Here is a 72,089-nt window from a genome sequence, read left to right as displayed (position 1 = left end):
AATACCAACTAGTTTTATTAGCTCATAACCTGCCAGTAACCTGCCAATACCAACTAGTTTTATTAGCTCATAACCTGCCAGTAACCTGCCAATACCAACTAGTTTTATTAGCTCATAACCTGCCAGTAACCTGCCAATACCAACTAGTTTTATTAGCTCATAACCTGTCAGTAACCTGCCAATACCAACTAGTTTTATTAGCTCATAACCTGCCAGTAACCTGCCAATACCAACTAGTTTTATTAGCTCATAACCTGTCAGTAACCTGCCAATACCAACTAGTTTTATTAGCTCATAACCTGTCAGTAACCTGTCAATAAACTGTACTGGTGCTGATGGGAGGAAGACATTCTCAATACGTTTAGATCAGGGGTGTCCAACATGCGGCCCGGGGGCCAGAACCGGCCCACCAGACGATCTAGTCCGGCCGCCATTTGATTTATTGAAGTGTGAAGCATAAAAATGAAAACTGACAGAGGCTGATCTAAGAACACCAGATTGGCAAAAATGACATTCAAAACCTCCCTTGGTCAGAATTTGACCCCCTTCAATAATGCATCTGTGAAGGTCACATAACGAAACACCTTTCACAATAAAACAATGAGTCCAATTTATGTGAAATGATACTTTAGACACGTAAACTCAAAACAATTTCCAGATGATGACAAATTGTTTTAATCCTGAACAAAAATAGGATATGCAGATACAGGTGACTGAGGGTTTTTTTGGTGTTTTTTTTTTTTACAAATATAATAATATCTGATTTCCTTTAATGTGTATATTTCACAATAGACTGGCAAATTCGTTTGACTTGTTGGTCCTCCAGAGGTCAGATCAGGTAAATGTGGCTCCTCAACTAAAATGAGTGTGACACCCCTGGTTTAGAGGATCTCATGTTTTAGTGATTAATAGGGGCGACATGCGCCATAACTTTTTTCTTTCTTTCTTTTTTTTTTTAAGTTTCTGATTTATTTAGATTTAGTCTGGGGAAAAAACAACATTATAGCTAATGAGGAAATGGAATGAGAGAGAGAGAGAGAGAGAGAGAGAGAGAGAGAGAGAGAAAGAGAGAGAGAAAGAGAGAGAGAAAGAGAGAGAGAAAGAGAAAGAGAAAGAGAGAGAGAAAGAGAAAGAGAAAGAGAGAGAGAGAGAGAGAGAGAGAAAGAGAGAAAGAGAGAGAGAGAAAGAGAGAGAGAAAGAGAGAGAGAAAGAGAAAGAGAAAGAGAGAAAGAGAAAGAGAGAGAGAGAGAGAGAGAGAGAGAGAGAGAAAGAGAGAGAGATTTTTTTGATTTTTAAAACACTTTTTTATTTACACTAGATTGTCAGAAGACGGTTACATTGTGTGTCAGACATTTTTTTTTTTTTTTTTTTGCAAACAATCATTTTTTTTAAAACCGTGCAAACTGCAAATCTTCATTTTCTAAAAAGCACAGAATGTTCTTAAAACACCAGACCTCTTTAAAAGAATTCAGGTTATTGTTTTGTTTAAAAAAACGGTATTCAAGCCAGAGTCTGGATTTGACATTGACTTGCCACACTTCCATGACATCCTGCCCTTCTTTGTTCTCCACCATGTTCCTCCTGCTGACGTAGATCGCCATCTTGGCCTCACCTGAGAGGAAATTCAGGAGCTGCCATTTTTCTTTTGCACTTTTTTTGTAGCCAGCTCCCATAATAAAATTCCTCTCAGTAAAAACAACACTAAAAAGACTAAAAACCATTGTTAAAAGAGTGAAGAAACCTATGAGTCTCTTGCACCCGATAAAAACATGGAAAACAGTCTCTCAGTGCACAAAATGGACAAGTGTTTAAAACAGCAGGGTTAATGATGGAGATAAAAGCGTTTGAGGCGATCTCACCATGTAAAATCCTCCACTGAAGGTCTCCAGTCCGTTTCTTTAAGGGGGGTTTGTAGAAGATCCTCCACTGTGGACCAGGTCCGCCCTGACCCAGTCTTTGTGACCACACAGTGGAGGGTCTGTTGCTCAGTCCACCCTTGTGGATGCTCTTCACACAGTTCTGATAAAATGTTCGTTTGTCTGCCTTGTGTAATGACAGTCTTTCAGGCTGTGTGGTTTCTAGGAGGGGGCCGGACAGTCCCCCCAGCTCCGGGCTCAACGGGACCTCGGGGAAGGGGTCTGCAGCGTCCGTGGAGAGTTCTCCTTGGTTGTACTTCCTCAGGAGGCTCCTGTCTCTGGCTGTGAGGACTTCCTTCCAGGTCTCCAGGAGCCTCTGGGACACCCGGACAGACTGCAGCATCAGGAGAGAGTCCAGGGCCTTGATGTTGCTCAGGTCCGGCCCCACAGCATCCACAAGCTGACCCACGGTGAGGGTCCCAGACTGGATCAGCCTTCCCGTCAGCCCAGGAGTCGTTGCTCCACTGATGTCCAGTCTGGCTCCGTGGATCAGGGGTTCTTTCAACAGCCAGTGCAGAGAGTCGGCTTTCAGGCACCTTCTATGGGTAAATAGAGCCCAGCATTTAAAAATACTTTGATAAAATGGAGGAAGCCCTTTGAGATTTAGTAATTTGGGATCAGTTAGGAACAGAACATTATCCAACCCCAACTTACTGGCACGCCTCAGGATCAGCTGGCCACGCCTCTCCACACCAGATCTGCCGGGCCTGTGAGGTACCTCTGCAGGAACTGGAGTCTAAAAGTGGCAGTCCGGCTGGCCAAGTGGACAAGGCCCTGACCCCCCTCCTCAGTCCGGCTGGCCAAGTGGACAAGGCCCTGACCCCCCTCCTCTCTGTCTAAAAAGAGCACCTCCTGTGGCACCCAGTGCAGACCATCCCAGAAGAAATCTATTATTTTCTTTTGAATTTGAGCCAGGAGGCCTGGAGGAGGGTCTACACAGGAGACCTGGAGGAGGGTCTACACAGGAGACCTGGAGGAGGGTCTACACAGGTGAGCCGATGCCACAGCTGGGATGCTACAAGATTATTTAAAACAAGAACCCTGCCTCGGAGTGACATTTTTGGGAGGAGCCACCTCCACTTGGAGAGCTTACCCTCAATTTTTTCCGTGACGGTCTCCCAGTTCTTCTGAACAAAATGTTCTTCACCCACATGTATTCCTAAGTATTTTAACCCATTTCTTTTCCAGGTTAAATTCTGGGGAAGAACTGGGAGACCGCCATGCCACCTGCCGACAGCGAGGGCTTCACTTTTTTCCCAGTTGACCCTCGCTGCTGATGTCACGTTAAAATCTCTGATTATTTTACTTAAAAGGTCTATTTCTTCCTGGTTCTTGATAAAAACAATGAGGTCATCCGCATAGGCGGATAAAATCACGCCTTCACTAAAACCCGGTAAAAACACCCCCCCCCCCCACACTAGAACGTATCTTATTGAGGAGGGGTTCCAGAGAGAGTGCATAGAGCATCCCAGACAGAGCACAGCCCTGCCTGACACCTCTGCACACTCTAAACGGAGCACACAGACTGCCGTTGAACTTCAGCACACTCTCAATGTCCCTGTACAGCACCTTGATCTTGGCTATAAAACCAGCGCTGAAACCGAAGCTTTCCACGACCCTCCAAAGGAAGTCGTGTTCAACACGGTAAAAAGCCTTTTCCTGGTCTACTGAAATCAGACCAGCATCTATATCCAAAGAACTAGAGACTTCCAAAATACCCCGAATCAGGTGGATATTATCCACCATGGACCTGCCGGGGACACAGTAGGTCTGATCCCGGTAGATGACCTGCTCCATAGCTCTCCCCAGCCTGGAGGCCAGGACCTTGGAAAGGAGTTTGTAGTCCACACAGAGCAATGACACGGGGCGCCAGTTTTTGATGTCCTGCAGGTTCCCTTTCTTAGGGAGCAGAGTGAGGACTGCCCTCCTGCAGGACACTGGCATGGAACCAGAGGCCAGACATTCGTTGAACACGTCCAGGACATCCTTGCCCAGGATGTCCCAGAACGTTTTGTAAAACTCAGCGGTGAGCCCGTCAATCCCGGGAGACCTGCCCGTTGGCATTGCCTGCAGTGCTGCCCGCAGCTCCTGCATTTCTAGGCAGGCCTCCAGATGTTCGTTGGTCTCCTTGGAGACTTGAGGCAGTTCCCTCAGGAACCCCTCGAGGAGACCTTGCTCCTCCTTGTACTCGCTGTTGTACAGGGACGTGTAGAAGCTCACCGCTCTCTTCCTCATCTGGCTTGGTTCCGAGATCTCCTGCCCCGTGTCTGAGAGCAGTGCGTGGACCACTTTCCCCTGGACATTCTTTTTTTCCAGGCTGAAGAAGAAGCTAGAGGGAGCATCCATCTCATTGATATTTTGGTACCGGGACCGGACCAGTGCGCCCTGCACTTTAACGTTCAGCAGGTCGGCTAAAGCCATTTTTTTACTTTTGAGGCTTTCAAAATAGCCTCGATCTCCTGTGGACTCTCTTAGATGTTCCAGTTCCACTATCTCGGTCTCTAGTTTCTTCAAAGATCTGGTGATGTCACTTGTGACATTTAGGGTGTGCTGCTGACACAGGAGTTTGATTTGGGTCTTACCGTGGTCTCACCACTGCCTAAGACTGCTAAAATCACCTTTCCTCTGTCTAAAAATCTCCCAGGACAATGCTAAAGCCTCTCTAAAACTTCTGTCTAAGGTTAAAACTGAGTTAAAATGCCAGTAGGCGCTTTTCGGTACAACATTCCGGACACAAATACTATTTAAAAGTAAACAATGATCAGTAAAACCAACAGGTAAAATGTCACATCTCTTAAAAACATTAAAATGATGTTTAAAACAATAAATACGATCTAACCTGGCTGAGGAGATCCTGCTCTCTCTAAAGTGGGACCAGGTATACTGACGGCAGTCTGGATGCATCCTTCTCCAAACGTCCACTATGTCCTGAGAGTGGACCAGCTGCTTCAAGGCTGGACTGTCCTCCAGACGTCCACTATGTCCTGAGAGTGGACCAGCTGCTTCAAGGCTGGACTGTCCTCCAGACGTCCACTATGTCCTGAGAGTGGACCAGCTGCTTCAAGGCTGGACTGTCCTCCAGACGTCCACTATGTCCTGAGAGTGGACCAGCTGCTTCAAGGCGTGCTGAGAGGCTGGATGAGGCTCTGCATGGTTGCGGTCTAAAGCCGCGTCTTCCGTACAGCTAAAATCCCCACCCAGAAACAAATAGTCCTCCGACCCACACCCACTTACCACCTCAGTTAACTTGAGGAAAAACTGCTTCCTCTCTGCACCGGCTGTTGGGGCATAACAATTAATAAAAACACATTTAAAATGGTGGAACTGAGCTTTAACTAAAAGCAACCTCCCCCCTACACAGTGCTGGACCTCCAGTGAGTTGGGGTTAAAAGGAGGAGAAGAGGAGGCCCACTCCTCCACTGAGAGGAGTGTGGTGGCTCAAAATGGCCTCCCCTTTCCACTCCTGCCTCCACTCAGCCTCATTGCTAAAATCACTATGGGTTTCCGTAAGGAACAGGACGTCTATCTTTTTAAGTGTGGCTGTCTCATAGATTGTTTGTCTTTTCCTCAGATCTCTGGCTCCGTTTACATTTAAAGTACCTAGTTTAAAAACATCCATAATAAAGGAGATGTTTAAAACCAGGATAAAAACAATAACATTAGTTAAAATAAACTTGGCTGTCAGCTTCATCTCGTAGCTGCTTTTTTGTTTTCAGCACAAGTTTCCTGAGTCTAAAACCCTCCTGCTCTGAGGCCAGACTGTCTGCTGCTCATATGGAGTCTGGCCGAGAAAATAAAAAGACTGAGGTCTGGGAAATGCTCCTCTATTTTCACTCCGTGCTGATTTTTTGTCTGTTGTAAAAAGATTTTAAATTTTTCTGCACTGTAGGGTATTTTTGTTGTTTTTTGAGAACTGTTAAAATAAATATCGCTGCTGTCTGACACACTTTCACTTTCACCGTCTTCTGACACTCTGTTCTCTCCACAGCTTTTCTTTGCATCTGTGTTTTTGGTTTTTTTCCTCCTTTTTGTAGGTTTGTTTTTTGCACTTTTTTCCTCCTCCATCTCTGCCTCCTCCACCTGCTCAGCCCAGGCTGCACTCTTTTCTGGCTCCTCCACCTGTTCTGCTCTGCAGCTCCTTCCTCCTCCTCTCCTTCCTCCTCCACCTGCTGCTCCTCAACAAGCTCACTTTTTTTGTTGTCTCCTACTTTTTCTCCTTTTCTTTTTTCTCCCTCCACCTCACCAGTGATATTTACAATTGTTTCATTCACGCTGCATTCAGTGCCATTCACTCTTTCTCCCTCCTCCCCAGCCCCACCCGACACACTCTCCTCACTCACGCTCACATTCACACATTCACCCGGTGTATTTACATCACTCACCCCGTGCTTGGTGCTCTCCTGGTCGGTCACAGCAGCGCGTCTCCTCGGTGAAGCCCGAGGAGCGGCGATCGGTCGCTCAGATCGAGCCCCGGCCACCGCATCTCCCGGGAGCCCGGACCGCGGAGTCACCGCCGGGGGGGGGGGGCCCCCAGGTGGAGGTCCCGCGGCGGCAGCGCCGGGGGTCTCCGCAGAGCCGGGCTGAGTCGACTCAGCTCGCAGCGGACAGGATTTCACCGTGTGTCCCTCCTCACCGCAGCCGAAACATTTCATTCCAGCTGAGCTCGCGAAAACAATGTAGTCATAATCATTTCCTCTCACACGGAAACGGAGGCTGAGCTCCTCACACCGGTTATTGAGTATCATAAAGACTTGTCTCCTGAAACATGTCGTGTGTTTCAGCAGCGGAGACTTAATTCCAGAGGCGATGTCTTTGTAGCAGGACACTACTTTGCCAAATCTGGAAAGCTCCTTAGTTAGGAGCTCGTCTGGCGCATAAGGAGGGACATTGGACAGGATGACCCGGACAGCCGGCTGAGACAGCGGCTGCACCTGGACGAACCTGTCCGACACGGTGATTCCCGTCTCCACTACGGAGTTGGCCTTCTCCACCTGGTCCACAAAGACCACCACGGCACCGTTCATCCGGGCCGCCGCCTTCACGCTGCTGTAACCAACCTTCTCCCCCACAGCCAGAGCATCCTGCTCCACCTGCTCCACCTGCTGTAACCAACCTTCTCCCCCACAACCAGAGCAACCTGCTCCACCTGTTGTAACCCACCTTCTCCCCTACAGCCAGAGCAACCTGCTCCACCTGCTCCACCTGCTGTAACCGACCTTCTACCCCACAGCCAGAGCAACCTGCTCCACCTGTTGTAACCCACCTTCTACCCCACAGCCAGAGCAACCTGCTCCACCTGCTCCACCTGTTGTAACCCACCTTCTACCCCACAGCCAGAGCAACCTGCTCCACCTGCTCCACCTGCTATAACCGACCTTCTACCCCACAGCCAGAGCAACCTGCTCCACCTGTTGTAACCCACCTTCTCCCCTACAGCCAGAGCAACCTGCTCCACCTGTTGTAACCCACCTTCTCCCCTACAGCCAGAGCAACCTGCTCCACCTGCTGTAACCGACCTTCTACCCCACAGCCAGAGCAACCTGCTCCACCTGTTGTAACCCACCTTCTACCCCACAGCCAGAGCAACCTGCTCCACCTGTTGTAACCCACCTTCTACCCCACAGCCAGAGCAACCTGCTCCACCTGTTGTAACCCACCTTCTCCCCTACAGCCAGAGCAACCTGCTCCACCTGCTCCACCTGCTGTAACCGACCTTCTACCCCACAGCCAGAGCAACCTGCTCCACCTGTTGTAACCCACCTTCTACCCCACAGCCAGAGCAACCTGCTCCACCTGCTCCACCTGTTGTAACCCACCTTCTACCCCACAGCCAGAGCAACCTGCTCCACCTGCTCCACCTGCTATAACCGACCTTCTACCCCACAGCCAGAGCAACCTGCTCCACCTGTTGTAACCCACCTTCTCCCCTACAGCCAGAGCAACCTGCTCCACCTGTTGTAACCCACCTTCTCCCCTACAGCCAGAGCAACCTGCTCCACCTGCTGTAACCGACCTTCTACCCCACAGCCAGAGCAACCTGCTCCACCTGTTGTAACCCACCTTCTACCCCACAGCCAGAGCAACCTGCTCCACCTGCTCCACCTGCTGTAACCAACCTTCTCCCCCACAGCCAGAGCAACCTGCTCCACCTGTTGTAACCCACCTTCTCCCCTACAGCCAGAGCAACCTGCTCCACCTGTTGTAACCCACCTTCTCCCCTACAGCCAGAGCAACCTGCTCCACCTGCTGTAACCGACCTTCTACCCCACAGCCAGAGCAACCTGCTCCACCTGTTGTAACCCACCTTCTACCCCACAGCCAGAGCAACCTGCTCCACCTGCTCCACCTGCTATAACCGACCTTCTACCCCACAGCCAGAGCATCCTGCTCCACCTGTTGTAACCCACCTTCTCCCCTACAGCCAGAGCAACCTGCTCCACCTGTTGTAACCCACCTTCTCCCCTACAGCCAGAGCAACCTGCTCCACCTGCTGTAACCCACCTTCTCCCCCACAGCCAGAGCAACCTGCTCCACCTGTTGTAACCCACCTTCTCCCCCACAGCCAGAGCAACCTGCTCCACCTGCTGTAACCCACCTTCTCCCCTACAGCCAGAGCAACCTGCTCCACCTGTTGTAACCCACCTTCTCCCCTACAGCCAGGGCAACCTGCTCCACCTGTTGTAACCCACCTTCTCCCCTACAGCCAGAGCAACCTGCTCCACCTGTTGTAACCCACCTTCTCCCCTACAGCCAGAGCAACCTGCTCCACCTGTTGTAACCAACCTTCTCCCCCACAGCCAGAGCAACCTGCTCCACCTGCTCCACCTGCTGTAACCGACCTTCTACCCCACAGCCAGAGCAACCTGCTCCACCTGCTCCACCTGCTATAACCGACCTTCTACCCCACAGCCAGAGCAACCTGCTCCACCTGTTGTAACCCACCTTCTCCCCCACAGCCAGAGCAACCTGCTCCACCTGCTGTAACCCACCTTCTCCCCTACAGCCAGAGCAACCTGCTCCACCTGTTGTAACCCACCTTCTCCCCTACAGCCAGAGCAACCTGCTCCACCTGTTGTAACCCACCTTCTCCCCTACAGCCAGAGCAACCTGCTCCACCTGCTGTAACCGACCTTCTACCCCACAACCAGAGCAACCTGCTCCACCTGTTGTAACCAACCTTCTCCCCCACAGCCAGAGCAACCTGCTCCACCTGCTCCACCTGCTGTAACCGACCTTCTACCCCACAGCCAGAGCAACCTGCTCCACCTGCTCCACCTGCTATAACCGACCTTCTACCCCACAGCCAGAGCAACCTGCTCCACCTGCTGTAACCCACCTTCTCCCCTACAGCCAGAGCATCCTGCTCCACCTGTTGTAACCCACCTTCTCCCCCACAGCCAGAGCAACCTGCTCCACCTGCTGTAACCCACCTTCTCCCCCACAGCCAGAGCATCCTGCTCCACCTGCTGTAACCGACCTTCTACCCCACAGCCAGAGCAACCTGCTCCACCTGCTGTAACCCACCTTCTCCCCCACAGCCAGAGCAACCTGCTCCACCTGCTGTAACCCACCTTCTACCCCACAGCCAGAGCAACCTGCTCCACCTGCTGTAACCCACCTTCTCCCCCACAGCCAGAGCAACCTGCTCCACCTGCTGTAACCCACCTTCTCCCCCACAGCCAGAGCAACCTGCTCCACCTGCTGTAACCGACCTTCTCCCCCACAGCCAGAGCAACCTGCTCCACCTGCTGTAACCGACCTTCTCCCCCACAGCCAGAGCATCCTGCTCCACCTGCTGTAACCGACCTTCTCCCCCACAGCCAGAGCAACCTGCTCCACCTGCTGTAACCAACCTTCTCCCCCACAGCCAGAGCATCCTGCTCCACCTGCTGTAACCGACCTTCTCCCCCACAGCCAGAGCAACCTGCTCCACCTGCTGTAACCGACCTTCTCCCCCACAGCCAGAGCATCCTGCTCCACCTGCTGTAACCGACCTTCTCCCCCACAGCCAGAGCAACCTGCTCCACCTGCTGTAACCCACCTTCTCCCCTACAGCCAGAGCAACCTGCTCCACCTGCTGTAACCGACCTTCTCCCCCACAGCCAGAGCAACCTGCTCCACCTGCTGTAACCAACCTTCTCCCCCACAGCCAGAGCAACCTGCTCCACCTGCTCCACCTGCTGTAACTGACCTTCTCCCCCACAGCCAGAGCAACCTGCTCCACCTGCTCCACCTGCTGTAACCCACCTTCTCCCCCACAGCCAGAGCAACCTGCTCCACCTGCTCCACCTGCTGTAACTGACCTTCTCCCCCACAGCCAGAGCAACCTGCTCCACCTGCTCCACCTGCTGTAACCGACCTTCTCCCCCACAGCCAGAGCAACCTGCTCCACCTGCTCCACCTGCTGTAACTGACCTTCTCCCCCACAGCCAGAGCAACCTGCTCCACCTGCTCCACCTGCTGTAACCCACCTTCTCCCCCACAGCCAGAGCATCCTGCTCCACCTGCTCCACCTGTTGTAACCCACCTTCTCCCCCACAGCCAGAGCATCCTGCTCCACCTGCTCCACCTGTTGTAACCCACCTTCTCCCCCACAGCCAGAGCATCCTGCTCCACGCTGCAGGGGAAAGGTGCAGAGATGCGCACCCCGTGTTTGCGGGTGAGCTTCCTGAGCTCCGACATGGCAGCAGCCAGTCCCCGGCAAACACGGACCACACAAACCCACTGAACCCCAAGAAAGATTGAAATAAAACAAAAGGTGCTCTGTGATTATTAAACTACAGTGATTGTGAACATTAACAAAGAACAGAACAAGAAAAAAAATCACATAAAACTGTGACAAACGCTCCCCGCTCACACACGCTCCCAGCCCTTCCGCACTCCCAGCATGCACCGAGAGAGAGAGAGAGAGAGAGAGAGAGAGAGAGAGAGAGAGAGAGAGAGAGAGAGAGAGAGAGAGAGAGAGAGAGAGAGAGAGAGAGAGAGAGAGAGAGAGAGAGAGAGAGAGAGAGAGAGTTTTGAAAAAGATGAGCACATTATCTTGAATAGAAATAGTTTTGAGGACTAAGACTTGAATAATTAAAAGCTTTATTTGTATTGTGGTTTTCATTCTTTAAAAATAAATCAGTGTTCGACACCTGATTGGTTCCTGAGTTTTGATTTAGTTCAAAACTTGTTCAGAGTAATTAGAGTATAAGACGAGTCGACACACTGAGCAGACCACATTCTATTCTTTCTTGTCTTTATTTTTATGTTTGCTGGTGAAGTAATCCAAAAGTAACTAAAAGTACTCTCGTACATTACTTTTTTATTTTAGTACTTACAATAAGCTACTGATTCCATTTTTAGACAAGTAACTTGTAATTGTAACAGATTACAGTTTTCAAGTAACCCTCCCAACCCCCTCAGCCACATATCGTCCACTGGAGCAGATGTTTCTGTAACTTATTAAATCATGTTTGGGGGAAAAGACAGTTTTACATTTCAAAAAAATCTCGATCAATGCTTTCATAATTCATGCATTAAGGGTTTGAACTGAAAAGGTTTTCCAAAAATGGAGTTAAGTCTGGTGTGACAAACACCAGTTGACAGTGTTGACCTTTGACCTCAGGGAGTGACCTCAGTGTCCAGGTAACGACTGGAAAAGTTTAAATAAAAAAAAAAAAAAAAAACTAAAACAAAACACTCTTGTCAGAATGTTCATCTTGATGAACATTCTGACAAGAGTGTTTTGTTTTTGTGATATTTCGTGAAAACCTCCTAATCTTCCTGCCAGTATTTGACCGATGGGACACAACGCGGTGGTTTAAACAGTAACCAGGCAACAAGGTCAATGAACTGATCTCCAACAGTCTGAACTTTGTTTATAGGCTTTGCAGCACATTGTGAGGGACAACTTTCTGTTTTATATCAACACTAAAAAGTGCAATTCAGTTCCAAAGACCAGCATTTAATACCTGTTTTATTGGCACTTAAGTTGCACCAGGACTTTGAAGACATCTTGTGTTGAGAGGAAAAGAAGGACAACGTGAAATGAGGTGTGAAATGACTCCTCCCAATGAACCTTAGCACCTTGTTTTCTCTAACTTCTGGCAACTGTGCCAGCAAACATTCTCTTCTTTTCACCTGAACAGCAGCTGGATATCATGAAGGTACGTTCACTTTCAAATAACTAAGTAGAAGAAGAAAAACACCTGGAACATTGTGATGTGATAAATGAAACAGTGCCGTTACTTGTATTGGGATCTTTAATGTGACGTGGATGTGTGCACAAGTGTTCAATACTGTGTTCATTGAACAGGATTTAATGAGATTCATGTTTGTTTCCAGCTGAAATTACACTTAAAACAAGAGTCAAACCATCGCATGTAGCAGCTTCTTGTCAAACTACATCATAGCCACTCATCATGTATGAGAAAATCAAAAAAACAGCATCTGCACACAGTCAATAATCACTTTGTGCTCAAATGGCTTCAATCTGCAGCATATTAAAGTGTTTAGTAGCATAAACTGCACACACACTTCCAAAACACGGAAAACAACACTGAGGGTGGATTGTGGGTTTTTACTCAAATGTGATTCACTGTGACATTAGTTATATGATGGCAGATGAAGGTGAATATAGAGTAGACTTTATATGTAGAATCCTTTTGTCCCCCACCATTATTGTAGTTGTGTTTTATACCTGAATGAAAACTAGAATTCAGATTTCAATCAAAGGAAATGTGATAGTCAGATCATGACTTCAGTCTTTCTGATTGTATACTTCGGTTTTTCAATAATCAAAGTGACGGATGCGACCTGGAGAAGATCAAATCCAGACAGGAGCTTTTGGACATTTGCAGTGTCATGTTATGTTAATCCAACATCACTTCATCAGCAACAATTGTCATTCTACATCTAAAGGTTGTGTACAAACTCTGTTGGATGGTTTGTTCTTCACAGATGTTTCCTTCCTGCATCGTGTTGTTGCTTCTCCTGTCAGGTAAACAAGTTCATTCAAAGCTTTTACAACGGCTCCAAATGTGTCCATCTGTTGATCTGGACTTCGGCTGTTTGCAGGAGGAAGAGCATTCTTCATCCACGACACCCAGAGCAGCCTGTGTCTGGAGGAGTCTGCTGCCACGCTCATTGTGACGCCGTGTAACCTTCACTCAGAGTCTCAGCAGTGGATCTGGATCAACCAGGCCATGCTGATGTGTGTGGCCTCGTCCAGATGTTTGTGGGCCCGGCCAGGAGAGCCTGGCCGCACCCTGCCCTGCAGCCTGCAGCAGGAGGAGGCTGCTGGCCTGATGTGGGACTGTGACCGAGACCGGCTGGTCAGCAGGAACTCCTCCCTGCTGCTGGCCATCGTTGACCAGCATGTGACCGTCACAGCAGACAAGCAGTCCAGGTGGAGGTCACTGGACGAAGGGGACATCTGCCAGGAAAAGCTGAGTAAGACTCTTCTTCTTAATCAGTTTGATTGAACACCTTTGAACCTAAACAGCTCCTATATGAATCCTCTACTCTGTATGGTGTACTAATATGATGAATGACAACAGTATTGTGTTCTAAATATACATTTTCCAAAAGTTTTTTACATAATGAAAAATCACTTTTTAAACCAATGTCAAAGGTAATTGATATGTCGGGTGTTTGCCATGTGACGGGTCCATGTCACTGGAGCAACATTGTTGACAGTTGGTAAAGAACTGCTTTTTTCAGTTGCATAACATCACCGAGCTCGGGTCAATGATGTCCAGAGAGGAGCTGGAAATAACCATTTCAATAGTCCATGCATTTGTGTCCTCACGCCTGGACTACTGCAACGGCCTCTTCCCGTGTCTCAACAAAACAGAACTGCTCGGTTGCAGTTCGTACAAAACTCCGCCGCCAGACTTTGAAGCCACACCAACAAGGTGTTAAGACAATATCCCTCCTCTGGCTTCTGTTCAGTTTAAAATCTTCCTGATTGCTGTTTGAGCCCTACATGGTCAAGCGCCTCCTTACATTGCTGACCTCATAAAACCAGGGTTGGGAGGGTTACTTGAAAAATGTAGTCCATTACAATTACAGGCTACCTGTCAAAAAATGGAATCAGTAACTTATTCTAAGTACTAAAATAAAAAAGTAATGTACCAGAGTACTTTTAGTTACTTTTGGATTACTTCACCAGCAAATATAAAAAATAAAGACAAGAAAGAATAGAATGTGGTCTGCTCAGTGTGTCGACTCGTCTTATACTCTAATTACTCTGAACAAGTTTTGAACTAAATCAAAACTCAGGAACCAATCAGGTGTCAAACTGATTTATTTTTAAAGAATCAAAACCACAATACAAATAAAGCTTTCAATTATTCAAGTCTTAGTCCTCAAAACTATTTCTATTCAAGAAAATGTGCTCATCTTTTTCAAAACTCTCTCTCGCTTTCTTTCTTTCTCTCTCTCTCGCGCTCTCTCTTTCTTTGTCTCTCTCTCTCGCTCTCTCTCTTTCTTTCTTTCTCTCTCGTCCCGTTTCCTCGTTGGTTTTCATGTTGTTGTTTATTTTCCAGACTAAATATAAAAGCTTGATGGATTTGAGAGGTTGTATCTGGCAGCATGAATCACTGATTGATAATAACTGAACAACCTGCGACTGAGTCAACCAGCAGACTTTAAAAAAAAAAAAAAGTTACGGTGCTTGTCGCCCCAATTAATCCCTAAAACACGAGATCCTCTAAACCAGGGGTGTCCAAACTATGGCCCACAGTTGGCTCGCAATCCATTTTTAAATGGCCCGCAGCAAATCCCTAAAAAATACTGGAATATGGCCCACACATGAAATTTGGTTTGGTGGTAGTGCAGGTCTTTGTTTGAACTCTTGGGGGAGCTACTGACTTCAATAAGGCAATTCATTCATCTACAAGACTAAATTAAGGAAAGAAGAGTTTTGTTACAGCGGACCAAAAAGTGTGTGTTTGATTTGTAATGAAAGTGCCACAGTGATGAAAGAGTACAATGTACGACGACACTATGAAACATCCGGCTTATAAATCCTCCACTGGTGTGACGAGAACGTAAGGTGGCGCAAATCACAGCTAGCTTACCTCAATGACAGTATTTTTCCCGTGCCAAAAGAACTTGAGAAAACGCCACAATAGCCAGCTATGAGGTGGCTCAACTCATTGCTCCACATGGGGAATCTTTCTCAGAGGGTGGCTTCATAAAGGAACCCCTCACTGAAGCGGCAGGAATTATGTGCTAAGAAAAAAGTCAGGAATTCGACAGTGTTAGCCTGTCAAGAAACAGTTGTGTGGCGAATCGAAGACTTGTCAGCAAACATAAAACATCAACTGTCAGACAAAACAGGTGCGTTTGATTTCTACTCCATTGCATGTGATGAGAGACAGACATCACAGACACCGCACAGTTGTTAACTGTTTTGCGGGGAATTGACAACAACCTTTGCATTACGGAGGAGCTGCTTGATCTCTGTGTCAAATGCAGTGGACAAGGTGGGACTTAAATGGGACAAGCTGTGTGGAGCTACAACGGATGGAGCTCCAGCTATGACAGGCGAGCACACAGGAATGGCCTCTATGGTGGGCGCCAAGGTGCAGGAGGGCGGAGGTGAGGCTGTCAAAATGCACTGGATCATCCACCAAGAAGCTCTCTGTGCCGACACAGTCCAGCTTAACCATGTGAAAACAGTGAACATAATCGAAGCACAAGGACTCGACCGCAGACGATTTGAGATGTTCTTAACTGATGATGCTGAATACGGGGACCTGCTCTGCCGTTAAGTGAGCTGGCCGAGTCGTGGCTCTGTGCTTCGGTGGTTTTATTGTCTGAGATCAGAGATGGACCAGTTGTTGAAAGAAAAGGACGGACCTCTTGACGAGCTGAGTGACCCTTTATGGCTGGCAGACCTGGTGTTTTTAGTTGATCTCACTGATCACCTCCACACACTCAACAAGAACCTACAAGGCAAGGACCAAGTCGTACCGCAGCTTTACGCGCACATGAAAGCCTTTGTTGTGAAGCTCCGACTCTTTGAGGCAAAGTTACGCACCTTTAATGTGGCGCACTTTTCCCACACTGTCCGAAATCACATGTGCATTTCCAAAGGCCGATCTCTGACAAAATAGGGAAATATGTGTCTGTGATCACATCTCATGATGGAATTTTCTCAGCGTTTCCAAGATTTGTCTGCCATTGAGAATGAAATCAAGCTGTTCGGAAGTCCCTTCAGGATAAATGCAGACGAAATGGAAGAAAGTCTGCAATTACAACTTATGCAGTGTGAGGATTCTCTTAAGAATCAGCATCAGCTTCTCTCCCTACCTGACTTTAACCCGAGCTTGGAAGAAGTCAAGTTTCCGTTGATGAGACGCCACGCAAAAACAACGATGAGTCTGTTTGTCTCAACATACATATGCGAACAAACGTTTTCTCTGACGACTCTGAACAAAAGCAGACTGAGAACTAAAATGACCAACGACCATCTCTGTGACGTCCTTCACATCTCAACCACCCAGCTGACTCCAGACCTGCCAGTCATCCCGCAGGGCAAAGCACAACTTCATTGTTCCCACTGAGTGCAACAATGGACCCGTGAGTTCAAAGTATGTGTTATTAAGCCCTATTACATAATAAATGTAATCGTTTTATGTTGATAGCACTTTCAAAACAAATATTAGCTGATAGCCGTTAACAAGCCAGACTTATTTGCATAAGAATCTTGAAATATATAGTATATGATTTGTTTGTTTTATCCGCACCCTCTTCTCATACAGGTCTGTCAAGCAGGACCACCATCAGAAGCAGTCAGAAGCAGCTGTTTTGAGAATGACCTTAATTGTTATAAAATAATAGAAATTGTATACTAAATTGTAGGCTAATTGACTTATATTACTTTAATAAACCAGGTGAGGCAATATGTACCTCAAGTCAAGTGAGTGGCCCGGCTGTTTGTGTATTTTTCCATATTTTATTTTCACCCTTGGTGAAAAAAGTTTGACACCCCTGCTCTAAATGTATTGAGAATGTCTTCCTACCATCAGCACCAGGTTACTGACAGGTTATGAGCTAATAAAACTAGTTGGTATTGGCAGGTTACTGACAGGTTATGAGCTAATAAAACTAGTTGGTATTGGCAGGTTACTGACAGGTTATGAGCTAATAAAACTAGTTGGTATTGGCAGGTTACTGACAGGTTATGAGCTAATAAAACTAGTTGGTATTGGCAGGTTACTGACAGGTTATGAGCTAATAAAACTAGTTGGTATTGGCAGGTTACTGACAGGTTATGAGCTAATAAAACTAGTTGGTATTGGCAGGTTACTGGCAGGTTATGAGCTAATAAAACTAGTTGGTATTGGCAGGTTACTGACAGGTTATGAGCTAATAAAACTAGTTGGTATTGGCAGGTTACTGGCAGGTTATGAGCTAATAAAACTAGTTGGTATTGGCAGGTTATTGGCAGGTTATGAGCTAATAAAACTAGTTGGTATTGGCAGGTTACTGGCAGGTTATGAGCTAATAAAACTAGTTGGTATTGGCAGGTTACTGGCAGGTTATGAGCTAATAAAACTAGTTGGTATTGGCAGGTTACTGACAGGTTATGAGCTAATAAAACTAGTTGGTATTGGCAGGTTACTGACAGGTTATGAGCTAATAAAACTAGTTGGTATTGGCAGGTTACTGACAGGTTATGAGCTAATAAAACTAGTTGGTATTGGCAGGTTACTGACAGGTTATGAGCTAATAAAACTAGTTGGCATTGGCAGGTTACTGGCAGGTTATGAGCTAATAAAACTAGTTGGTATTGGCAGGTTACTGGCAGGTTATGAGCTAATAAAACTAGTTGGTATTGGCAGGTTATTGGCAGGTTATGAGCTAATAAAACTAGTTGGTATTGGCAGGTTACTGACAGGTTATGAGCTAATAAAACTAGTTGGTATTGGCAGGTTACTGACAGGTTATGAGCTAATAAAACTAGTTGGTATTGGCAGGTTATTGGCAGGTTATGAGCTAATAAAACTAGTTGGTATTGGCAGGTTTACTGACAGGTTGTGAGCTAATAAAACTAGTTGGTATTGGCAGATTACTGGCAGGTTATGAGCTAATAAAACTAGTTGGTATTGGCAGGTTACTGGCAGGTTATGAGCTAATAAAACTAGTTGGTATTGGCAGGTTACTGGCAGGTTATGAGCTAATAAAACTAGTTGGTATTGGCAGGTTACTGACAGGTTATGAGCTAATAAAACTAGTTGGTATTGGCAGGTTACTGGCAGGTTATGAGCTAATAAAACTAGTTGGTATTGGCAGGTGACTGACAGGTTATGAGCTAATAAAACTAGTTGGTATTGGCAGGTTACTGACAGGTTGTGAGCTAATAAAACTAGTTGGTATTGGCAGGTGACTGACAGGTTATGAGCTAATAAAACTAGTTGGTATTGGCAGGTTACTGACAGGTTATGAGCTAATAAAACTAGTTGGTATTGGCAGATTACTGACAGGTTATGAGCTAATAAAACTAGTTGGTATTGGCAGGTTACTGACAGGTTATGAGCTAATAAAACTAGTTGGTATTGGCAGGTTACTGACAGGTTATGAGCTAATAAAACTAGTTGGTATTGGCAGGTTACTGGCAGGTTATGAGCTAATAAAACTAGTTGGTATTGGCAGGTTACTGGCAGGTTATGAGCTAATAAAACTAGTTGGTATTGGCAGGTTACTGACAGGTTATGAGATAATAAAACTAGTTGGTATTGGCAGGTTACTGACAGGTCATGAGCTAATAAAACTAGTTGGTATTGGCAGGTTACTGACAGGTCATGAGCTAATAAAACTAGTTGGTATTGGCAGGTTACTGACAGGTTATGAGCTAATAAAACTAGTTGGTATTGGCAGGTTACTGACAGGTTATGAGCTAATAAAACTAGTTGGTATTGGCAGGTTATTGGCAGGTTATGAGCTAATAAAACTAGTTGGTATTGGCAGGTTACTGGCAGGTTATGAGCTAATAAAACTAGTTGGTATTGGCAGGTTACTGGCAGGTTATGGGCTAATAAAACTAGTTGGTATTGGCAGGTTACTGGCAGGTTATGAGCTAATAAAACTAGTTGGTATTGGCAGGTTACTGGCAGGTTATGAGCTAATAAAACTAGTTGGTATTGGCAGGTTACTGACAGGTTATGAGCTAATAAAACTAGTTGGTATTGGCAGGTGACTGACAGGTTATGAGCTAATAAAACTAGTTGGTATTGGCAGGTTACTGACAGGTTATGAGCTAATAAAACTAGTTGGTATTGGCAGATTACTGACAGGTTATGAGCTAATAAAACTAGTTGGTATTGGCAGGTTACTGACAGGTTATGAGCTAATAAAACTAGTTGGTATTGGCAGGTTACTGACAGGTTATGAGCTAATAAAACTAGTTGGTATTGGCAGGTTACTGGCAGGTTATGAGCTAATAAAACTAGTTGGTATTGGCAGGTTACTGGCAGGTTTTGAGCTAATAAAACTAGTTGGTATTGGCAGGTTACTGACAGGTTATGAGATAATAAAACTAGTTGGTATTGGCAGGTTACTGACAGGTTATGAGCTAATAAAACTAGTTGGTATTGGCAGGTTACTGACAGGTCATGAGCTAATAAAACTAGTTGGTATTGGCAGGTTACTGACAGGTCATGAGCTAATAAAACTAGTTGGTATTGGCAGGTTACTGACAGGTCATGAGCTAATAAAACTAGTTGGTATTGGCAGGTTACTGACAGGTTATGAGCTAATAAAACTAGTTGGTATTGGCATGTTACTGACAGGTTATGAGCTAATAAAACTAGTTGGTATTGGCAGGTTACTGACAGGTTATGAGCTAATAAAACTAGTTGGTATTGGCAGGTTACTGACAGGTTATGAGCTAATAAAACTAGTTGGTATTGGCAGGTTACTGACAGGTTATGAGCTAATAAAACTAGTTGGTATTGGCAGGTTATTGGCAGGTTATGAGCTAATAAAACTAGTTGGTATTGGCAGGTTACTGACAGGTTGTGAGCTAATAAAACTAGTTGGTATTGGCAGGTTACTGGCAGGTTATGAGCTAATAAAACTAGTTGGTATTGGCAGGTTACTGGCAGGTTATGAGCTAATAAAACTAGTTGGTATTGGCAGGTTACTGACAGGTTATGAGCTAATAAAACTAGTTAGTATTGGCAGATTACTGACAGGTTATGAGCTAATAAAACTAGTTGGTATTGGCAGGTTACTGACAGGTTATGAGCTAATAAAACTAGTTGGTATTGGCAGGTTACTGACAGGTCATGCGCTAATAAAACTAGTTGGTATTGGCAGGTTACTGACAGGTCATGAGCTAATAAAACTAGTTGGTATTGGCAGGTTACTGGCAGGTTATGAGCTAATAAAACTAGTTGGTATTGGCAGATTACTGACAGGTCATGAGCTAATAAAACTAGTTGGTATTGGCAGGTAACTGACAGGTCATGAGCTAATAAAACTAGTTGGTATTGGCAGGTTACTGACAGGTCATGAGCTAATAAAACTAGTTGGTATTGGCAGATTACTGACAGGTCATGAGCTAATAAAACTAGTTGGTATTGGCAGGTTACTGACAGGTCATGAGCTAATAAAACTAGTTGGTATTGGCAGGTTACTGACAGGTCATGAGCTAATAAAACTAGTTGGTATTGGCAGGTTACTGACAGGTTATGAGCTAATAAAACTAGTTGGTATTGGCAGGTTACTGACAGGTTATGAGCTAATAAAACTAGTTGGTATTGGCAGGTTATTGGCAGGTTATGAGCTAATAAAACTAGTTGGTATTGGCAGGTTACTGGCAGGTTATGAGCTAATAAAACTAGTTGGTATTGGCAGGTTACTGGCAGGTTATGGGCTAATAAAACTAGTTGGTATTGGCAGGTTACTGACAGGTTATGAGCTAATAAAACTAGTTGGTATTGGCAGGTTACTGGCAGGTTATGAGCTAATAAAACTAGTTGGTATTGGCAGGTTACTGGCAGGTTATGAGCTAATAAAACTAGTTGGTATTGGCAGGTTACTGACAGGTTATGAGCTAATAAAACTAGTTGGTATTGGCAGGTGACTGACAGGTTATGAGCTAATAAAACTAGTTGGTATTGGCAGGTTACTGACAGGTTATGAGCTAATAAAACTAGTTGGTATTGGCAGATTACTGACAGGTTATGAGCTAATAAAACTAGTTGGTATTGGCAGGTTACTGACAGGTTATGAGCTAATAAAACTAGTTGGTATTGGCAGGTTACTGACAGGTTATGAGCTAATAAAACTAGTTGGTATTGGCAGGTTACTGGCAGGTTATGAGCTAATAAAACTAGTTGGTATTGGCAGGTTACTGGCAGGTTATGAGCTAATAAAACTAGTTGGTATTGGCAGGTTACTGACAGGTTATGAGATAATAAAACTAGTTGGTATTGGCAGGTTACTGACAGGTTATGAGCTAATAAAACTAGTTGGTATTGGCAGGTTACTGACAGGTCATGAGCTAATAAAACTAGTTGGTATTGGCAGGTTACTGACAGGTCATGAGCTAATAAAACTAGTTGGTATTGGCAGGTTACTGACAGGTCATGAGCTAATAAAACTAGTTGGTATTGGCAGGTTACTGACAGGTTATGAGCTAATAAAACTAGTTGGTATTGGCATGTTACTGACAGGTTATGAGCTAATAAAACTAGTTGGTATTGGCAGGTTACTGACAGGTTATGAGCTAATAAAACTAGTTGGTATTGGCAGGTTACTGACAGGTTATGAGCTAATAAAACTAGTTGGTATTGGCAGGTTACTGACAGGTTATGAGCTAATAAAACTAGTTGGTATTGGCAGGTTATTGGCAGGTTATGAGCTAATAAAACTAGTTGGTATTGGCAGGTTAGTGACAGGTTGTGAGCTAATAAAACTAGTTGGTATTGGCAGGTTACTGGCAGGTTATGAGCTAATAAAACTAGTTGGTATTGGCAGGTTACTGGCAGGTTATGAGCTAATAAAACTAGTTGGTATTGGCAGGTTACTGACAGGTTATGAGCTAATAAAACTAGTTAGTATTGGCAGATTACTGACAGGTTATGAGCTAATAAAACTAGTTGGTATTGGCAGGTTACTGACAGGTTATGAGCTAATAAAACTAGTTGGTATTGGCAGGTTACTGACAGGTCATGCGCTAATAAAACTAGTTGGTATTGGCAGGTTACTGACAGGTCATGAGCTAATAAAACTAGTTGGTATTGGCAGGTTACTGGCACGTTATGAGCTAATAAAACTAGTTGGTATTGGCAGATTACTGACAGGTCATGAGCTAATAAAACTAGTTGGTATTGGCAGGTTACTGACAGGTCATGAGCTAATAAAACTAGTTGGTATTGGCAGGTTACTGACAGGTCATGAGCTAATAAAACTAGTTGGTGTTGGCAGGTTACTGACAGGTCATGAGCTAATAAAACTAGTTGGTATTGGCAGGTTACTGACAGGTTATGAGCTAATAAAACTAGTTGGTATTGGCAGGTTACTGACAGGTTATGAGCTAATAAAACTAGTTGGTATTGGCAGGTTACTGACAGGTTATGAGCTAATAAAACTAGTTGGTATTGGCAGGTTACTGACAGGTTATGAGCTAATAAAACTAGTTGGTATTGGCAGGTTACTGACAGGTTATGAGCTAATAAAACTAGTTGGTATTGGCAGGTTACTGACAGGTTATGAGCTAATAAAACTAGTTGGTATTGGCAGGTTACTGACAGGTTATGAGCTAATAAAACTAGTTGGTATTGGCAGGTTACTGACAGGTTATGAGCTAATAACACTAGTTGGTATTGGCAGATTACTGACAGGTTATGAGCTAATAAAACTAGTTGGTATTGGCAGGTTACTTACAGTTTATGAGCTAATAAAACTAGTTGGTATTGGCAGGTTACTGATAGGTTATTAGCTAATAAAACTAGTTGGTATTGGCAGGTTACTGACAGGTTATTAGCTAATAAAACTAGTTGGTATTGGCAGGTTACTGGCAGGTTATGAGCTAATAAAACTAGTTGGTATTGGCAGGTAACTGACAGGTTATGAGCTAATAAAACTAGTTGGTATTGGCAGGTTACTGGCAGGCTATGAGCTAATAAAACTAGTTGGTATTGGCAGGTTACTGGCAGGTTATGAGCTAATAAAACTAGTTGGTATTGGCAGGTTACTGGCAGGTTATGAGCTAAAAAAACTAGTTGGTTACTGACAGGTTATGAGCTAATAAAACTAGTTGGTATTGGCAGGTTACTGACAGGTTATGAGCTAATAAAACTAGTTGGTATTGGCAGGTTACTGACAGGTTATGAGCTAATAAAACTAGTTGGTATTGGCAGGTTACTGGTAGGTTATGAGCTAATAAAACTAGTTGGTATTGGCAGGTTACTGGCAGGTTATGAGCTAATAAAACTAGTTGGTACTGGCAGGTTATGAGCTAATAAAACTAGTTGGTATTGGCAGGTTACTGACAGGTTATGAGCTAATAAAACTAGTTGGTATTGGCAGGTTACTGGCAGGTTATGAGCTAATAAAACTAGTTGGTATTGGCAGGTTACTGGCAGGTTATGAGCTAATAAAACTAGTTGGTATTGGCAGGTTACTGACAGGTTATGAGCTAATAAAACTAGTTGGTATTGGCAGGTTACTGACAGGTTATGAGCTAATAAAACTAGTTGGTATTGGCAGGTTACTGACAGGTTATGAGCTAATAAAACTAGTTGGTATTGGCAGGTTACTGACAGGTTATGAGCTAATAAAACTAGTTGGTATTGGCAGGTTACTGGCAGGTTATGAGCTAATAAAACTAGTTGGTATTGGCAGGTTACTGACAGGTTATGAGCTAATAAAACTAGTTGGTATTGGCAGGTTACTGACAGGTTATGAGCTAATAAAACTAGTTGGTATTGGCAGGTTACTGACAGGTTATGAGCTAATAAAACTAGTTGGTATTGGCAGGTTACTGGCAGGTTATGAGCTAATAAAACTAGTTGGTATTGGCAGGTTACTGGCAGGTTATGAGCTAATAAAACTAGTTGGTATTGGCAGGTTACTGGCAGGTTATGAGCTAATAAAACTAGTTGGTTACTGACAGGTTATGAGCTAATAAAACTAGTTGGTATTGGCAGGTTACTGACAGGTTATGAGCTAATAAAACTAGTTGGTATTGGCAGGTTACTGACAGGTTATGAGCTAATAAAACTAGTTGATATTGGCAGGTTACTGGTAGGTTATGAGCTAATAAAACTAGTTGGTATTGGCAGGTTACTGGCAGGTTATGAGCTAATAAAACTAGTTGGTCCTGGCAGGTTATGAGCTAATAAAACTAGTTGGTATTGGCAGGTTACTGACAGGTTATGAGCTAATAAAACTAGTTGGTATTGGCAGGTTACTGGCAGGTTATGAGCTAATAAAACTAGTTGGTATTGGCAGGTTACTGACAGGTTATGAGCTAATAAAACTAGTTGGTATTGGCAGGTTACTGACAGGTTATGAGCTAATAAAACTAGTTGGTATTGGCAGGTTACTGACAGGTTATGAGCTAATAAAAAGTGTTGGTATTGGCAGGTTACTGACAGGTTATGAGCTAATAAAACTAGTTGGTATTGGCAGGTTACTGGCAGGTTATGAGCTAATAAAACTAGTTGGTATTGGCAGGTTACTGACAGGTTATGAGCTAATAAAACTAGTTGGTATTGGCAGGTTACTGACAGGTTATGAGCTAATAAAACTAGTTGGTATTGGCAGGTTACTGACAGGTTATGAGCTAATAAAACTAGTTGGTATTGGCAGGTTATTGGCAGGTTATGAGCTAATAAAACTAGTTGGTAGTGGCAGGTTACTGGCAGGTTATGAGGTAATAAAACTAGTTGGTATTGGCAGGTTACTGACAGGTTATGAGCTAATAAAACTAGTTGGTATTGGCAGGTTACTGACAGGTTATGAGCTAATAAAACTAGTTGGTATTGGCAGGTTACTGGTAGGTTATGAGCTAATAAAACTAGTTGGTATTGGCAGGTTACTGGCAGGTTATGAGCTAATAAAACTAGTTGGTATTGGCAGGTTACTGGCAGGTTATGAGCTAATAAAACTAGTTGGTTACTGACAGGTTATGAGCTAATAAAACTAGTTGGTATTGGCAGGTTACTGACAGGTTATGAGCTAATAAAACTAGTTGGTATTGGCAGGTTACTGACAGGTTATGAGCTAATAAAACTAGTTGGTATTGGCAGGTTACTGGTAGGTTATGAGCTAATAAAACTAGTTGGTATTGGCAGGTTACTGGCAGGTTATGAGCTAATAAAACTAGTTGGTACTGGCAGGTTATGAGCTAATAAAACTAGTTGGTATTGGCAGGTTACTGGCAGGTTATGAGCTAATAAAACTAGTTGGTATTGGCAGGTTACTGACAGGTTATGAGCTAATAAAACTAGTTGGTATTGGCAGGTTACTGACAGGTTATGAGCTAATAAAACTAGTTGGTATTGGCAGGTTACTGACAGGTTATGAGCTAATAAAACTAGTTGGTATTGGCAGGTTACTGACAGGTTATGAGCTAATAAAACTAGTTGGTATTGGCAGGTTACTGGCAGGTTATGAGCTAATAAAACTAGTTGGTATTGGCAGGTTACTGACAGGTTATGAGCTAATAAAACTAGTTGGTATTGGCAGGTTACTGACAGGTTATGAGCTAATAAAACTAGTTGGTATTGGCAGGTTACTGACAGGTTATGAGCTAATAAAACTAGTTGGTATTGGCAGGTTATTGGCAGGTTATGAGCTAATAAAACTAGTTGGTAGTGGCAGGTTACTGGCAGGTTATGAGCTAATAAAACTAGTTGGTATTGGCAGGTTACTGACAGGTTATGAGCTAATAAAACTAGTTGGTATTGGCAGGTTACTGACAGTTTATGAGCTAATAAAACTAGTTGGTATTGGCAGGTTACTGGTAGGTTATGAGCTAATAAAACTAGTTGGTATTGGCAGGTTACTGGCAGGTTATGAGCTAATAAAACTAGTTGGTACTGGCAGGTTATGAGCTAATAAAACTAGTTGGTATTGGCAGGTTACTGACAGGTTATGAGCTAATAAAACTAGTTGGTATTGGCAGGTTACTGGCAGGTTATGAGCTAATAAAACTAGTTGGTATTGGCAGGTTACTGACAGGTTATGAGCTAATAAAACTAGTTGGTATTGGCAGGTTACTGACAGGTTATGAGCTAATAAAACTAGTTGGTATTGGCAGGTTACTGACAGGTTATGAGCTAATAAAACTAGTTGGTATTGGCAGGTTACTGGCAGGTTATGAGCTAATAAAACTAGTTGGTATTGGCAGGTTACTGACAGGTTATGAGCTAATAAAACTAGTTGGTATTGGCAGGTTACTGACAGGTTATGAGCTAATAAAACTAGTTGGTATTGGCAGGTTACTGACAGGTTATGAGCTAATAAAACTAGTTGGTATTGGCAGGTTATTGGCAGGTTAGGAGCTAATAAAACTAGTTGGTATTGGCAGGTTACTGGCAGGTTATGAGCTAATAAAACTAGTTGGTATTGGCAGGTTACTGACAGGTTATGAGCTAATAAAACTAGTTGGTATTGGCAGGTTACTGGCAGGTTATGAGCTAATAAAACTAGTTGGTATTGGCAGGTTACTGACAGGTTATGAGCTAATAAAACTAGTTGGTATTGGCAGGTTACTGACAGGTTATGAGCTAATAAAACTAGTTGGTATTGGCAGGTTACTGACAGGTTATGAGCTAATAAAACTAGTTGGTATTGGCAGGTTATTGGCAGGTTAGGAGCTAATAAAACTAGTTGGTATTGGCAGGTTACTGACAGGTTATGAGCTAATAAAACTAGTTGGTATTGGCAGGTTACTGACAGGTTATGAGCTAATAAAACTAGTTGGTATTGGCAGGTTACTGGCAGGTTATGAGCTAATAAAACTAGTTGGTATTGGCAGGTTACTGACAGGTTATGAGCTAATAAAACTAGTTGGTATTGGCAGGTTACTGACAGGTTATGAGCTAATAAAACTAGTTGGTATTGGCAGGTTACTGACAGGTTATGAGCTAATAAAACTAGTTGGTATTGGCAGGTTATTGGCAGGTTATGAGCTAATAAAACTAGTTGGTAGTGGCAGGTTACTGGCAGGTTATGAGCTAATAAAACTAGTTGGTATTGGCAGGTTACTGACAGGTTATGAGCTAATAAAACTAGTTGGTATTGGCAGGTTACTGACAGGTTATGAGCTAATAAAACTAGTTGGTATTGGCAGGTTACTGGTAGGTTATGAGCTAATAAAACTAGTTGGTATTGGCAGGTTACTGGCAGGTTATGAGCTAATAAAACTAGTTGGTACTGGCAGGTTATGAGCTAATAAAACTAGTTGGTATTGGCAGGTTACTGACAGGTTATGAGCTAATAAAACTAGTTGGTATTGGCAGGTTACTGGCAGGTTATGAGCTAATAAAACTAGTTGGTATTGGCAGGTTACTGACAGGTTATGAGCTAATAAAACTAGTTGGTATTGGCAGGTTACTGACAGGTTATGAGCTAATAAAACTAGTTGGTATTGGCAGGTTACTGACAGGTTATGAGCTAATAAAACTAGTTGGTATTGGCAGGTTACTGACAGGTTATGAGCTAATAAAACTAGTTGGTATTGGCAGGTTACTGGCAGGTTATGAGCTAATAAAACTAGTTGGTATTGGCAGGTTACTGACAGGTTATGAGCTAATAAAACTAGTTGGTATTGGCAGGTTACTGACAGGTTATGAGCTAATAAAACTAGTTGGTATTGGCAGGTTACTGACAGGTTATGAGCTAATAAAACTAGTTGGTATTGGCAGGTTATTGGCAGGTTAGGAGCTAATAAAACTAGTTGGTATTGGCAGGTTACTGACAGGTTATGAGCTAATAAAACTAGTTGGTATTGGCAGGTTACTGACAGGTTATGAGCTAATAAAACTAGTTGGTATTGGCAGGTTACTGACAGGTTATGAGCTAATAAAACTAGTTGGTATTGGCAGGTTACTGACAGGTTATGAGCTAATAAAACTAGTTGGTATTGGCAGGTTACTGACAGGTTATGAGCTAATAAAACTAGTTGGTATTGGCAGGTTACTGACAGGTTATGAGCTAATAAAACTAGTTGGTATTGGCAGGTTACTGACAGGTTATGAGCTAATAAAACTAGTTGGTATTGGCAGGTTACTGGCAGGTTAGGAGCTAATAAAACTAGTTGACAGAGTCCAGGTGTGTTTCAGTAAAGTCAGCAGGTTTTATCTACCAGATGTTTCTTCAGGTGAGACGTTCACAACACTTTCACTGCTGGAGGCGTCATTAACATTGTACAGAGAGGTGAAGAGGCTCCTCCCACTTTAAAACTAGTGATGAGAGCAGCTGGCTGCAGTATCCATGGCAACGCGTCAGTGCCGGCCAGGTAACAACAGTGTGTTGTTACCTGTCGGGAAGTGTTGCAATGCCAGAGGACGGATCATGTGACACTGCAGTTCTAGTTTATTCCATCTGATTTTCTATTGTAATCCCACTCAGTAATCCATGTTTTTATCCAATATACCTGTAATGAGACTACACATTTTTTTATGTACTGTAACGGATTACAGTTAAATCTTTTTTGTATCCTAATTACGTAACGCCGTTAAAAGCAGTCCGTTACTACCACACCCTTCATAAAGCCCTACAGCTGGACTCAGAGCTTGAGATCGTCCGGGCAGAACTTGTTAAAGGTCCTCCGTACCGGTTCTAAAACTCAGGGAGAAGATCATTCAAAGCTGCTATGTCCCAGTTTTGGCATGAACTCCCACTCGACCTGCGCTCTCTGGACTCATTGGACATCTTTATAAAGCGCCTAAAAACACAAAAAGCATTCTAGTCCAATCAACTCACACTGCCACTGACTCGACACTCGTGTTTTTAAGATGTTTTCTTATCTGTTTTTACTGTGAAACACTTTGTGACTGTGTCTGTGAACAGTGCTATACAAATGATTTATTTATACTTACTTTTACTTACCATGTGCCTGCAGGACTCAGGAGAGCCTCTGATGACACAGATGAACTTGAGTTTGCAGAGGAGCAACCAGGCGAGCTGGCAGCCATGAGCGAAGAGCAGCGCGAGCTCCTCCAGTGGTTCTACCGCACAGAAGACCGTAAGTGTGTCGGGAAAGAAGACAGCACCACACGCCAACCTCAGTCTCGTCACTGTTTTCTTCATTTTTCATCCAGAGTTTCTAATTCTACCCGTGCCCTGCCCACCACAGCAGTGTGAAAGTATTAACAAAGCTGTAATGTGACTGGAACAGTTTAATATGTTGCAGCCACCATGTGGAAGTTCGTGCTGCTGGGAGCAGCCTTCGTGTGTCTGCTGGTCGGCTTTCTCTTACTGGGAATGGGATCCATGGCGAACAAGTATGACAGCAAACTGTACACGTGGCTCAGTCGCTTAAAACATAATGCTAACATTCTTTTCTTGTGTTTGCACCAACAGGAGCAGAAAGAAGATAGCAAAGTACAAGGCGGCAGCATGTCTGGCTCAGAAAGGTGAAGATGAGGAACTGCAAGGATTTCCTTGTAGCCTTTCACACAGCATAGTGCAGGGAAGCCCCCCTGAGCCGGCCCGCTGGGACCACAGTGAGCCCAAAGCTGGACACATTGTGGTCACGTGGAAGGACGGCAACACCTCCTGCCTGTACTCTGATCACACAGAGGAGGAGCCGGAGAAACAGGAGGAACAGGAGGAACAGGAGGAACAGGAGGAACAGGAGGAACAGGAGGGACAAGAGGAGCTGGAGGACAAACAGACACCAGAGGACAGTCAGGAGCAGGAGCAGGTGACTTCAGAGTCGTCTTCACCTGGAGAGTGAGCTCTGCTCAGTCTCTGCATTCACTGTAATCTCATCCAGGTTGTCAGTGTGTTTGATATGACGATTGTCATTAGAACTGTAGTTCCACAACATAATCTTCAATAAAACCTTCACCACAGCACTTCGGGAGCTCATTCCACGTGGACACGTTTGCTTCACTTCAATGTTGGTGTGTGTAAGTGTACAAAAACAATGGAAACGATCTGCATGTTGCTCTCTCTGCTGAAATGTGTGGCAATGTAACACAGCTGACATCTAACCAGGCCAATTAGCTGAAATATCAGGAAGTTTGACAAGAGTTAAAGTACTAGAAGTAACAAATAAGTACGTCATGAAATAATTACTTAAATGTGTCATTAATTAAAATTTTAATGAAATACAGAAATGTGTTATTAATTCATTAAAATAGCAATTCAGTTTATGTAAAAAAAAGACAAACATATATAATAATTATGTCATGGTGTTCATCAATTTATTTTATCTGTCAAACTCACCCATCAAAGTTCGTGGGCGGATCCTCACACCTGATTGGTTCCCCGACACATCAAGTCAAGGCTGATAGAGCCCAGATGATGGATTCATGCAGAGCCAGTGCACATGTTTTGATATATGTTCATGTCTGTTCCTTCCTCGCAGCATCACAACAGAACACAGTGACAGATTACTATCGCCTTGGTAGTATGTGCGTCTATATGTAGTATATTTCGGTTGGTAGAGTGGTCGTCTCCCAATCGGAAGGTTGCAGGTTCTCTTCCCATCTCCACACGCAGAAGTGCCCTTGAGCAAAGCACTCAAGCCCAAATCACAGCCTCCACTGGTGTGTGAATGTGTGTGTAACGGTGAATGTGGTTAACGATGCATGAGCAGTTGAAAAGCACTCTATAAATGAAGTCCACCTACCTTACAGAAAAAGTGAAGATAGGCAAGTCGCCGAGCGCAGCTTCACTTGACAGTAGTACAAAGGTATGCTAATTAACTCAGAATTATACAAATCCTTCAACTGCGTGCTAGAGAAATTATACATTCTGATTTCGTGGAGGAATGCTACCAATTCTACAACACCAACAGCAGGATAGAGATAAACAAGATTTTGGTTCTTTTTTCATAGCCTACTTTTGAGTTGGCTAGGTCAGGTACAAAGTGTGTGTGTGTGTGTGTGTGTGTGTGTGTGTGTGTGTGTGTGTGTGTGTGTGTGTGTGTGTGTGTGTGTGTGTGTGTGTGTGTGTGTGTGTGTGTGTGTGTGTGTGTGTGTGTGTGTGTGTGTGTGCCAATACAGTTGGCTACTGTTAGCGAACACAATACTGTGTTACCTACCTAAATACAATACTGTTAGCTAACAACAAAGTGCTAATCTGGTCACACATTTGATCACTAATCTGATCACACATCATAATCTGTCAATGAAACATAAGTTCATACATGGAGAGAATACTTACATGTATGTTACTGGGTAAAGATGTCCTCCAGGGTGGTGAGACTGCTGATGTCACATGTGTAAGTGGGACAGCATTGACAGTCAAAGTTGCATTAGCTGTATAAAATGACATCAGATGTGTATGTGGGACTGTCAGAGTTGCTAAGAATTAAGTGTCATACAAGATTCCATAGGAACTGCTTGGGCTCATTTTTGACCCCCCTGTGGGGTAGTGATACAAAAACTGTAATTTCTTAAAATGAATGAAAAAATTAATAAAAATGCAAATGGCCCCATGTCACAAACATGTTTTATGAGGGATACCTGGAATATGAATATATTACAACTTTTCATTTTTAAACATGTTGAAGAATAACAACCCATGGGGTCATTGTTGACAGTCCAGTGACCACATTTCATTTTAAAATGTCAAATTTTAAATGCATTAACAGAAATGCTTTTTCATTTTCAGATTAAAACTGCATTTTTGACTCATAAATAGAATTAATATGAGTTAGATAATGCAGCCAGAACCTTGAAATGAAAAATGCATTTTAATTTTCAAATTTGACATTTCAAAATGAAACTCGGTCACTATTTGCTGGAGTGTCTTTTGAAAATTAAAACTTAAATGTCATTCAGATTTTGATTTTAATTAAGTCACAGAATAAGCAACCTTGAAGAAGAAAATAAAAATGCAAATTGGATAAATGATTATTAATTCTATTTATGAGTCAGAAATGCCATTTTCATCTGAAAATGAAAAAGCATGAAGAAGTTGTGACTCTGCTGCTGCAGCAGGACGTTTCAGAATGTTAGTAAAACATACTGTGTGTCTGAATATGTTAATCAGCTGCACTGAATATTTTCTTTACAAAGAAATGTATGTTTTAACAGCAAATAAATGACTATTCAGACCAGCTGAGTGACTCTGCACTGATCTCACTATGTGCATGCCACACTGAGATCAGAAAATGTAATGATCCTCTACTAATGATCAGAATTAGTAGCAGACAGGAGAAAATCCTGAACCTCCATTTAGGCCCTGTTTACACAATGATTACGAGTCTATCCGCAAAACTTTCTTCACTTTTGGGGGGTTCTTTTACACGACACCAGTGTGCAGATGCACTGTACCTGCAAAGTTTTTAATCCGGCTCCCAAAGTGGAACATTTCTTTCACGGCCTTTATTCCCTCCTGCAGACTGCTGGAGGCTATTTAGCCTGTTGCTGCACGTGTGCAACTCTCCCCCTCCCTTTCCCTTCCATCCCTTGTAAACAAACATGGCGACCCGCAGTGGTGTGCCTCACGGTCAGAATTCTAGATTTATCCTCCACATCAGTAGTTTTATAGTTGAGACTCTCCCCTGATAGCATCCGATGTGTCATCAGTCCATATGGATGTCGGGTTCTCTCCATTTTCTTCATGTTTATAGTGTATTCTTCTCTGCACACACGTCTGTGTGGTTTCATTACAAAATCAAGCAACGGCGCCCTCCCATGGCCCGGCAGAGTAACTACATCGTTGTCCCCATGTCTGCTGCTGCAGTGTAAAAACACTCCTTTTGTTTTAACGGATTAGGTGTTTTCACGTGAAACGCTGTCATGTAAACGGGGCCTTAGTCTAGGGCTGAAATGATTCTTTGAGTTATTCAAGTAATTTGATGACTAAAATTCCACGAGGCAAAATTCTCTGACTCAATGCTTCGTTTAAGGCGCTTCCGCTTTTCATGACATCATGTCCACGCAAAGCACGACATGAAAAAGGGAGAAGGAGACCGACGGAGACAAGAAAACTATGTAAACTGTCGAAAGTGTGGGGCGAGGGCTGCAACATCAATTAAATTCAATTATTAAAAGTGTTGGCACCGAATTTAATTATCGATTCGTTGCGTTGCGCGATTTATGCGTCACTCGGGCGGCGTTCGCACTATCCCAATCATCAAACCTGCGGCACGGCACTCGAGCTAACCGGCTAGCCACCAGAGGGCGCTCCCATGCGGGAAGACATCACCGAGGCGTGCTCCGGCAGCCCGCCGTCGGTTGGCGGCTAGCTGCCGGAGCTAGATGGGAGACAAAACAAACAAGCAGTGTGAAGCGGAGGATGTAAACAACCACAGAGGATTCATAAGGTCTGCCGCCCGGCTGAGATTACTGTTGTAACGTCACTGTAAAGCGGTAGCCAATGGATGGATGGATGGATGGATCTTTACATCTGTACATCTTTGTATTGATTCAGTTATGTGCTTTTAAATAATCATAACATATTTGATGTTTGGTTCCTTCAATATCAACTGGTCCTACAATTAGAATTTTTTTTTAAACCGATTCTATTAATCGAAAAAGTAATTGACCAATTAATCGATTATTAAAATAATCGTTAGTTGCAGCCCTAATTTAGTCATAGAAATAAATAAAAAAATACCCTCACAATTATCAAGCCCACACACAGAACTCAGACTCTGCAAAACCTACATTTGATCTGCAGTTTCTATCAGCACAACTTTGGAGACATGAACAATACCTCACAATAAACAACCAAAAAACAAAATAAAAAACATGGGATTAGCTGTTGCAAACTAACCAGCCTGCTGCTTTGAAAAGTAATATAAAAGCTTATATGCTTTTATATTACTTGTAGAATTTTAGAATATTTTAGAATATTTTACTTACAGTTCCCACATTAGCTTAATTAGAGATTAGCAGCTAATCCAGCGTCGTCCTGGCCGAGGTTGTGAAAACACTCCTGAAGTGCTGGAGCCACATATACAACTTTGGGACGTCTTGTTGTAGATTCCCATTACAAATAAAACCAGTAAAATACACTCCTCTGCTCCTTGATACAAGTAATAACGGTGCTTCTGGTGTGTCTTGCTGGTGTCTTTCCACACTGAAGGTAGAACCTGCAGCTGTCCAGGTGGAAAAAACCCCCCAAAAAACCAAAACAGCTAGGAGCATTCTGCTTGTGGGCGGGTCAAAGGGAGGGGCTATCTGGATTGGGTTTGGCTAAAAACTTTGATGATGTCACCAATGGTTTGCTTTCCGATTGACTCGTTAGAGTGCACACTTTAGAAGAAATTAAACAAGCCAGAGAGAGACGACAGACTTTCTTCACTTCTGGAGTGACATCCCAGGTATGGGGACGATTATTACTGTAGGAAAACCTTTAGAAGGTCAATTTTGCATGATATGGGACCTTGAAGACAAACTGAATTCCACAGGAAGTTAATCTCAGAAACTTAATTCAAATCAAAACTGCCTCTACAGCAGAACAAACGCCACAATCATTAAATGTAGATCATTGGCATTTTGTTATTGACTGAATACTTGACTGAAGCCACCGCACGCTACTAGTGTTCAGTAGAGCATCTGAGAGTATAGTAGTGTGAGAGAGTACAGTCATGTGAGAGTATAGTAGTGTGTGAGAGTAGTCGTGTGAGAGTATAGTCGTGTGAGTATAGTCATGTGAGAGTATAGTAGTGTGTGAGAGTACAGTCGTGTGAGAGTATAGTCATGTGAGAGTATAGTAGTGTGTGAGAGTACAGTCGTGTGAGAGTATAGTCATGTGAGAGTATAGTAGTGTGTGAGAGTACAGTTGTGTGAGAGTATAATGTGTGAGAGTATAGTAGTGTGTGAGTACAGTCGTGTGCGAGTACAGTAGTGAGAGTATAGTTGTATGAGTATAGTAGTGTGAAAGTGTACAGTAGCAAGAGTATAGTAGTGTGACAGTATAATGTTGTGCAAGTACAGTCGTGCGAGAGTATAGTAATGCGAGTATAGTCGTGAGAGTATAGTAGTAAGTACAGTAGTGTGAATAGTCATGTCTGACAGTACAGTAGTGAGTATAATAGTGTAAGAATAATAGTGTGCGAGTACAGTAGAGTGTGAGTATAGTAGTGTGGGAGAGTATAGTAGTATATGAGTATAGTAGTCAGAGTATAACAGTATGTGAGAGTATAGTTGTGTGGGAGAGTATAGTAATGTTAGTATAGTCGTGAGAGTATAGTGGTGTGAGTACAGTAGTGTGAATAGTGAGAGTATAGTAGTGTGTGAGTAGTCATGTGTGACAGTACAGTAGTGTATCACAGTGTAAGAATAGTAGTGTATGAGTATAGTAGTCAGAGAGTATAGTAGTATGTGAGAGTATAGTAGTCAGAGTATAGTAGTATATGAGTATAGTAGTATGTGAGAGCATAGTAGTCAGAGTATAGTAGTATGTGAGAGTATAGTAGTATGTGAGAGTATAGTAGTATGTGAGAGTATAGTAGTATGTGAGAGTATAGTAGTCAGAGAGTATAGTAGTATGTGAGAGTATAGCAGTCAGAGTATAGTAGTATGTGAGAAAATAGTACGTGAGAGTAGTCAGAGAGTATAGTAGTATATGAGAGTATAGAAGTATATGAGAGTATAGAAGTATATGAGAGTATAGTAGTATGTGAGAGTATAGTAGTATATGAGAGTATAGTAGTATATGAGAGTATAGTAGTATGTGAGAGTATAGTAGTATGTGAGAGTATAGTAGTATGTGAGAGTATAGTAGTGGGAGCGAGGAGCGTAACAGGCACTGTGTAATGATTGAACAAAGAGAAAACAGGTTTACCATGTTGTGTGATGGAAAAAGTAACATTTCCTAAAACCTAGTAATTCTATTAATGAGTATGTTTTATTGAACCAAAGTACACAGACTTGTACTGCCTCTGACCCGGACTAAGACTCTTATGAAGAAGCTATGGCACAGACCTCCTGCTTCAAGGTGTTGGTCAGGTAAGTGAAGTAGGGAATACTCTCAGTGGGACTTTGGCTGGAAGCCGCTGGTGATCGTTCCTGTCAACACTTTAATCTTCTTGTAGTGCACAACATTTTATTACAACCCGGAATTTTCACAAATGTCATCTTACTAATTCACATCAATACTATGTTTTAACATGCTCATTATTCATTTGGATGTAAACATTTTGTTGAAGGTCTGTTGAGAGCAGAGGTGTTGACTGGAGCCTCGATTTTCCACAAACCTAGAATCTCTGTCCAGTTTGGCTGTACAGTGACAGTTTCACCACTCGGGACAAATGAAATGAGCCGACAGTGCAGCAGCTCCTTCCAATAAACTGGAAATCAAACCGATGTCGAATCCTCTTGCAGGAAGCTTGTTTTGCAGAACCGAACACAGTTTTAACCAGCACACTGTCCAGCCCTGAACATGGCGACACACTGCCTCACCAGGGACTTTCTTCATTGTGACACTAGACAGGAACCAACACACCTGCACACATAAATAGAAAAACAAAAACCATACTCCACAAAAAAACTGGAATAAAAAAATCTTGGTGAAGTACACAACAGCCTAAAGTCTACACATCAACATGAACACAGCTCAGGCAGTTTCAGTGCAAAAAGTCCTTCCACATAAGGCAACATGTCAAATGGTAATAAAGCAAACAGAAGCAAAGCACTTTTTTTGTGTCCTTTATCAAAATATTGCTTCATCTGTTGAATAAAAGTATTTTGTTTACTTGCTGATTGACAGATGAGCTCCATAAAAAAATCTGTAGCAGGGTCTGTGAAATCAGTTGGGAAGCAAGTTGGTGCTTGAAGGAGCCGCCCTGCAGGGCAGCAAGGCAGCAGGGCAGCAGGGCAGCAGGGCGGCAGCAGCTCAGGCTGTGTGTTCAGAGTCCTGGCCCAGGCTCAGGTCACCGTCCTGCACCTCCAGCTCCTCGGCACGCACCATGTCCGGACTGATGGCAGCATATCTGGTTCCGTGGAACTGACGCAGGTGAATCTGGACAGAAAACCAAGGAGCACTTCAAACCTCTGCATGTCGTTAATTCACAACTGGAGCTGTCGGGAGGAGGCTCGGCTGCATTCTAGTCTTTGCAAGTCAGTTCTCACACTTTATTTCGCAAAAGGTCCCTTTTGTAATTCGTACACCGCCGACAGTGCCCGGCACTAATACGGTCACTCTCATGGCCGCACTGACCACTCAGTGTGGCCACGACCTCCTCGCAAAAACTTCTAATTGTATTTCGAATGTTCTTTCTTATTATTATTCTTTTATCTTCGTCTTTTACGCTTTCGCTCATCAATGGACCCCTAAACACGCTCAAAAACTCACCAAATTTGGCAGTCTCATGAAGAATCGCATAGAGCCGGTGATCACGTAACAAAAATTCAAAGAAAGTCCAAAAATGGCTCTCTAGCGCCACCTAGAAAATTTAAATCGCCTGCCACGGTCCGTAGGAATGTTGTACAGAGATGCAAAGGATACGAAATTTGTTCGACTTGTTGAGACCTACAACTCACGCGCTCTAACTTTTGACCTAACTCCAACAGGAAGTCTGCTATTTGCCTTTCAAAGTAAGATTTTTACCCAAAAAAGGCCCTAAAAGGCCCAAACGGAAAATCTAACTACCGTATTTTCCGCACTATAAGGCACCTAAATACCTCAAATTTCCTCAAAAGCTGCCAGTGCGCCTTATAACCCGGTGCGCCTTATATATGGAAGATTTGCTCTACTGGAGACTGCTATTTGACAGCTGAACAACCAGAGGCTTTTATTTTGACAACTAACTTCACAACGACACTCCACACAACACCTTCATCACTCATGGTTGCACACCAACATTCTAACAAACCAAAATAAACTAGATGAAATAATTACTCCCTAAACTGGGGAACAAAAACACATAAACACAATCAACACAACACCAAGCCCAACAACAACCCATAATAACCTCCAACAACACAAAACATGAATTCCCATCATGCCTTGCATCCTGAGCTCCTCAGTGCAGCCGATAGCTGCAATGAATTATGGGAGTTTCTGTTTGTGGTGTTTTAAATGCAATTATTGGGGGTTCTATTTGGTTTGTGGTGTCGGTAATAATTGTGTTGTGTTGTGTTTTTGTTGCTTAGTTCATGTAGTTTAGTTTATTACCGGTAGTTGTAAGTTGTCAACCAGCAGTGAAGAAGGTTTTGTGTGTAGTGTCCTCCTGGCATAGGCTGCAGGTAGGACTATCAAAATAAAGTGTGTGCACCTCTCTGGGTGTTAGAATCAGTGGAAAATGTAACCTAATGGCTTTGAGCTATAAAGGTTGCTGACCACTGGTCTATTCCATGCGCCTTATAATGTGGTGCGCCTTATATATGAACAAAGTTGTAAATTATGTCAATCAATGTAGGTGTGCCTTATAATCCGGTGCCTTGTACTGCGGAAAATACGGTAGTTTGAGTTAAAACCCACAAGCAGCAAGTGAGCTCTGCAGGATGTCTCTCCTCATCCTGGAAACATGGATGCCAAAAGACTGAACTGTGACAAACTACTTTGGCGTCTCAGTACGTTCATCCAATCAGAAGACTCCTGCTGCTCTGGTACCAGGTAGACCTAGAGAGGAGAGTTTAGTCAGTCCTGATGGCGGGAGTGGAAAGTCTGGACAAGCATCAGCTTTTCCAAAGAAAGGAGAAACTTGCCGTTTGTTGACGTGACTCCCAGTCACTTGTTTGTGTGTAGGAAAATGAAGCTTTGTGAAACAGGCAGTGTGAGTGCAACGCCGCGGGACAGCTCAGAGGTGAGGCATGAGTGAGGACTCGCAGTGAATTCCATAAACCACATTGCAAAACAATACAATTCACTTTTTTTTTAACCATAAATGGAAAAACTCCTGTCTTTTTGTACTTTGTTTGCTTGGAATACATTTCATGCGGCAGCTTGGCCAATTAGCAATCGCAATGACTAAAGTGCACGTACCACAATGAATATGAAGATAAAAACAAATCTTAGTCCTTCGTGTTACGTTTTGGAAATTGCAACATCTCAAAGACATTTTAGAACAACACTCTCTTCCTGCTTTGAAATGACACAATGTGAAAAGTTTCTCACAACTTGAAGGGCTGTATTCATGCTTGTTGGATCAATAGAAACCTGGAAAACTAATATAACAAGAAGGCCGTTGCTGGGCTAATCCCCCGCCGGAGGGCTTTGTATTTTCTCACAAAGCAGCACACTTGGTACACTAGAGGGTGTTCCATGGGTCCTAGTAGATAATTATGTAGAATCTGAAAGGTCTTCTTCATAAGCTATGTCAAAATACGTCTCCAGAGCCCAAAAGGTGTTTTTATGCACTTAGTGACCCTGTGACCTGATATGCAAATGAGGTCATGGTCACCATGGTGCCCCTTCTCCCCAGGTGGAGTGTCCATGTGTGAAGTTTGGTGACTGTGGGCCCAGGAACTGCTGAGAAATGAGGAGAAATGTTTATATGAAAATACATGGGTTTTTTACGGAGCCCCTCTGGTGACATTGGTGAAAAAAAAATTCTTGCTTAATCACGTGGCCACGTGTTATTAAGGCGTGGGAACGAGATAAATAAGTCGTGGCCACGCGTTATTAAGGCGTGGGAACGAGATAAATAAGTCGTGGCCACGCGTTATTAAACTGCCGTCAAGTGAGCCGGGACTCAATTTTAACTGCGCTTTTATTAACGCCTTTACGGTAAAACACAGGTCAGCGTACGGCCGCAATGCTGACAGAAAGACAGATGGTCTGATTTCAAAATGCAATAAAACGGAATCCTTCATAGGTTTACACCCAATTTCACTTCAGTGCAATACTAGGCATACTCCTTTGTTACTACAAGAAATCTGAAAGAACATTACTCTATAAATTTGGAGAAAAGTACTCTTAAACTTGGATGTGTTGATCGAAAATGATGGTCTCATCTAATTTCAAACTGCAATAAAATGGAATCCTTAATAGGTTTATGCCTGATTCCACTTCAGGCAGTACTAGACATACTCCTTTACTACTACAAGCAGCATCAAAGAATATCACTGTAGGAATTTGGAGAAAAGTACTTTTAAACCTGGAACAAATTAATGAAGGCAAGACCATTATTTTTGACCAACAGATCCAAGTTTGACATTACTTTTCTCCAAATTTCTACAGTAATCTTCTTTGATCTTACTGGTACTGGTAAAGGACTATATCTAGTATTGCACTGAAGTGAAATCAGGCATAAACCTATGAAGAATCTTTTTTAATTGGAATTTGAAAACAGGTGTGAGAAATCATTATTTTCGTTAATTTGCTCCAAGTGTAAGAGCACTTTACTCCAAATCCCTACAGTAATGTTCTTCGATATTGCTTGCAGTAACAAAGGAGTATTTCTAGTATTGCCTTGAAGTGGAATCAGGCATAAACCTATGAAGGATTCCTTTTTATTGCATTTTGAAAACAGGCGAGAGATCATTATTTTCAACCAACAGATTCAAGTTTAAGAGTACTTTTCTCCAAATTCCTACAGTAATATTCTTTCATATTTCTTGTAGTAACAAAGGAGTATGCCTAGTATTGCACTGAAATGAAATTGGGTGTAAACCTATGAAGGATTCCGTTTTGGCGCAGGTAAAATTGAGTGCCAGCTCACTTGGCGGCAGTTTAATAACTTGTGGCCACGACTTATTTATCTCGTTCCCACGCCTTAATAACGCGTGGCCACGACTTATTTATCTCGTTCCCACGCCTCAATAACGCGTGGCCACGACTTATTTATCTCGTTCCCACGCCTTAATAACGTGTGGCCACGACTTATTTATCTCGTTCCCACGCCTTAATAACGCGTGGCCACGACTTATTTATCTCGTTCCCACGCCTTAATAACGCGTGGCCACGACTTATTTATCTCCTTCCCACGTCTTAATAACACGTGGCCACGACTTATTTATCTCGTTCCCACGCCTTAATAACACGTGGCCACGACTTATTTATCTCCTTCCCACGTCTTAATAACACGTGGCCACGACTTATTTATCTCGTTCCCACGCCTTAATAACGCGTGGCCACGACTTATTTATCTCGTTCCCACGCCTCAATAACGCGTGGCCACGACTTATTTATCTCGTTCCCACGCCTTAATAACACGTGGCCACGACTTATTTATCTCGTTCCCACGCCTTAATAACACGTGGCCACGACTTATTTATCTCCTTCCCACGTCTTAATAACACGTGGCCACGACTTATTTATCTCGTTCCCACGCCTTAATAACGCGTGGCCACGACTTATTTATCTCGTTCCCACGCCTCAATAACGCGTGGCCACGACTTATTTATCTCGTTCCCACGCCTTAATAACGTGTGGCCACGACTTATTTATCTCGTTCCCACGCCTTAATAACGCGTGGCCACGACTTATTTATCTCGTTCCCACGCCTTAATAACGCGTGGCCACGACTTATTTATCTCGTTCCCACGCCTTAATAACGCGTGGCCACGACTTATTTATCTCGTTCCCACGCCTTAATAACGCGTGGCCACGACTTATTTATCTCCTTCCCACGTCTTAATAACACGTGGCCACGACTTATTTATCTCGTTCCCACGCCTTAATAACACGTGGCCACGACTTATTTATCTCCTTCCCACGTCTTAATAACACGTGGCCACGACTTATTTATCTCGTTCCCACGCCTTAATAACGCGTGGCCACGACTTATTTATCTCCTTCCCACGTCTTAATAACACGTGGCCACGACTTATTTATCTCGTTCCCACGCCTTAATAACGCGTGGCCACGACTTATTTATCTCGTTCCCACGCCTTAATAACACGTGGCCACGACTTATTTATCTCGTTCCCACGCCTCAATAACGCGTGGCCACGACTTATTTATCTCGTTCCCACGCCTTAATAACGCGTGGCCACGACTTATTTATCTCGTTCCCACGCCTTAATAACGCGTGGCCACGACTTATTTATCTCGTTCCCACGCCTTAATAACGCGTGGCCACGGCTTATTTATCTCGTTCCCACGCCTCAATAACGCGTGGCCATGACTTATTTATCTCGTTCCCACGTCTTAATAACGCGTGGCCACGACTTATTTATCTCGTTCCCACGCCTTAATAACACGTGGCCACGACTTATTTATCTCGTTCCCACGCCTTAATAACACGTGGCCACGACTTATTTATCTCGTTCCCACGCCTCAATAACGCGTGGCCACGACTTATTTATCTCGTTCCCACGCCTTAATAACGCGTGGCCACGACTTATTTATCTCGTTCCCACGCCTTAATAACGCGTGGCCACGACTTATTTATCTCGTTCCCACGCCTTAATAACGCGTGGCCACGGCTTATTTATCTCGTTCCCACGCCTCAATAACGCGTGGCCATGACTTATTTATCTCGTTCCCACGTCTTAATAACGCGTGGCCACGACTTATTTATCTCGTTCCCACGCCTTAATAACGCGTGGCCACGACTTATTTATCTCGTTCCCACGCCTTAATAACGCGTGGCCACGCGTTATTAAGCAATCTTTTTTTTTCCGCCAATGTCACCAGAGGGTCTCCGAAATTTTGCAACCATGACGAGCAAACTTCAGACCCTACCGATCTTCAAGGTCAAGGTCAGGTCACTTGGTATGCTGGAGGGTGTCCCCAGAGTACTAGTAGGTGTGTATAACATTTCAGAGCCCTAGCTCAAAAACCTAGGCCTCCAGCCCAAAATGTGTTTTTAAGCACTTCGTGACCCTGTGACCTAGTTAATATGCAAATTAGGTCAAGGTCACCATAGTATCCCTTCCCCCTCTGAGATGTATCCACATGTGAAGTTTGGTCACTGTGGGCCCAGGGGTTGCCGAGATATAGGTAGAAACGTTCGAACGGACGTACGGACGTACGGAGACTGTTTCAAGATCCCCCTTCGGGGCCTATCGGCCACGGCGGGGGATAATAAATACTTTTATTACTGTGCAAGAGAACATTTATCTGGAGTTTGATGGAAAGCAATATTTGATTGCTGAATGAAATAAAACAATACCTATATTCAGAGGAAAACCCACCATTGAATCATATATGAGTAGCCTTTTAGAGCATGAAGTAATGAAAGAAAATACAAAATCTAATTACGATGTTGAGAGGGTTGAGTCATGGAGAGCGGTCACAACCCACGGCTCCGGCAGCAGATAAGGGTGAGCTATGTGGTGGAACCATGCTGACCAAGGTCCTTCACTTCTTCACCTCACTGCTTCAGACGGTGGCAATTATTCACTGAAGATTGAAAATCAGGATCTACCGTATTTTCCGCACTATAAGGCACCTAAATACCTCAAATTTTCTCCAAAGCTGCCAGTGCGCCTTATCACCCGGTGCGCCTTATATATGGAAGAATTGCGCTACTTGAGACTGCTATTTGACAGCTGAACACCCAGAAGCTTTTATTTTGACAACTCTAACTTTGCTACCGAAGCTTCAGAGCGGACGACACTCCACACAACACCTTCATCACTCATGGTTGCACACCAACATTCTAACAAACCAAAATAAACTAGATGAAATAATTACTCCCTAAACTGGGGAACAAAAACACATAAACACAATCAACACACACACAAGCCCAACAAAAATCCACAATAACCTCCAACAACACAAAATTTGTCGCTGCAAGGCATGATGGGACATCCTGAGCTCCTCAGTGCAGCCGATAGAAACTCCCATAATTCATTGCAGCTGTTTGTGGTGTTTTAAATGCAATTATTGGGGGTTATATTTGGTTTGTGGTGTCGGTAATAATTGTGTTGTGTTGTGTTTTTGTTGCTTAGTTCATGTAGTTTAGTTTATTACCGGTAGTTGTAAGTTGTCAACCAGCAGTGAAGAAGGTTTTGTGTGTAGTGTCCTCCTGGCATAGGCTGCAGGTAGGACTATCAAAATAAAGTGTGTGCACCTCTCTGGGTGTTAGAATCAGTGGAAAATGTAACCTAATGGCTTTGAGCTATAAAGGTTGCTGACCACTGGTCTATTCCATGCGCCTTATAGGGCGGTGTGCCTTATATATGAACAAAGTTGTAAATTATGTCAATTAATGTAGGTGCGCCTTATAATCTGGTGCGCCTTATAGGGCAGAAAATACGGTACAACAACTGAATGACATTGAAGCCACAAAAACCCTGACCTCCCGCATGAAATGATGCAGCGGCCAGCCAACGCCATCACTCCGTGTGACTGTGTCTCCGTGTGTCAACATTTGTGACGGTCTTGGTGTGTGTCAACGTTGTGATTGTGTCTCTGTGTGTGTGATTGCGTGTCAATGTGTCTCTGTGTGTGTGTGTGTGTGTGTGTGTGTGTGTGTGTGTGTGTGTGTGTGTGTGTGTGTGTGTGTGTGTGTGTGTGTGTGTGTGTGAGAAAGAATGTGTGACTGTCTGTTTGTAGTTGTGTCTGTATCTGCGCGTGACTGTCTCTGTGTGTGTGTGTGTGTGTGTGTGTGTGTCAACGTTTGTGATGGTGTGTGTCAGTGTTTCTCTGTATGTGACTGTCTGTGTTTGTGTGTGACGTGTGTCTGTCACACACACACACACACACACACACACACACACACACACACACACACACACACACACACACACACACACGTCACAACGATAAACTGTCCCAGAAATGATAATATTGCCGTTTTGATTCCATTTTTCCACTAACATAATAATAATGGTATAATAATGCAAGTACACCCTTTTAAAGATAAATACATTTTTATTTCTTAAGAATATTTAAAATTGGAATTGTATTATGAAAAAAGACATGTTAAATAATCAAAACAACCAAAAACAATAAATAAAGACCGTCGGTCTGTGTTAACAAAAATGCACTTGAATAAAGTGCAATGCACTTCTACAAATGTAGAAGTGATTGCACTTCAATCTATATTAAACAATAGACTTTATTTTACTTTATTTAATAGACATTAAGATATTTAACAGGCAAAACTGCCGATCCAGTTAGGACCTTTGTAAACAAAAAGTGCACTTGAATAAAAACCACACAACCAAAACCAATATATAAAATAAAAACAACCTCTTTTATCTTTAAAACCTAGCGCATGACAAATGATTGGGACTATTTTCAGGGAGTTTAGCGTGGAGGAGGACGCAGCTTCAGGGAGGTGTGAATCTCCTGCTACAGCGCGGAAGAGCCGCTCTTCATTGTTTTGATAACAGAGCTGTTCTCCTCAGCGAGCTGGCGTTTTAAAACAGTGGCAGCAGAGCGCCGCCTCGCTGCACAGCGGCTTTGCAAACATCCACATTGATGTGTTGCTTTACAGCGTTTTGACAGTAAAATATGTCCAAACAGCGACATGTTGTCATGAAAAGTTGGTTAGCCAAAGTGCTACTTCCCTGGCCTGATAGCTGGCTGCAAACTCTGGAATGGATTTCCTGACTCATTACTCCGCGTCTCATTGACACCCGCCTCCCTTCAGGAAATCCAGTCCACAGTTTGCAGCCAGTGAGCAGAGCAGCAGCAAACACTGTGGAGTCATTTCAGTAACAGTGAAGCAGACGCGGATTCATAGATTGGAAATTTCCGATCCGTGAACTACGTTGATATCGGAACTCGATCCCGGATTGGATCAGCCCCATCTCTAAAAAAACACCTAATGTTGAGCCCTGAACCCTCTCCGCTACTTGCTCACATGGAGTTGTGTGTGCGTGTGTGAGTGTGTGTCGGTGAACCTGCCTTCAGTCAACTGGGATCAGCTCAGAGACTGAGCGTGACAAAGAGGTGTAGAAGATTGGATGGATGTTTGTGAGTGCATGATAAGGCACATACCTGGATGTAGAGGTTGACTTCAGCACTCCTGCACAGGTAAGGGAAGTTTCCACCTGTTTTCAGATGGGCTCTTCTGGCATTTGGATACAGTTTGTACATCTCCTCCTTGGCCTCCAGTGACAGAGCGCTCCGATCAAACACCTCCAATCAAAAGGGAAATGTGTCAGGAATCAGTCCAGCACACTCCATCAGGTTCTGGATATTTAATCACAGTTGGATGAATACGTACATCTATGATGGTCACAGCAACATCTTTTATTTTGTGGGGCTCCACATAAGAGTTTTGACAGTTGAGTGTTAGCCGTGATGCCAACTCACTTTGGTTCAGACTCTCCAGCTGCAACACAGACAAAAATACAGTCACACAAAAACACTGAAGCACACACATCCAGACTCAGATCATTTACTCCAGACATGGCAGCTCTCTCATCATGAAGAGAAGCACAGGGGGACAAGCAGTGAGGTGAAAGCCACAGACGGGCAATGGGGCTGTTGAAAAACCAGGTTTGATTGAAAATAAAGACACATTTTCTCGCCAAAATAACATATCTCTATACCAGGGATGGGGAATCTCTGGCCCACGGGCTGGTTTAGCATGGCCCGAGAGGCAATCCACAAAAAAGTTATTTGGGAAAAAAATGATGTCAAATGCACAATTAAATGCCTTTCTGGGCTGGTGTCTGTCTTTCCGGAACACGATCAAGGTCTTGAACACGTCATCAGTGTAAACATCACACGTTATCCCGCCGTGTCTTCAGGGACTGACAGCATCAATGGAGCATGGCTGCTACAAAAACAAATGTTCATGCAGAGTGTCGCTCTTTCCAAGAAAAATGGATTTGCGATTTTTTCATTGTGAAAGTAAGAGGCCAAGCCGTGTGCCTGGTGTGTGGAGATGCACTGGCTGTGATGAAAAAGGCGAACATTGAGCACCATTATAGCACTAAACATGCTAAAGTGGAGGCCTGTCAAGGACAAGGGCGGGTGGATAACGTTGCAGCTCTACGACGGAGCTTGAGTGGCCAGCAAGCAGTCTTATGACAACAGCTTAGGACAACGTGACGCAGGCTAGCATCGTAGTGAGTGAGCTCATCGCTAAGAAGCTGGAACTTCAATCCGAAGGTGAATTTGTTAAGGAGCGCCTCGTCGCCACTGTGGAGCTGCTTGCAACTGAAAAAATTAAGTGTTTGCCTCCGAGAACCGTCTCAGATCAGATCACTGACATGGCACAAGACATTGAAAAATCATTGAAGCTGCAGGAGGTTTGCAGTTTTTCTCTTTGGCCTGTGATGAGACTACTGACATAAACACAGCTCAACGAGCCACTTTTGTGCGAGGGATTACTGCCAACTTTGAAATTGGAGAGGAACTGCTCTCATTGCAAGACATGTACGGGACTACTAAAGGTGAAGATCTGTTTGAACAAGTTGTTTTGGCCATGAACAAATTTGACCTGCAGTTCTACAAGCTGAGAGGCCTGGCGACAGACAGAGCTCCGGCTACAAGTGGCTGTGATTTGGCCTTTCAGACCTGAATCAAGCTCCAAAGTCTGAACCGAACAGCTACTCAGTTTTCTGTTTTCAAATGTGAAACCATTTGAAGGTAAACTAAAGCTGTGGATCATTCTGATCTTTCCAACTCTGCAAGAACAGAATCCAGCTGTGACATGTGAATATGCTGATGGATGTGAAAAAAACTCCTACAGATCTTTGGAGACAGGGTTCAGGTCTTGAAAACCAAACCAAAAGACCTGAGCATGTCGGCAGCTCCCTTCACTGAGGACCAGTGGATGTGCCAGACACTCTGCAGCTTGACGTGATTGAGGGGCAAAGCAACGACGAGCTCACGGCAGAAACAACGACCTCCCTCTGCTTGACTTCTCCAAACTGCAGTAATGTGTGGAGGATTTTCCACTTCTGAGGAGACATGCACTGAAGTTTGTATCGCTGTTTGGGACAACCTACCACTGTCAATAGTTTTTCTCAAAACTGACTCCAGCAAAGACTCGGCTCCGCTCAAGACTGACTGACCCCAACCTGGAAAACCAGCGGAGAGTTGCATCATCAGACGTCTAACCAAGGACAAGCAGATCCAGCCGTCGCGTTCGGTCACACAGATGTAAGAGTGATTCTGTTGCAAAGCAGAAGTTCCACTGGCAACAAGGGGATTCCTGGCGAAGCAGGGGGACACCTTTTTAGATAGGGACTGCTTATTTTCTTGATTAAATTTGAATGGCCTTTTAATGATCTTAGCCAATTTTGAGAACATTTAAGGACATTTTAGATTGTTAAGTTATTTGTAACTAGGGCCAGTGCTGTGTTCTCCTGTTTGGGTTTTCATTAAATATTTTCTGTCCAGACAATCATCAATGTCGTCTCACTCTTTTTAAAGCGCCGTCAGTGTTCCTGACAGAACACCACTAACCACTCCTTTGACAATAAGTAAGCTTCTTTTTTCCACCTGATTAACAATAGATAACCTTATAATGTACCTACAATTATTTTAGAGGATTCTGATGTGAAAATAAACAAATAGTGCCCTCTGAAATGTCATATCAGCTTCAAATCACTCAGAAAATGACAACTGAGCTGTTTTCAAACTGTTTTTAAAAGAAAACTTCCTGTTTTCACTCAATTGGCTAAAACATCTAAAACGTGACATAACAAATTAATGGTTATATTTAGGTTATTGCAGTTAAGTTCCCCCCGATGTTTCTATAACACAGTTCATGTCCTTAGAGCTTCAGACCCGTTTGCCAGGTCCCTGGTGGAGGATGCATATATCCAGTCTGAGAACATGTGAGTGTAGATCTAAGTCTGGTGATGCACAGCTCGTCTTACTTCACAGTACCTGGGGTGGGTTGGCTGGAGTAAACAGTAGAGGACAGCATAGTGATAGGAACAGGAAGAATGTTGCAGAAACGGCACTCAGTCAGTGAATGAACAAAGCCTCCTCCAGAGTCTGGTGCTGTAATGGAGGAGCGAGCAGGTCAACCCCCGATCACTCAATAAAGCAAATAACTTACTCGATCTACCATGAAGTCGATTGCATCTGCCATTTTAGGGTCCACGGGTCCTTTAGCAAAGTTCCCCAGCACTATCTTCTTCAGGAGGAAAGCTGGCATCATCCAGAAACTGCACCGACATGAATTTAAAAGAAGTGATGAATGGAATGCCCCTGAGAGCAGGACCAGTGACGTGAGCAGCACCTGTTTGAGGTCCACGTCTGGTTGAAGATGGAGGTGTCGCTGAACGAGTTGCAGAGAATCAGAGAGTGCACTCGAGGAGACTTGTGTGTAAACTCTGCAAACTTCTGAGCCAAGAAACCTCCCAGAGAGGCCCCGAACAGATGAACCTGAAGGTCAAAGGTCAAGGGACACCACATCATTTCACAGGCAGAAAGGACAAAGCAGTTTGCACTTGTTTTCCACTATGTGGTGAACAAGTAAAGTCGACTATATATGTGAGGAGTACGAGATGAAATGCTGGGTTATAGATAGCTTTATTTGTCATGGCACCAGGGAGTACAACGATACGTTAGTCAATAACACTTACCAGTTACCATTTGTTTAAGTAATTCTGGCATTAAGAAGCACTAAACTAAACCAATTGTACTTTACTAATCCCCTTGGGGAGATTGCTTTTCTGCATTGACCATCCTATTTCTAGGGTGCGGAGGTGCGGCCACATTATTGCTCCAGGGAGCTGACAGGGGTCAAAGGTTGTGCTCAGGGGCCTCAGTGGTGACCCGTCGTCCACAGTGGGGATCGAACCTGGAAATATCCCATCTGAAGTCCGCCTCTGTAACCTCCACTACACCACGAAGCCTCCGGCAGCTGGTCCCCGTGTTATGTCTGCTCACACCGACGCCTCCGGACTTTCACTGTATTCAGGAAATATGGACCTACTTTATCCAGCTGCAGGTGATCCAGAAGCTTCCTGAAGCCATCACAGAACTCCATGAGGTCCCAGTACACCGGATACTGCAGCTGTAAACCACAAGCAAAGGTTAAGAGGTAAGAAACCCCGACAGTATGATCGGTGTCTGGAAGGTAAAAGAATGAAGTAAGGTCGATGGTGAAGTTTGACCTGAAGTGTGCAACTGCAACTCAAAGGATGCTGGGTGACTGTTTTCCTAATTGTTTAAAACAATTATACTGAACAAAAATATAAACACAACACTTTTGTTGTTGTTCCCATTTTTCATGAGCTGAACTCAAAGATGCAAAACACTTTCTATATACACAAAAGACCTATTTCTCCCAAATACTGTTCACAAATGTGTCTAAATGTGTGTCAGTGAGCACTTCTCTGCCGAGATGATCCATCCCTCCTCACAGGTGTGGCTTAAGGTGGCCACAAGAAAAGGACAACCCAAAATGTGCAGTTTGATCAAGTGTTGCCAGTTACTTTAATAAACGAATCCGATTACTAGTTACTCCTTTATAAAGTAACTGAGTTCCTTCACCGATTACTCATTTTTAAAAGTCACTTTAAAAGTTTTTAAAACTCTGCTGATACATATTTAACCTTTGACCTTCATTCTTTGTTGTATTTATATCTGACTCATGATTTTCTCATCAGATTTTTACTATTACTGGTATGTATTTACCCAGAGATGTAGTTGTAGTCTGTTGTTGTATTCTGTATTTATTTATTTGCACTGCTTGCGCTATGTGACCTGAATTGCCCCCCTCCCAGACAAATAAAGTCTTTCATTGATTGATTGATTAATTTAAAAAGAGGAAGGCTTATGGCAATGTTTAGGTTTATTGATGACACTGTTGCAGCAACGTCCTCCAGCATGAGAGGTGGAGAATGTTCTGCTGCAACAACATCCTCACACAGCGACGCGCACACACACAGATATATATACATATATACACACACACGTATATACATATATACATACATACACATATTATTATACAGTATATAATTATAGCTTGTGAATATATACTCACACAAAATAGATCATAAGTATTGTGTAGCACACACACTGGGCATTAGCATACGAGCCTAAACCAAATACAGTGTGTGTAATACTGTGTAAAGCTTATAAGCTGCAACTTTCTCGGCATGTAATAACCAACTTTGGCTCTGAACCCAGTTTATTAAGAACAACTTTGGAATGAAGACGTGTTGGACCCCAAAGAGCCCTGATCTGAGTGAGTGTGAGGAAACAGAAGGATGTGAGCCAGGCTACACTTTTAGAATTGTGCCGAGTTCTCCAGATTAATTTGCATGAAATTAGCATTGAAGCTTGTTACTAGCTCATTTTGCCGTTCTGAAATATTTTGAAAAGAAAATGACAAATTATGAAAAAAGAAGAGTTGAACTAGAGTCCATATGTGGACTGTTCAAACATGAGCACATCTTGATGCAGTACGATCCCCGGGTGTGGACGTTGTCACTGGAGATGGGGCCGATCCGATCCAGTATCAGTATCGGGTTCCGATAAACATCATTCACAGATCCGAAATTTCAGATCCAACCTGCAGAGATTTCCGATCCATGAAGCCTCATCTGTGCTTTAATGTTACTGAAATGACTCCACAGTGTTTGCTGCTGCTCTGCTGGCGGGCTGCAAACTGTGGACTGGATTTCCTGAAGGGAGGCGGGTCTCAATGAGAAGTGGAGTAATGAGTCAGGAAATCCATTCCAGAGTTTGCAGCCCGCGATCAGGCTGGAGAAGCAGCACTGCCACTATCCAACTTTTCATGAAAACATGTCGCTGTTTGGACGTATTTTATGCTCAAAACATCGCAAAGCAACACAGCAACGTGGATGTTTTCAAAGCCGCTGTACAGCGAGGTGACGACGCTCACGTCATCATTTTAAAACGCCAGCTCACTGAGGAAAACGGCACCAACATCAAAACAATGAACAGCTCACTCCTCCTCCCTCGCAGGCGAATCACACCTCCTACTTCACTTTGTGCTGCATTAGAGCTGGAAACACTGCAGTTTGTACTGCGTTGCTAAATAAGTTCTCCAGGGATTAATAAAGTGATTGTGAGGTTTTAAAGATAGAACTAGTTTATTATGAGATGACATCACGCAGGCCCCAACATTGTCCAAATGGAACTAAAATACTTTGTACTGCTTCCTTTTCTGTCCTTATAATAACCTCAAGTTGTCTTTTGAGAGAAAACATGCAAACATTCCTACATTTCATACTTTACTGTAGAGAGGACTTTATTACAGCCTCATCAACAATAATGACAATAATGATATTAAAGCAAACAGCTCTGGTATCGGAACAATATCGGTACTAGCAGATGTCTGAATTGAGGGATTGGGATCGGATCAGAAGTGAATCTCTAGTTGTCACATTCTGACACATGAACAAGAGCTTGTGTTTTGGTCTGCTATGGTCTGTGGAGGCCGTCAGCAGCAAGGACCACGTCATCGTGGTGGGACTTCTCTCCTCAGGTTTCTCACATTTATCTTTCTCCTCAGTATATTTTGTCAAGACAGAGTGAAAAATGTGGTGATTTATTTGTCCTTCTTTTCATATTGCGCTTGCTGCAAGAAAAACTGTTGTCAGATATCTCACCGAGATGACTCTGTATCCCCAGCTCGTTAAAGCCAACACTTGCTGGAAGAAAACCTCAGCCGTCCCGCTGACTGGGGGAAGGAAGATGATGGGACACCTGATGCTCTTCGGACCAGCATCGTACAATGACCACACCTTACTGTCATCGTCGTCAACGATAATCTGAGGAAACAGGAGCACAGCAAAGTAAGTGGAACATTTCAGATGAACGTTTTTGTGTGCCTGCCACTCATTGTCAACTAGTAAACCCTCAATACAATAGAAATACCCTCAATAGCAGTAGAAAAGAAAAACAAGTTTATACAACCCTGGACTCCCTTTATAGACTTTATTGAGAATGTACCTCTCACTTAACAACACCAATAATACAATAACATCACTTGGAAGCCCACAGGCCTGGACTACAAACCTTGATGAACATATTCAGGTTTCCTGGGTTGACTTATCCACACACTTGCCATCGTGATAACCGTTCTGCTGATAACTCACTCGTTCAACTTCAACACATACAGCTATGTTCAAAATAATAGCAGTGTTTTTAAAAAAGTGAATAAAGCTCAAAATCCTTATAATATTTTTTATTTTCTTTCATTAGGAACGCTGCACATGGTATTGCACAACAAATCATGAAGAAAAAAGTATCAATATTTAATTACTTTACAGAACATGAAGGAAAAGGTGATATTTCTGTGTTCAAAAAAATAGCAGCGTCGGCATTTCTCATTACAAACTCAAATATTTACTAAATAAACTGAAAAAATATTAACATTTAGCAATCCTGACAATTAGTTAACTAATATTTCGTTGCATAACCCCTGTTTTTGATAACTGCTGCACGTCTGTGCTGCAAGGAGTCAACCAACCTCTGGCACCTCTGAGCAGGAACATTGGACAACCTTCCACCATTCCTCTGCATTTTGGGGTTTTGCCTCAGAAACAGCTAATTTTATGTCACACCACAAATTCCAAGAAATAGGGCGGTTGATGCCGAAACTCAGGGGTCACCTTGAGCAGAACAACAAGCTCTGAGAGAACCAGTTTAAAGCAGTTTGGAGTCAGAGAAGAGAATAATAACATCACCATAGTAACACAAACATCACTAGGAACTGACAAATATGAGTTTAGAGAAGTGTATGAAAAGGTAGAAATAAGAACTGCACGCTACAGCTGCGCCCTTCTTTGCTGCAAAGCCAGGGTGCATGCAAGGAAGAACGGACCAAGCTCGTATTCTGCAATCTCTGGTATATGCACTTCGTAATCTTTAGTTTGTGTGATCGTTAAATTCACTATTGAGGAAATCAACTCCGTTTCTGCCTCTCCCGGATCAACCAACACGCGGAATTCATGGGAACACAGGAACGAATTCCAACAGCAGCTAAGCCACATAAATGGTCAATGGAATTCACTCATATAGAGCTTTTCAACTGTGTCACAGTACCAACAGTTTACCTCCTTAATCACATTGACCCATTCACATACACATTCACACACTGTGGCTATGCAAGGTATCATCAGTCATACATACACACATCCATACATACATGGAGCAATTTGCAGTTCAGTGTCTTGTTCAAAGACACTTTGACATCTGGACAGGTCGACTGGGAACTGAACCTGCAACCTTCAGATTGGGAGATGACACAGTGGTCAAAGAATCATTTGACTAAAACAAACGATGAGACAGGTCCTTGGAGTAAAAGAGGGAGCTGCAGTATTTATATTATGATCATAACCATGCTTGGCTCACATCACTGTGTTAATCTATCGAAGCAGTGATACCAACGATCACAACTTTACTGGCCGGGACATCTAGAATGTCCACGAGCTGGACGAGACAGAACCAGACCCAGATCAGGTACTCACTCTCTTCAGTGGAACAGTACTTCTGAACCAGTTGTAATCGGGAGACACTCTTATCTCATCCATCTGTGAGAGAGAGAGAGAGAGAGAGAGAGGGATAGAAAGAGAGCGAGAGAGAGAGAGAGAGAGAGTCACATGATTGAGCACTCCTCCCTGCTGCTAGCGTTAGCGGCTAACAGGGCTCGCGCTCACCACAGACGTCCACCGGGTCTCCGGACGATCCGGGCTCGCGCTCACCACAGACGTTCACCGGGTCTCCGGACGTTACGGGCGAAGACTGAAGCTTCTGTGGCGCGTTAGTCACCGTGGAGGTGGTTGTTCTCCATACCGACGGGTTCTCTACCTACTGCGGCTGTCATGTGACTGCTGCTTCACTTCCGCACAGCCACAACACACACACACACGCGCGCGCGCGGTCCTCTTCTTCTTTTTGGTTTTACGGCAGTTTGCATCCATGTATGTTCCATTTGCGCCATCTGCTGGTTCTACTACTCTATGTCATTCCCACCGTTTCCATAATAACCCCGTTGCCTTTAGGAACCTGCTTCAATATTTCCTCCTTATGTATTTGGTAGTATTCAGAGAAGTATGGTCAACTCTTAGTCTAGTACCGTGGTTCTCAAACTTTTTACACCAAGTACCACCCCAGAAAATACTTGGCTCTCCAAGTACCACCATCATGACCAACACTATACAGTAGTGTAGTAGGCCTAAGAAGCATTCATCAAAAACAAGGCAGAGGTTTTATTCCTAAAGAAGTATATTTAATATTGCTAGCCATTGTAACATTTTACACAGTTTGAACAGTAACACTGCATTTAAATATAGGAAAATAAAAAGACTGTACTTAAATAATGATTCAATTAAATATATTGGACAGAAAAGTTAAATAAACATTGTACTTAAAAATATGAAAAAACAAACAAACAAAAAACAGTTCTTAAAGATTAAATAAAACTGTACTGTACTTGATTAAAACAAATCAAAACAGGCTGTCTGAACGTCACACAGTGCTGTATGGCTGCTTTCTGAAACAGAAACACACAGAGGAAGAACAATAAGACTAAGAATGAAACAAAAGTGAGGAAGAGCATCAAGAATAACAGCTGTAATTAAACATACCAACTATTGATGACAATTTACATGAGCTTAATGTGATGTGCGTGCCTCTGTGAACACAGTCCTGCAATGTCTGGGTCAATGGAGGTCAGCTTCAGTCTCAGGTTTGGCTCAGCATGCACCCTGCTTCTGTACTTTGTTTTTGTGACAAGTGAAGAGAAGCCTTTCTCGCACAGATAGGTTGCAAACGGAAGGAGAAAGTGCACGGCCTTATCAGAAAGCACGGGGTATTCACTGTACTGCTTCAGCCAAAAGTCCAACAAAGTGTGCTTTATGAAAGATTCCTTCAGTGTTTCATACAAGACGGCTCTAGTAAACTCTCCTGCTCAACAGCAGTTCAATCCATTGAGGCCATGTGAGAGGTGTCAATGTTGAAAGGGTTTCTCATCCAGCTGCTAACTTGAGCTTCAAGCATCACTGAGAAATCACTGTGGAACTGTTGTCTGAGTGATGCGAGGTGTGCAGCGATGTTCTCCCTGACTCCATCATCAAGCACCAGGTCATCATCAGACAGAAAACTCTCCAAAGCAGGGAAAGCTGAAACATCACCTGTCTTGACTTTGATTTCAAATAACTCCAACTTTTTCAGCAGTGCATTAATAATTTTGTCCTGCACATCAAAAACATTGATGGCGAGTCCCTGCAGTCCCAAATTCAGTTCATTTAAAGTGAACAAATGTCAGACATGAATGCCAGCTGACTGAGCTACACAACATCCTCAAAAATGTCTGACAAGGGGGAATTTGTGTCCTGCAAGAACATCTGGACCTCTCTGTGCAATTCAAATAGCCTCGAAAGCACCTTTTCCCCTTGAAAGCCACCTTCCTGCAGTGTGAAGCAAGAGTTGGACACGCTCACTACCCGTCTCTTCGCAGAGCACATGAAATAAGTGAGCATTCATTGGTCTGGCCTCGATGAAGTTGACAGTTTTTACAGCAGAGTCCAGCACAGACTTCAGGTCATAAGGCATCTTCTTCACTGCCAGTCACGATGGATACTGCAGTGAGTCCAGCGCATCTCAGGTGCCACCTCTTGGATGCGAGCTGTGACCCCACTGTGACGACCTGTCATAGCTCTTGTGCCATCTGTGCACACGCCCACACACTTTATCCAGTCCAGTCCGTTCTCCTGGATAAATGCATTCAGTACCTGGAATATGTGCTCTGCTGTAGTTCTGGTCTCAAGTGACTGACAGAACATAAAACCCTCCTGAGTTGCACCATCCCATTCATATCTCACACAAACCAATAAATTGGCCAAATCTACAACATCTGTAGTCTCATCAAGCTGTATGGCAAAATATCGACTGTTGTTAATGCGCTCAATCAGTGTGTTTTTAACATTGCCAGCCATGTCTTTTATCCTCCTTGACACGTTTAACTCTCTGACAGCTTTCTCTCCACACATGATCCATGTCATCTCTTTGGCCAACGGTAAACACAACTGTTCCCCAATTGTGTGTGGCTTACCGGCTCTTGTGATCCGCAGGCTGGCACGATATGAAGCTTCCTGTGCTTTGGCTATGGGGGTACCAAAGGACTGAATGGTGGACTTGGACTGTTTCAGTTCATCACGTTTTCGTAAAAAAAAATCCACTGCTTTGTCGACAAGTTCCCTGTGTTTGGTTGTAAGATACCATTTGAGATGCGATGGTTTCATGCATTTATTGCTCAAAACATCGCCACATACCGCACACTGTGGCTTGGGCTCGTCTTCTCTCCTGCTCCAAATGAATCCAAACTTTATATAGTTTGTCATATCTCCTCACTGGTTTGTGACTTTTGTTTTTGCTAGCAGCTCCACTGGTGCCACCGCTGTTAGCACCTGCACCGCTGTTAGCACCTGCACCGCTGTTAGCACCTGCACCGCTGTTAGCGCCTGCACCGCTGTTAGCACCTCCACGCCGCCCACACTTGTCCTCTTCAGTTCTCGCGCTCTCCTGGTCCACAATTCCTTCGCAGACTGAAGCCACGCCAGTAGTTTATTACTCTTCATTTTTTAGAACCCTCCACCTCTTGCCTGCTATCGTGAATAACTGTTGATGTCAGCGCATTTATATTAATTTCAGTGATTCTTTGGCGTAACAATGGAAGATACCACACTTTGAGAATGACTGCTCTCGTATATGCGGTCTCTTCTTCCCTACTGCCTCCCCCACTCCTCATACTTCCCACTCTATTCTGACTACTGAACAGATGTCTTCCTCTTTCCTCCTTGTCCCATTGTTGTTGCCATAGTTTTTGTACTTCCCTCCATGCTATAGATTTCCCTTCTGTTCTCGCCAACATGATGTTTGTTTCTATTTTCGTTTTGGTTGTGGGGGGGGGGGCGCCCTGACCATGTTTATGGTGGAAATGTATGCCATCTTGATGGCATTGGAGTGGGTGAGAAGGGAGAGAGTAAGGAAGGCTTTGGAGTGCAGTGTGTGGGCGGCTGTATTGAAGAGCCTCAGGCCTGGGATATCACAGTGCAGACTTGTTATATAAGGTAATGGCAGAGCATTCAGAGGCTAAGAAATAGGGGGAAGAGATTGTTTTTTTGTGGGTTCCTGTGCATGTTGGTATAACAGGGAATGAGAAGGCTGACAGTGTGGTTCAGAAAGCCACAACCAAAACGAAAATAGAAACAAACATCATGTTGGCGAGGACAGAAGGAAAATCTATAGCATGAGGGAAGTACAAAAACTATGGCAACAACAATGGGACAAGGAGGAAAGAGGAAGACATCTGTTCAGTATTCAGAATAGAGTGGGAAGTATGAGGAGTGGAGGAGGCAGTAGGGAAGAAGAGACTGCATTTGCTAGACTAAGAGTTGACCATACTTCCCTGAATAGTACCAAATACATAATGAGGAAATATCTAAGCAAGTCCCTTAAGACAACGAGGTTATTAGGGAAATTGTAGAGCGGTGGGAATGACATAGAGGTAGAAACAGCAGGTGGCGGTAATGCAACATACATAGATACAAACTGCCATAAAACCAAAAAGAAGAAGAAGAACAACAAGAACAAGAACAAGAACAAGGAGTAGAAAAAGAAATATAAAATTAGCTTATGTGATCTCAGAATTTGACATAAAGGTTTTTGCAAGGGTGACCATTTATCAGTGTATTCAGCGGAGCTGATAGCAATTATAATGGCATTACAATGGGTGGAACAGAGTAAGTCATTAAGAGTGATAGTGTGTACTGATTCATTATCAGCATTAGAACATTTTGAATCAAGTAGTATCAGTGAAAGGTATGATCTTGTCGGTGAGACACTGATTCGTCTTCAGTCTATCCAAAATATGGATAGATTTATTTCCCTGCCTTCGACAGGGAAGGAGATGTTTTCTTCAGAAACTGGGTGGAGGACTTGAAGGAGATCTTCAGTTTGCAAAACAGCTTGACTAAGCCTTCTCATCATAGAGTTGACAAATATTTGTTTTAATATCTTAGGAGCACTGGATTTATACACAGAGTTTAGATTTTTTTATTTAATTTTTTTTGGAGCTTGCATGCTACATGTGAGAAATGCCGTTGATCGTTCACATGCATGAAATATCAGGGTGGTGGCGCTAGTGCGCTACTGTGGTCCGCATCCGCCGTAAAGCAACCAAAGAAGAAGAAAAGAAGCAGAAGAAGAAGCAGTAGAAGAAGTAAAGAGAAAAAAAGATGGGGAAGTCGCTGACTTGACGTTTCGGTGTCTCCTCCAGGAGGAAGGAGTGTCGGCCATGGACGGTTCATATGCACCGGGTCGCTACGAGGCTTCGCGGCCGTTGGGCCCGGGAGGACCTCCCCCGGGGCGTCCTGCGCCTTATGGCGGACAGACGTTCGGACCGTCTCCGGGCGGACCTGGTCACTACGACTTCAGCCACTCCGTTCCATACGCTTTTGTCGGCGGCTCTGCTCCAGGACCCTTCCCGGGAAGCCCATACTGCACCGCGGGCACATTCCCGGCTTTCTCCAGCCCGTTCACCCCTGGTCCTCCGAGCTACGACATCGGACAAGTGACAGGCTACGACCAGGAACCCGGTGTGGGGCTCCAGCGGGGAGGCCAGAGCCCCGGCAGCCACGGAGCCACCGAGCCGGAGGACGAGAGGGCCGCGCAGAGGCGGCAGGACGCTCGGTGGCTCCAGCGGTTTTCCCGCAGCAGACAGGCCCGGAGCTCCCAGCGGCCACGCAGCAGGTCCACCGCGGCCCTCAGGGACGCTCTGGAGCTCACGGTCCGGCGTGTCCGTGAGCTCCAGGTCTGCTGCGACACGCTGCAGCGCCGCATGCTCGCTGACGAGTGGGACCAGGAGTACCGGCGGGCGGACTGTGTGCTGAGGCAGCTGCTGGACGGAGCCCCGGGTCTGCTGGACCGAGCCCCGGGTCTGCTGGACCCAGCCCCGGGTCTGCTGGACCGAGCCCCGGGTCTGCTGGACCCAGCCCCGGGTCTGCTGGACGGAGCCCCGGGTCTGCTGGACCGAGCCCCGGGTCTGCTGGACCGAGCCCCGGGTCTGCTGGACCGAGCCCCGGGTCTGCTGGACCGAGCCCCGGGTCTGCAGGCCGAGGCGTGCTGCGCCGCCCGGAGGAGGGCGCGGCGGCTCCGGTCCCGCACACTGCGGCTCCTGCAGCGGAGGCAGGCGGAGGAGCGCCGTTCCGAGAGGGAGGCCGCTGTCAGTGCGTGGGTGATCAAGAGGATCCACGAGGTGGAGGAGAAGAAGAAGGTAACGGGCCCTGCAGGCACAAGTGGTGAAAACCTTTAACGAACGACGTTAACTTTGTTTCAAAGGAAAGAGGCTTTTGAAAAGAGTGACGGTTCTCTTCTCACAACACATCAGTTGTTCAGCCTTCAGTTTTCACTTTTGTTAACTTCAGGTTTTGCTCAGCTTGTTTGTTAAACGGTGCATCGCACAGCAAAGAAATGAACAAACGAATAGCAGTTGCATCCATCTTCTATCTCTTCAGTTCAGGGTCACAGGGCAGGATTCTGGACAGGTTGCCAGACGAATAATCACACTATTGAAGCGATTTGGCCTCACCAATGCTTGTTTTGTGGACTGTGGGAGGAAGCAGAGTACCCAGAGGAAACCCAGACACGGGAAGAACATGCACATTTCACACAGAAAGGCTAATTTGGTACTTGAACCCACGACCTCCTCGCTGTGAGGCAAGAGTGCTAACCACTGCACCTGCATATATTTTACATATATATTCAAAATGTCTACTTTTAGAACCAATTTTTAAACGCACTTCTTTTGGGGTCGTATGTTTTATTTCACTAATAAATGTAATTATACTTTGTCATATTTCAAAGTACTCAACATTTAAAATAGACTAACTTCCATTCATTTTAGAGCACATTATCTCTGTGTGGATAATTTTCTACTTCATTTCTACAGGTTTTTAAAGGTTTTCTTTTCTCATTCATCTTCAAATGTGGGTGTGCTCATTATTGTTTTCAAACCTATGATGCTGATGTGTTTTTGTACCAGGAAAAAGAGCTGAAGCTGGCTGCTGACTCTGTCCTGTGTGAAGTGAAGAAGAAGCAGGCAGATCTGAAGAGGATGCAGGATGTTCTGAGAGCACTGGAGAAGCTCCGCAGGTTGAGGAAGGGAGCAGCTTCTCGGAGAGGTGAGACCAGCAGTCGCAACCTTTGATGCTCAAAGAGCCATTGGGACCCGTTTCCTGCTGAACACATCACACTGGGAGCCCCCCCCCCCCCCCCTCCAACTACAAACACACTAGTGATGATCGAATTTGAACGAATCGTTCAAAACCCGCGAGTCACTTTACTGAACGGTGACTCACGAGTTATCACATTCATTAACTCGTTCACTGAGTCATTCTTGCTACAGCCTCCAGCCGCAGAGAGGGAAATATAAGTGTCACTGTTCTGCAGCTCGTCTAACTCCATTACTCACTTTAGCCGCCCTGTGAGAAAAGCAGCTGTAATGCTAAAAGAGCTGCTACATGCCGCTAACGCTAGCTGCTAAGCACAGCAGCTTCCGGTCCTTACATTCACATGAGGCTTTCAGCAGCTCCAGTCAGCTTGTAGGTGAAGTTCAGCACGAATGACCGACTCACCTCGTTTCAGTCGTTCAGTCACCTGCCCGAGTCACCTCGAAACTCGTAAGAGTCGTTCACTGAATCGGTCAGTAGCACTTCCGCTGTGTCGTTCACCTCGTGAGCATTGAGCCCTCCACCCCTCCGCCCCTCCCTCACCTGAAAATCTGCAGCAGCGCTCCGCTCAGAAAGTTTCTGAGTGACGGCGGAGAAAAAAAAACATATTGTTTGTTTCACAAAGCTTGTAGAGATAAATACATGAATAATGCATGAATAAATACACAATAAACAATGTTAAAATACAACTGTAGCAGGTATTGTGTTACATTTAATATTGTCCCCTATACTTAGTTCTGCCCTATGAACATCACATTATTTATTGATACAAAGAAAAAAAGAAAATCAGAATGTTGGAAGAAAAAAAACTATAAAAACATATGTATACATTAAAATATACTGTATATCTGCCATTCTGGATGCCAGGTATTTATTCAGTTTAATCACTTATTTAATTTATTTTCTTATTGAACTAAACCTCAGAAACAACACACATAATCTAGAATAAGGAGACCAGGATCACTAAAAACTAATGTGTACTTATTGTTTATTTTCCTCAGAAGTGTTTCATCATTTTATGATGAATACATGATTCTCCCCCTGGTTCATGTCGCAGTTCAGCCTCCAGGTCCTGGAGCGGGTGGAAATAGTGCGCATGCGCAACTGAATCAAATGACTCAAATGACTTAAATGACTCAGACAACCGGTTCACTTGGATGAACGACTCAAAAACCCGTGAGTCCGTTCAAGGAGTCGGGTTTCTCATCACTAAAACACACCCACACATTTTCGCTATAATTTTATGGCAAACAATGTCAAGGTAGAACTCTAGAGAGTAAGCTTGTACTTTATACTCGCTGTGCACAACATAGTCTTTTATTTTGACACTCACCTCCAGGAACACCATGGCAGGAGGACACTACACCCTAGACCCTCTTCAGTCCCGGTTGCCAACTTACAACTAATAAACTACACTAAACTAGATAAACTAACTTTCTCCATGAACTGAGCAACACTGAACACAACACCCAAAGACACATTTTAATTTGACAGTCCCACAGGCAGACCATGCCAGGAGGACACGACACACAAAACCTAGTAGTGTGCCTTTAATGTCCTGTAGTTGTTGTGTAATTCACTAGAATGTTCCGTCACTCTCAACAAGTCTGGAATGAACCTCCTGGAACTGTCGGCGCTCCGCAGCGCAGCAGTTTTACTCTGAAAGGTACAGGAAGCTCCCAGCTTCAGACACCAGTTGAGCCGTGGAGCTGCAGCTCCGGCTGTCGTGACCTGCAGCCGCAACTCTACGTTCTTCATCCATTATTGTTGTAATGACGTTACATCGCTGCGTCGTTGACTACCCGCCTACATTTTACTCCACTCTTTGTAGGGGGACTGCGCTCTGGGTGGCTTTGCCTCCGTACGTCCCTCTCTGGGTAGCTTTGCCTCCTTACGTCCCTCTCTGGGTGGCTTTGCCTCCTTACGTCCCTCTCTGGGTGGCTTTGCCTCCTTTCGTCCCTCTCTGGGTGGCTTTGCCTCCTTACGCCCCTCTCTGGGTGGCTATACCTCCTTACGTCCCTCTCTGGGTGGCTTTGCCTCCTTACGTCCCTCTCTGGGTGGCTTTGCCTCCTTACGTCCCTCTCTGGGTGGCTTTGCCTCCTTACGTCCCTCTCTGGGTGGCTTTGCCTCCTTACGTCCCTCTCTGGGTGGCTTTGCCTCCTTACGTCCCTCTCTGGGTGGCCTTGCCTCCTTACGTCCCTCTCTGGGTGGCTTTGCCTCCTTACGTCCCTCTCTGGGTGGCCTTGCCTCCTTACGTCCCTCTCTGGGTGGCTTTGCCTCCTTACGTCCCTCTCTGGGTGGCTTTGCCTCCTTACGTCCCTCTCTGGGTGGCTTTGCCTCCTTACGTCCCTCTCTGGGTGGCTTTGCCTCCTTACGTCCCTCTCTGGGTGGCTTTGCCTCCTTACGTCCCTCTCTGGGTGGCTTTGCCTCCTTACGTCCCTCTCTGGGTGGCTTTGCCTCCTTACGTCCCTCTCTGGGTGGCTTTGCCTCCTTACGTCCCTCTCTGGGTGGCTTTGCCTCCTTACGTCCCTCTCTGGGTGGCTTTGCCTCCTTACGTCCCTCTCTGGGTGGCTTTGCCTCCTTACGTCCCTCTCTGGGTGGCTATACCTCCTTACGTCCCTCTCTGGGTGGCTTTGCCTCCTTACGTCCCTCTCTGGGTGGCTTTGCCTCCTTACGTCCCTCTCTGGGTGGCTTTGCCTCCTTACGTCCCTCTCTGGGTGGCTTTGCCTCCTTACGTCCCTCTCTGGGTGGCTTTGCCTCCTTACGTCCCTCTCTGGGTGGCTTTGCCTCCTTACGCCCCTCTCTGGGTGGCTTTGCCTCCTTACGTCCCTCTCTGGGTGGCTTTGCCTCCTTACGCCCCTCTCTGGGTGGCTTTGCCTCCTTACGTCCCTCTCTGGGTGGCTTTGCCTCCTTTCGTCCCTCTCTGGGTGGCTTTGCCTCCTTACGCCCCTCTCTGGGTGGCTTTGCCTCCTTACGTCCCTCTCTGGGTGGCTTTGCCTCCTTACGTCCCTCTCTGGGTGGCTATACCTCCTTACGTCCCTCTCTGGGTGGCTTTGCCTCCTTACGTCCCTCTCTGGGTGGCTATACCTCCTTACGTCCCTCTCTGGGTGGCTTTGCCTCCTTACGTCCCTCTCTGGGTGGCTTTGCCTCCTTACGTCCCTCTCTGGGTGGCTATACCTCCTTACGTCCCTCTCTGGGTGGCTTTGCCTCCTTACGTCCCTCTCTGGGTGACTTTGCCTCCTTACGTCCCTCTCTGGGTGGCTTTGCCTCCTTACGTCCCTCTCTGGGTGGCTTTGCCTCCTTACGTCCCTCTCTGGGTGGCTTTGCCTCCTTACGTCCCTCTCTGGGTGGCTATACCTCCTTACGTCCCTCTCTGGGTGGCCTTGCCTCCTTACGTCCCTCTCTGGGTGGCTTTGCCTCCTTACGTCCCTCTCTGGGTGGCTTTGCCTCCTTACGTCCCTCTCTGGGTGGCTTTGCCTCCTTTCGTCCCTCTCTGGGTGGCTTTGCCTCCTTTCGTCCCTCTCTGGGTGGCTTTGCCTCCTTACGTCCCTCTCTGGGTGGCTTTGCCTCCTTTCGTCCCTCTCTGGGTGGCTTTGCCTCCTTACGTCCCTCTCTGGGTGGCTTTGCCTCCTTTCGTCCCTCTCTGGGTGGCTTTGCCTCCTTACGTCCCTCTCTGGGTGGCTTTGCCTCCTTACGTCCCTCTCTGGGTGGCTTTGCCTCCTTACGTCCCTCTCTGGGTAGCTTTGCCTCCTTACGCCCCTCTCTGGGTGGCTATACCTCCTTACGTCCCTCTCTGGGTGGCTTTGCCTCCTTACGCCCCTCTCTGGGTGGCTTTGCCTCCTTTCGTCCCTCTCTGGGTGGCTTTGCCTCCTTACGTCCCTCTCTGGGTGGCCTTGCCTCCTTACGTCCCTCTCTGGGTGGCCTTGCCTCCTTACGTCCCTCTCTGGGTGGCTTTGCCTCCTTACGTCCCTCTCTGGGTGGCTTTGCCTCCTTACGTCCCTCTCTGGGTGGCTTTGCCTCCTTACGTCCCTCTCTGGGTGGCTTTGCCTCCTTACGTCCCTCTCTGGGTGGCTTTGCCTCCTTACGTCCCTCTCTGGGTGGCTTTGCCTCCTTACGCCCCTCTCTGGGTGGCTTTGCCTCCTTACGTCCCTCTCTGGGTGGCTTTGCCTCCTTACGCCCCTCTCTGGGTGGCTTTGCCTCCTTACGTCCCTCTCTGGGTGGCTTTGCCTCCTTTCGTCCCTCTCTGGGTGGCTTTGCCTCCTTACGCCCCTCTCTGGGTGGCTTTGCCTCCTTACGTCCCTCTCTGGGTGGCTTTGCCTCCTTACGTCCCTCTCTGGGTGGCTATACCTCCTTACGCCCCTCTCTGGGTGGCTTTGCCTCCTTACGTCCCTCTCTGGGTGGCTTTGCCTCCTTACGCCCCTCTCTGGGTGGCTTTGCCTCCTTACGTCCCTCTCTGGGTGGCTTTGCCTCCTTACGTCCCTCTCTGGGTGGCTATACCTCCTTACGTCCCTCTCTGGGTGGCTTTGCCTCCTTACGTCCCTCTCTGGGTGGCTTTGCCTCCTTACGTCCCTCTCTGGGTGGCTATACCTCCTTACGTCCCTCTCTGGGTGGCTTTGCCTCCTTACGTCCCTCTCTGGGTGGCTTTGCCTCCTTACGTCCCTCTCTGGGTGGCTATACCTCCTTACGCCCCTCTCTGGGTGGCTTTGCCTCCTTACGTCCCTCTCTGGGTGGCTATACCTCCTTACGTCCCTCTCTGGGTGGCTTTGCCTCCTTACGTCCCTCTCTGGGTGGCTATACCTCCTTACGTCCCTCTCTGGGTGGCTTTGCCTCCTTTCGTCCCTCTCTGGGTGGCTTTGCCTCCTTTCGTCCCTCTCTGGGTAGCTTTGCCTCCTTATGTCCCTCTCTGGGTGGCTATACCTCCTTACGTCCCTCTCTGGGTGGCTTTGCCTCCTTACGCCCCTCTCTGGGTGGCCTTGCCTCCTTACGTCCCTCCTGATGAAGTGCAGTGGGCCCGAGGCTGGAGGAGCAGCAGAGGGACCAGAGAGGGTTACTGACCCCTGGGTTAGACTGACTTCATTCAGCTTTAGAAAATGAATGTGTGGATTTTGTGAAAAAGTTTGGTTTTGTTCACGCAGAAATAACACAGTGGGTTTAAAAAGCATGCGGCGTGTGTGCAGGTGTGGGCACAGAGCAGCAGTGTGACGGACAGTTCAGCCTGGGCCTGGAGGCGCTGAGGAGCCTGATGAGGAGGAGGGCAGTGCTCTACTCTGCAGAGGAGAAGGCTCTGATGGTGATGCTGGAAGGAGAGCAGGAGGGAGAGAGACAGAGGGAGCGAGACAGACGAGTGAAGAAGGAGACGGAGCGGCGGCTCCAGAGGAGACGCACTGCCGACGCCCTTCTGTTTGGCGGTAACACACTTATTACACAACTTATCACAACTAGAGACAAGATACTGTTCAATGGAAGTTTAAGAACTTGTGTGTGTGTGTGTGTGACAGAGGAGAGTCCTGACGACTTCATCCTGCAGCCCTTCACTCACTACTACACTCAGGCTCAGCACTCTCTGCACGCGCTCATACAGATCAGGTTTGTGTACACACACACACACGCACACACACACACACACACACACACTGTCCTGTTGTGTGACATGCTGTGGTCTGGGGCTGACTTCAGGAAGGAGTGGGACGTGTTCCTGGTGGCTGCAGATCATCCCAGCGGCTCCACACTTCCTGAAAGCTGGATCTTTCCGGAGCCTCCGTCAGACGAGGTCTGGGCCTCGGCCCTGCAGCCTGTCGACTGTCTATCCTCCTGAAGCTGTGACTCCTTGCTGGTTCCTCCTGAGATCTGTTGTATTTTTGAAGAAAGGAGGAGGAATTTTATATTTTTCCATTGTGAGTGTTTTTTTTTCATGAAGTACAAATAAAGCAGTTGTATCTCATTTTATTGTCCACTTGATGTCTTTGGCTGCCTGCCTGTAAAAGTACTGCACCATGTGACTGTACGTCCTCACCGTCAAATCCTCCTTCCATTTCTATTTGTCACGCAGTCCTTCCTGTGTGGAGTTCACTGTTCTCTCTTCACATGCACTGGTTTCTCCCAGTGTAAACACCTGCTGGAGACTGAAGGTCTCCACTGACTGGATGAATGACTGGGTGAATGTCTCCGTGGCTGACTGGATGAATGACTGGATGAATGTCTCCGTGGCTGACTGGATGAATGACTGGATGAATGTCTCCGTGGCTGACTGGATGAATGTTTCCGTGGCTGACTGGATGAATGACTGGATGAATGTCTCCGTGGCTGACTGGATGAATGACTGGATGAATGACTGGATGAATGTTTCCGTGGCTGACTGGATGAATGACTGGATGAATGTTTCCGTGGCTGACTGGATGAATGACTGGATGAATGTTTGCGTGGCTGACTGGATGAATGTTTCCGTGGCTGACTGGATGAATGACTGGATGAATGTTTGCGTGGCTGACTGGATGAATGACTGGATGAATGTCTCCGTGGCTGACTGGATGAATGACTGGATGAATGTTTCCGTGGCTGACTGGATGAATGACTGGATGAATGACTGGATGAATGTCTCCGTGGCTGACTGGATGAACGTTTGCGTGGCTGACTGGATGAATGACTGGATGAATGTCTCCGTGGCTGACTGGATGAATGTCTGCGTGGCTGACTGGATGAATGACTGGATGAATGTCTCCGTGGCTGACTGGATGAATGTCTCCGTGGCTGACTGGATGAATGTTTCCGTGGCTGACTGGATGAATGTTTCCGTGGCTGACTGGATGAATGTTTCCGTGGCTGACTGGATGAATGACTGGATGAATGTTTCCGTGGCTGACTGGATGAATGACTGGATGAATGTCTCCGTGGCTGACTGGATGAATGACTGGATGAATGACTGGATGAATGTTTCCGTGGCTGACTGGATGAATGACTGGATGAATGTTTCCGTGGCTGACTGGATGAATGACTGGATGAATGTTTGCGTGGCTGACTGGATGAATGTTTCCGTGGCTGACTGGATGAATGACTGGATGAATGTTTGCGTGGCTGACTGGATGAATGACTGGATGAATGTCTCCGTGGCTGACTGGATGAATGACTGGATGAATGTTTCCGTGGCTGACTGGATGAATGACTGGATGAATGACTGGATGAATGTCTCCGTGGCTGACTGGATGAACGTTTGCGTGGCTGACTGGATGAATGACTGGATGAATGTCTCCGTGGCTGACTGGATGAATGTCTGCGTGGCTGACTGGATGAATGACTGGATGAATGTCTCCGTGGCTGACTGGATGAATGTCTCCGTGGCTGACTGGATGAATGTTTCCGTGGCTGACTGGATGAATGTTTCCGTGGCTGACTGGATGAATGTTTCCGTGGCTGACTGGATGAATGACTGGATGAATGTTTCCGTGGCTGACTGGATGAATGACTGGATGCATGTTTGCGTGGCTGACTGGATGAATGACTGGATGCATGTTTGCGTGGCTGACTGGATGAATGACTGGATGAATGTTTCCGTGGCTGACTGGATGAATGTTTCCGTGGCTGACTGGATGAATGACTGGATGAATGACTGGATGAATGTCTCCGTGGCTGACTGGATGAATGTTTGCGTGGCTGACTGGATGAATGACTGGATGAATGTTTCCGTGGCTGACTGGATGAATGACTGGATGAGTGTTTCCGTGGCTGACTGGATGAATGACTGGATGAATGTTTGCGTGGCTGACTGGATGAATGTTTGCGTGGCTGACTGGATGAATGACTGGATGAATGACTGGATGAATGTTTCCGTGGCTGACTGGATGAATGACTGGATGAATGTTTGCGTGGCTGACTGGATGAATGACTGGATGAATGTTTGCGTGGCTGACTGGATGAATGTTTGCGTGGCTGACTGGATGAATGTTTCCGTGGCTGACTGGATGAATGACTGGATGAATGTTTCCGTGGCTGACTGGATGAATGACTGGATGAATGTTTGCGTGGCTGACTGGATGAATGACTGGATGAATTTTTGCGTGGCTGACTGGATGAATGACTGGATGAATGTTTGCGTGGCTGACTGGATGAATGTTTGCGTGGCTGACTGGATGAATGACTGGATGAGTGTTTCCGTGGCTGACTGGATGAATGACTGGATGAATGTTTGCGTGGCTGACTGGATGAATGACTGGATGAATGTTTGCGTGGCTGACTGGATGCATGTTTGCGTGGCTGACTGGATGAATGTTTGCGTGGCTGACTGGATGAATGACTGGATGAATGTTTGCGTGGCTGACTGGATGCATGTTTGCGTGGCTGACTGGATGAATGTTTGCGTGGCTGACTGGATGAATGACTGGATGAATGTTTGCGTGGCTGACTGGATGAATGACTGGATGAATGTTTGCGTGGCTGACTGGATGAATGACTGGATGAATGTTTGCGTGGCTGACTGGATGCATGTTTGCGTGGCTGACTGGATGAATGACTGGATGAATGTTTGCGTGGCTGACTGGATGAGTGTTTCCGTGGCTGACTGGATGAATGACTGGATGCATGTTTGCGTGGCTGACTGGATGAATGACTGGATGAATGTTTGCGTGGCTGACTGGATGAATGACTGGATGAATGTTTCCGTGGCTGACTGGATGAGTGTTTCCGTGGCTGACTGGATGAATGACTGGATGAATGTTTCCGTGGCTGACTGGATGAATGTTTCCGTGGCTGACTGGATGAATGTTTCCGTGGCTGACTGGATGAATGACTGGATGAATGTTTCCGTGGCTGACTGGATGAGTGTTTCCGTGGCTGACTGGATGAATGACTGGATGAATGTTTCCGTGGCTGACTGGATGAATGACTGGATGAGTGTTTCCGTGGCTGACTGGATGAATGACTGGATGAGTGTTTCCGTGGCTGACTGGATGAATGACTGGATGAATGTTTCCGTGGCTGACTGGATGAATGACTGGATGAATGTCTGCGTGGCTGACTGGATGAATAACTGGATGAATGTTTCCGTGGCTGACTGGATGAGTGTTTCCGTGGCTGACTGGATGAATGACTGGATGAGTGTTTCCGTGGCTGACTGGATGAATGACTGGATGAATGTTTCCGTGGCTGACTGGATGAATGACTGGATGAATGTCTGCGTGGCTGACTGGATGAATAACTGGATGAATGTTTCCGTGGCTGACTGGATGAGTGTTTCCGTGGCTGACTGGATGAATGACTGGATGAGTGTTTCCGTGGCTGACTGGATGAATGACTGGATGAATGTTTCCGTGGCTGACTGGATGAATGACTGGATGAATGTCTGCGTGGCTGACTGGATGAATAACTGGATGAATGTTTCCGTGGCTGACTGGATGAATGACTGGATGAATGTTTGCGTGGCTGACTGGATGAATGACTGGATGAGTGTTTCCGTGGCTGACTGGATGAATGACTGGATGAATGTTTGCGTGGCTGACTGGATGAATGTTTGCGTGGCTGACTGGATGAGTGTTTCCGTGGCTGACTGGATGAATGACTGGATGAATGTTTGCGTGGCTGACTGGATGAATGACTGGATGAATGTTTGCGTGGCTGACTGGATGAATGACTGGATGAATGTTTGCGTGGCTGACTGGATGCATGTTTGTGTGGCTGACTGGATGAATGACTGGATGAATGTTTGCGTGGCTGACTGGATGAGTGTTTCCGTGGCTGACTGGATGAATGACTGGATGCATGTTTGCGTGGCTGACTGGATGAATGACTGGATGAATGTTTGCGTGGCTGACTGGATGAATGACTGGATGAATGTTTCCGTGGCTGACTGGATGAGTGTTTCCGTGGCTGACTGGATGAATGACTGGATGAATGTTTCCGTGGCTGACTGGATGAATGTTTCCGTGGCTGACTGGATGAATGTTTCCGTGGCTGACTGGATGAATGACTGGATGAATGTTTCCGTGGCTGACTGGATGAGTGTTTCCGTGGCTGACTGGATGAATGACTGGATGAATGTTTCCGTGGCTGACTGGATGAATGACTGGATGAGTGTTTCCGTGGCTGACTGGATGAATGACTGGATGAGTGTTTCCGTGGCTGACTGGATGAATGACTGGATGAATGTTTCCGTGGCTGACTGGATGAATGACTGGATGAATGTCTGCGTGGCTGACTGGATGAATAACTGGATGAATGTTTCCGTGGCTGACTGGATGAGTGTTTCCGTGGCTGACTGGATGAATGACTGGATGAGTGTTTCCGTGGCTGACTGGATGAATGACTGGATGAATGTTTCCGTGGCTGACTGGATGAATGACTGGATGAATGTCTGCGTGGCTGACTGGATGAATAACTGGATGAATGTTTCCGTGGCTGACTGGATGAGTGTTTCCGTGGCTGACTGGATGAATGACTGGATGAGTGTTTCCGTGGCTGACTGGATGAATGACTGGATGAATGTTTCCGTGGCTGACTGGATGAATGACTGGATGAATGTCTGCGTGGCTGACTGGATGAATAACTGGATGAATGTTTCCGTGGCTGACTGGATGAATGACTGGATGAATGTTTGCGTGGCTGACTGGATGAATGACTGGATGAGTGTTTCCGTGGCTGACTGGATGAATGACTGGATGAATGTTTGCGTGGCTGACTGGATGAATGTTTGCGTGGCTGACTGGATGAGTGTTTCCGTGGCTGACTGGATGAATGACTGGATGAATGTCTCCGTGGCTGACTGGATGAATGACTGGATGAATGTTTGCGTGGCTGACTGGATGAATGACTGGATGAATGTCTCCGTGGCTGACTGGATGAATGTTTGCGTGGCTGACTGGATGAATGACTGGATGAGTGTTTCCGTGGCTGACTGGATGAATGACTGGATGAATGTCTCCGTGGCTGACTGGATGAATGTTTGCGTGGCTGACTGGATGAATGACTGGATGAGTGTTTCCGTGGCTGACTGTGAATGTTTCCGTGGCTGACTGGATGAATGACTGGATGAATGTTTGCGTGGCTGACTGGCAGCCTGGCTAACTGATTGGCTCTGAGG

General features: G+C 45.1%; 2 protein-coding genes across 2 annotated transcripts; one reads left to right on the top strand and one right to left on the bottom strand.

The window, feature by feature from the left end:
- Positions 1 to 35,912: 35,912 nt before the first annotated feature.
- Positions 35,913 to 54,630, bottom strand: spg21 (SPG21 abhydrolase domain containing, maspardin). Its single transcript, XM_080502192.1, has 9 exons — positions 54,452 to 54,630; positions 54,263 to 54,325; positions 52,400 to 52,561; positions 49,750 to 49,830; positions 49,051 to 49,196; positions 48,868 to 48,976; positions 46,072 to 46,179; positions 45,843 to 45,983; positions 35,913 to 37,022 (listed from the first exon to the last, which is right to left on the bottom strand). Exons 2-9 carry the CDS (start codon positions 54,323 to 54,325, stop codon positions 36,897 to 36,899), a joined length of 936 nt encoding a protein of 311 aa, XP_080358318.1. The 5' UTR covers positions 54,452 to 54,630; the 3' UTR covers positions 35,913 to 36,896.
- A 4,289-nt stretch (positions 54,631 to 58,919) lies between these two features.
- On the top strand, positions 58,920 to 66,958 carry pdcd7 (programmed cell death 7). Its single transcript, XM_080500614.1, has 5 exons — positions 58,920 to 60,069; positions 60,838 to 60,976; positions 66,202 to 66,432; positions 66,523 to 66,610; positions 66,701 to 66,958. Exons 1-5 carry the CDS (start codon positions 59,092 to 59,094, stop codon positions 66,837 to 66,839), a joined length of 1,575 nt encoding a protein of 524 aa, XP_080356740.1. The 5' UTR covers positions 58,920 to 59,091; the 3' UTR covers positions 66,840 to 66,958.
- Positions 66,959 to 72,089: the final 5,131 nt, after the last annotated feature.

This window comes from Blennius ocellaris (genome assembly GCF_963422515.1).
Source record: "Blennius ocellaris genome assembly, chromosome: 1".
In the NCBI taxonomy this organism is placed as follows: Eukaryota; Metazoa; Chordata; class Actinopteri; order Blenniiformes; family Blenniidae; genus Blennius; species Blennius ocellaris.
The sequence above is the reverse complement of the archived record's forward strand: the minus strand, read 5'-3'. Positions and strand labels throughout refer to the sequence as shown.

Coding starts and splice junctions, on each gene's coding strand:
- pdcd7 (XM_080500614.1), top strand. CDS start 59,092: ATGGACGGTTCATATGCACCGGGTCGCTACGAGGCTTCGCGGCCGTTG. Junction 60,070..60,837: donor AGGTGGAGGAGAAGAAGAAG/GTAACGGGCCCT, acceptor TTTTTGTACCAG/GAAAAAGAGCTGAAGCTGGC. Junction 66,433..66,522: donor CGACGCCCTTCTGTTTGGCG/GTAACACACTTA, acceptor TGTGTGTGACAG/AGGAGAGTCCTGACGACTTC.
- spg21 (XM_080502192.1), bottom strand. CDS start 54,325: ATGGATGAGATAAGAGTGTCTCCCGATTACAACTGGTTCAGAAGTACT. Junction 48,977..49,050: donor CAGACGTGGACCTCAAACAG/GTGCTGCTCACG, acceptor ATGTCGGTGCAG/TTTCTGGATGATGCCAGCTT. Junction 46,180..48,867: donor TCGACTTCATGGTAGATCGA/GTAAGTTATTTG, acceptor TCTGTGTTGCAG/CTGGAGAGTCTGAACCAAAG.